The sequence below is a fragment of the Salmo salar genome, chromosome 02, assembly GCF_965601325.2.
Source record: "Salmo salar chromosome 02, fSalSal1, whole genome shotgun sequence".
NCBI classification, from domain to species: Eukaryota; Metazoa; Chordata; class Actinopteri; order Salmoniformes; family Salmonidae; genus Salmo; species Salmo salar.
The window spans coordinates 41,089,332-41,161,420 of record NC_138292.1 but is presented as its reverse complement, the minus strand read 5'-3'; the positions used below and the strand labels follow the sequence as shown (position 1 = coordinate 41,161,420).

The following is a 72,089-nucleotide window of genomic DNA, read 5'->3' as shown; positions in this document are numbered from 1 at the left end:
AAATGAAATACAGACATATCTCATTTAAATAAGTATTCACACCCCTGAGTCAATACATGTTAGAATCACCTTTGGCCGTGAGTACGGCAGTGAGTCTTTCTGGGCACGTCTCTAAGAGCTTTCCACACCTGGAATGTGCAACATTTGCCCATTATTCTTTTCAAAAATCTTCAAGCTCTGTCAAATTGGTTGTTGATTATTGCCAGACAATAATCTTCCCTCAGGAACATTCAATGTCATCTTGGTAAGCAACTCCAGTGTATATTTGGTGTTGTGTTTAGGTTATTGTACTGCTGAAAGCTGAATTCATCTCCCAGTGTCTGGTGGAAAGCAGACTGAACCAGGTTTTCCTCTATGATTTTGCCTGTGCTTAGCTCTATTGCTTTTCTTTATATCCTAAAAAACTCCCTAGCCCTTGTCAATGACAAACATACCCATAACATGATGTAGCCACCACCATGATTGAAAATATGAAGAGTGGTACTCAGTGATGTGTTACATTTTCCCTAAACATAACACTTTGTATTCATGACATGAAGTTAATTTCTTTGCTACATTTTTGGCAATTCCACTTTAGTGTCTTATTGCAAACAGAATGCATGTTTCAAAATATTTTTTGTTCTGGACATGCTTCCTTCTTTTCACTATGCCATTTAGGTTAGTATTGTGGAGTAAATACACTGTTGTTGATCTATCCTCAATTTTCTCCTATCACTGCCATTAATCTGTAACTGTTTTAAAGCCACTATTGGCCACACGGTGAAATCCCTGAGTGGTTCCCTTCCTCTCTGGCAACTGAGTTAGGAAGGACACCTGTATCTTTGTAGTGACTGGGTGTATTGATACACCATCCAAAGTGTAATTAATAACTTCACCATGTTCAAAGGGATATTCAATGTCTGCTTTTATCTTTTTTACCCATTTACCAATAGGTGCCCTTCTTTGCGAGACATTGAAGATCATCCCTGGTCTTTGTGGTTGGATCTGTTTTTGAAATTCACTGCTCGACTGAGGGACCTCGACTGTGGAGTACAGTGATGAGGTAGTCATAAAACATTTTTAAACACTGTTATTGCACACAGAGTGAGTCCATGCAACTTATTATGTGACTTGTTAAGCACATTTTTACTCCTGAATGTATTTAGGCTTGCCATAACAAAGGGATTTAATACTTATTGACTCGAGACATTTCAGCTTTTCATTTTGAATTAATTTGTAAGCATGTATAAAAACATAACTGCACTTTGACGTTATGGGGTATTGGTGTGTGTGTGTGGTAGGCCAGTGACACAAAATCTCAATTTAAGCCTTTTTCAATTCAGGCTGTAACACAACAAAATATGGAAAAAGTCAAGGGGTGTGAAGACTTGTCACAGACCAATTAAACACCCTCCCCAAAATTGTTTCAGATTGATAATGCTTCATGTTCAAAGTCTCGCTGGCCTTAATTTGATGGCCTTAATTTTTTTGAGGAAACTCAATACTGGAGAGATCAAAGACATTATGGGTAAACTGGGGTTTATGTTTGCAAAGTTATGTTTGTATGTGGCTAAAAATGCTAATACACAAGAAAATAAGGGTTCCTCAAGAGTTCTTTGGAAAGGGTGATGTTTCAATGTGGAACCATAATGACACAAAGAACCCTTTGAGTCATTCACTTTTTGAGTTCACAAAAGGGTTCTTTGCTCTTTTGGTGATAATTGAAATGTAGGGGAGGTGGCTCATTTGAATATTTGGGGGCATGGTTGGCTCATAGGTCTTTTTGTGCAATCGTGAGTGAGAGTGTCATTCCAGTTTATCAAATGTGTTGTGTTATGCAATTAAAGTTATATATGACTATGGCCAAACAGTGATGGTGTCTTGTAAAAGACTTGCGTATGAACGTTTGACTAAATCAGTCAGTGCTTCTCAATTCTTTCGTCAGGGACTCCCAGCTGTTCAGAGGTAGTTCACTTGACTCAACTTGTCAATTAACACAATATTAACACACCTATGGAATTTTAACAATATTATATGGCTGACCAGAACAAGAAACCCTGTACCGTTATTCAACATTATCTACAAATAACCTTTCAGATTGAAAAAGGTTCCTTATAGAACCATTCTCCATAAAGGTTCTATTAAGAACCATACAAAAGGGGTTATAACCTTAGCGGAACCATTTTTTCGTGCTATATAGAACCTTAGGAAAGGGGTCTTTATAGCACCATACAGGTTCCATTCAGAACCATATGAGCATGGTTCTTTATTGAACCTTCAAAAAAGGGTTCTATATAGCACCAAAAAGGGTTCCGCTATGGTTACAAGCCAAAGAACCCCTATCTGGTACTAATTAGACACATTTGTTTTTATTGTGTAGAGCATTTACTTGGAAAATCATGCATACATAGCTTAGTCCCAGATCTGTTTGTGCGGTGTTGTCAACTCGCGTGACAATCACCATAGACGTTGCCAAGACAGTATAAACAGCTCTGAGACCAGTCTATTGCATACTTAGATGTCTGCATAATGTATGAAATGCAGTGGGATGGGACGGTAACAAAACAACACGTGTGAACAGTTACTCAAACCGTATTCAAACGTTCTGATGCCATTATCTAAAAGCTCCTATACTTGGTCTGTGAGTAATTTAAACACGTTGATTATGGAATCTGAGTATTTGTATTTGTTCCGCCTTCTTGTCATATGTTAAACATTTGCATTCTTCAAGGATGATTTTACTTAATTATTTACTTTACGTTGTGCTTTTTCCTTCAATTCTATAGTTCCATATGCTTTCAGATCATGTGAGGTTTACTGGACCTTTTTGCAGTGACTCACTCCCATAAACATACAGTGGATGATTAGTATGATAGTATCAAGGTGAATAGATGCCTCTATCTGGGGGTTTGGCTGTCTGGACCCAAGGCTGCATCCATCCATCCCTGCCTCTGGAAAAACAAGGCCTAGTCTTCCCCACAGAGAGAACTCATTATCTGTCTGTCTGTCTGTCTGTCTGTCTGTCTGTCTGTCTGTCTGTCTGTCTGTCTGTCTGTCTGTCTGTCTGTCTGTCTGTCTGTCTGTCTGTCTGTCTGTCTGTCTGTCTGTCTGTCTGTCTGTCTGTCTGTCTGTCTGTCTGTCTGTCTGTCTGTCTGTCTGTCTGTCTGTCTGTCTGTCTGTCTGTCTGTCTGTCTGTCTGTCTGTCTGTCTGTCTGTCTGTCTGTCTGTCTGTCTGTCTGTCTGTCTGTCTGTCTGTCTGTCTGTCTGTCTGTCTGTCTGTCTGTCTGTCTGTCTGTCTGTCTGTCTGTCTGTCTGTCTGTCTGTCTGTCTGTCTGTCTGTCTGTCTGTCTGTCTGTCTGTCTGTCTGTCTGTCTGTCTGTCTGTCTGTCTGTCTGTCTGTCTGTCTGTCTGTCTGTCTGTCTGTCTGTCTGTCTGTCTGTCTGTCTGTCTGTCTGTCTGTCTGTCTGTCTGTCTGTCAATATGACCATGTTGTTTAGAGGACAATGCTACCACTCGGATTGTAGCCATTTACTGACACAACAAAGTGCCTCTGTCTGGAGGTTTGGCTGTCTGGACCCAAGGCTGCATCCATCCATCCCTGCCTCTGGGAAAATAATGCCAAAGAGAGAACTCATTATGGGACAGTACGGAAGCTTCCCACACCACAGCCGAGGATCTGCAAGGAAGCCCAACTCCTTGACCTCAGACGGGAGCGAATGGAGAAGTTGGGAGCGATCAACATCAGGCATCAGGCACCCTATTCACCCTGTCAGTTTGGGGCTAGGGAAGCTTGTGTTTTTCTCCATACAATTATACATTGACTTACTGTAGCTCCAGTTTAATGTTTCTGGTAGCACTATTTTAATGTTGCTGGTAGCTCTATTTAAATGTATCTGGTAGCTCCAATTTAATTTCTTTGGTGCTGCATGTAGAGGACTGCATGTAGAGGTTACATTTTTTATTTATTTCACCTTTATTTAACCAGGTAGGCAAGTTGAGAACATGTTCTCATTTACAATTGCGACCTGGCCAAGATAAAGCAAAGCAGTTCAACACATACAACAACACAGAGTTACACATGGAGTAAAACAAACATACAGTCAATAATACAGTAGAAAAATAAGTCTATATACAATGTGAGCAAATGAGGTGAGATAAGGGAGGTAAAGGCAAAAAAAGGCCATGGTGGCAAAGTAAATACAATATACCAAGTAAAACACTGGAATGGTAGATTTGGTAGATTTGCAGTGGAAGAAAGTGCAAGTAGAAATATAAATAATGGCGTGCAAAGGAGCAAAATAAATAAATACAGTAGGGGAAGAGGTAGTTGTTTGGGCTAAATTTTAGATGGGCTATGTACAGGTGCAGTAATCTGTGAGCTGCTCTGACAGCTGGCGCTTAAAGCTAGTGAGGGAGATAAGTGTTTCCAGTTTCAGAGATTTTTGTAGTTTGTTCCAGTCATTGGCTTTGGGGGTGACCAGAGAGATATACCTGCTGGAGCGCGTGCTACAGGTGGGTGCTGCTATGGTGACCAGCGAGCTGAGATAAGGGGGGACTTTACCTAGCAGGGTCTTGTAGATGACCTGGAGCCAGTGGGTTTGGCGACGGGTATGAAGCGAGGGCCAGCCAACGAGAGCGTACAGGTCGCAGTGGTGGGTAGTAAATGGGGCTTTGGTGACAAAACGGATGGCACTGTGATAGACTGCATCCAATTTATTGAGTAGGGTATTGGAGGCTATTTTGTAAATGACATCGCCGAAGTTGAGGATCGGTAGGATGGTCAGTTTTACAAGGGTATGTTTGGCAGCATGAGTGAAGGATGCTTTGTTGCGAAATAGGAAGCCAATTCTAGATTTAACTTTGGATTATGAACCATGGAACTCCTATATTAGTACAGGTACCACCATGTTACAAAGCAGATTGTTAAGGATGTTGCTCCCTTTGCCGCTCCATCCATATATCAATGCTGGTACAGTACACAGACATGTTTGGTGTAGTTACGGACTCTACACTGTGCAACTAAGCCTATCTCTTGTTCCAGTGTACAGAAGCTTTGACTTGTCCTCATATTGCTGAGGTAACAATTATGATTTCATAAACGGTACAAAGTCTGGCAGTACATAGACATGTTTGGTGTAGTTACTGACTCACTATAAAACTTGTCCTCATATCTTCGGTAACAACCACAATTTCTTTGGAAACAAACATGCTGTTACTGGTCAGTGGTCGGTGGTCGGTGAGGCATGGATATACAGTTACTGGGAAGAAAGACCTATCGTCTGACACGTTGGGGTCGAGTCACGTCTGCTAAAGACACCCAGGCTAACCCAAAGCCTTGAGACAGGCCAGGGGAGAGCCTCTTTGGAATGATAAGTAAACCCTCGGAATGCGTTCCCTGTTTTTACACCCGTGACCGTCCCACTCCCATACAGAGCACGTCTGGTGCCACGTTTCACTGAGGCAACACTCCTAAGTTAGCATGATCCTAGATCGGCTTGTGCTGCCTTGCCAACTTCTATGGTCACTGGCATGACATTGACCATAGGAGTGGGCAAGACAGCACAAACAGATCTAGGATCAGGCTCCTCAAAGGTAATCTTTTTATGCTGTTTTGACTTTTTTTTCATCTAAACTCTGGTGACAACACAACTACTGTGTCTCCCAGTCTCATTTTGTCTCCCAGTAAGCATACAGTACAATTAAGTCACCATTGTGTAGAGGGCGACAACCATATAATCTTGCCTTTCCGCCAGATTGTACTAGCCAATTTCTAAATCGTTTGTTATTGTCTGACATTCACTCATTGAGGACAACACCAGTTCCTTTGTTTTGCACAGATCGTTGGTTTGTCACTGTCACTCAACCTTGCATTTAATGTTTTTTTGTTGCCGACCTTTCAACCTTGCATTCGTGATGTAGTACAGTAGTAATGTTGTTCTAACACAGATTCTTAAATCATGCCCCCGCCCCACCTTAACCCAAATATCCATTTCTCTCTCCTCTCTCTCTCAATTCAATTTAAGGGCTTTATTGGCATGGGAAATATATGTTAACATTGCCAAAGCAAGTGAAATAGATAATAAACAAAAGTTAAATAAACAATAAAAATGAACAGTAAACATTACACTCACAAAAGTTCAAAAAGAATAAAGACATTACAAATGTCATAATATGTGCAAATAATTCAAGTACAAAAGGGAAAATAAATAAACATAAATATGGGTTGCCTTTTCTTGTGGCAACAGTTCACAAATCTTGCTGCTGTGATGGCACACTGTGGTATTTCACCCAATAGATATGGGAGTTTACCAAAATTGGGTTTGTTTTCAAATTCTTTGTGTATTTGTGTAACCTGAGGAAAATATGTGTCTCTAATATGGTCATACATTTGGCAGGAGGTTAGGAAGTGCAGTTTCCACCTAATTTTGTGGGCAGTGTGCACATAGCCTGTCTTCTCTTGAGAGCCAGGTCTGCCTACGGTGGCCTTTCTCAATAGCAACTTTATGCTCACTGAGTCTGTACATTGTCAAAGCTTTCCTTAAGTTTGTGTCACTCACAGTGGTCAGGTATTCTGCCACTGTGTACTCTCTGTTTAGGGCCGAATAGCATTCTAGTTTGATCAGTTTTTTTGTTAATTCTTTCCAATGTGTCAAGTAATTATCTTTTTGTTTTCTCATGATTTGGTTGGGTCTAATTGTGTTGCTGTCCTGGGGCTCTGTGGGGTCTGTTTGTGTTTGAACAGAGTCCCAGTACCAGCTTGCTTAGGGGACTCTTCGCTAGGTTCATCTCTCTGTAGGTGATGGCTTTGTTATGGAAGGTTTGGGAATTGCTTCCTTTTAGGTGGTTTTAGAATTTAATGGCTCTTTTCTGGACTTTGATAATTAGCGAATATCGGCCTAATTCTGCTCTGCAAGCATTATTTGGTGTTTTATATTGTACACAGAGGATATTTTTGCAGAATTCTGCATGCAGAGTCTCAATTTGGTGTTGGTCCCATTTTGTGAATTATTGGTTGGTGAATCATAAAGGGCAATGGGTTCTATAACTGATTCAAGTATATTTAGCCAGATCATAATTGGTATGTCGAATGTTATGTTCCTTTTGATGGCCTAGAAGGCCCTTCTTGTCTTGTCTCTCAGCTCGTTCACAGCTTTGTGGAAGTTACCTGTGGCGCTGATGTTTAGGCCGAGGTATGTCTAGTTTTGTGTGTGCTCTAGGGCAACGGTGTCTAGATGGAATTTGTATTTGTGGTCCTGGCAACTGGACCTTATTTGGAGATTTACTGTCAGAGCCTAGGTCTGACAGAATCTGTGCAGAAGATCTACAGTTGAAGTTTACATACACTTAGCAAAATACATTTAAACTCAGTTTTCACAATTCCTGACATTTTAATCCGAGTAATAATTCCCTGTCTTAGGTCAGTTAGGATCACCACTTTATTTTAAGAATGTGAAATGTCCGAATAATAGTAGAGAGAATTATTTATTTCAGCTTTTATTTCTTTCATCACATTCCCAGTGGGTCAGAAGTTTACATACACTCAATTAGTATTTGGTAGCATTGCCTTTAAATTTTTTAACTTGGGTCAAATGTTTCGGGTAGCCATCCACAAGCTTCCCACAATAAGATGGGTGAATTTTAGCCCATTCCTCCTGACAGAGCTGGTGTAACTGAATCAGGTTTGTAGGCCTTTTTGCTCGCACACGCTTTTTCAGTTCCGCCCACAAATTTTCTATAGGATTGAGGTCAGGGCTTTGTGATGGCCACTCCAATACCTTGACTTTGTTATCCTTAAGCCATTTTGCCACAACTTGGAAGTGTGCTTGGGGTCATTGTCCATTTGGAAGACCCATTTGCAACCAAGCTTTAACTTTCTGACTGATGTCTTGAGATGTTGCTTCAATATATCCACATAATTTTCCAGCCTCATGATGCCATCTATTTTGTGAAGTGCACCAGTCCCTCCTGCAGCAAAGCATCCCTACAACATGATGCTGCCACCCCTATGCTTCACGGTTGGGATGGTGTTCTTCGGCTTGTAAGCCTCCCCCTTTTTCATCCAAACATAATGATGGTCATTATAGCCAAACAGTTCTATTTTTGTTTCTTCAGACCAGAGGACATTTCTCCAAAAAGTACGATCTTTGTCCCCATGTGCAGTTGCAAACCGTAGTCTGGCTTTTTTTATGGAGGTTTTGGAGCAGCGGCTTCATCCTTGCTGAGCCGCCTTTCAGGTTATGTTGATATAGGACTCTTTTTACTGTGGATATAGATACTTTTGTACCCGTTTCCTCCAACATATTCAAGGTCCTTTGCTGTTGTTCTGGGATTGATTTGCACTTTTCGCACCAAAGTACGTTCATCTCTAGGAGACAGAACGCGTCTCCTTCCTAAGCGGTATGACGGCTGTGTGGTCCCATGGTGTTTATACTTGTGTACTATTGTTTGTACAGATGAACGTGCTACCTTCACGCATTTGGAAATTGCTCCCAAGGATGAACCAGACTTGTGGAGGTCAACAATTTTTTTTCTGAGGTCTTGGCTGATTTCTTTTGATTTTCCCATGATGTCAAGCAAAGAGGCAGTGAGTTTGAAGGTAGGCCTTGAAATACATCCACAGGTACACCTCCAATTGACTCAAATAATGTCAATTAGCCTATCAGAAGCTTCTAAAGCCATGACATAATTCTCTGGAATTTTCCAAGCTGTTTAAAGACACGTCAACTTAGTGTATATAAACTTCTGACCCACTGGAATTGTGATACAGTGAATTCTAAGTGAAATAATCTGTCTGTAAAAAATTGTTGGAAAAATTACTTGTGTCATGCACAACGTAGATGTCCTAATCGACTTTCCAAAACTATAGTTTGTTAACAAGAAATGTGTGGAGTTGTTGAAAAATGAGTTTTAATGACTCCAACCTAAGTATATGTAAACTTCCAACTTCAACTGTAGGTGCTGCTGTAGGCCCTCCTTGGTTGGGGACTGAAACACCAGATCATCAGCAAACAGTAGACATTTGACTTCAGACTGTAGTAGGATGAGGCTGGGTGCTGCAAACTGTTCCAGTGACCTTGCCAATTTGTTGATATATATGTTGAAGAGGGTGGGGCTCATGCTGCATCCTTGTCTCACCCCACAGCCCTGTGGAAAGAAATGTTTTTTTGCCTATTTTAACCACACACTCGTTTGTCTACATGGATTTTATAATGTTGTATGTTTTTCCCGCAACACCACTTTCCATCAATTTGTATAGCAGACCCTCATGCCAAATTGAGTCAAAAGCTTTTTTGAAATCAACAAAGAATGAGAAGACTTTGCCTTTGTTTTGGTTTGTTTGTCAAGTTAGGGTGTGCAAGGTGAATACGTGGTCTGTCTTACAGTAATTTGGTAAAAAGGCAATTTGACATTTGCTCAGTACATTGTTTTCACTGAACAAATGTATGAGTCTGCTGTTCATGATAATGCAGAGGATTTACCCAAGGTTGCTGTTGACGCATATCCCACGGTAGTTATTGGTTTCAAATTTGTTTCCACTTTTGTGGATTGGGGTGATCAGTCCTTGGTTCCAAATATTGGGGAAGATGCCAGAGCCAAGGATGATGTTAGAGTTTAAGTATAGCCAATTGGAATTTGTGGTCTGTATATTTTATAATTTCATTGAGGATACAGTACCATCAACACCACATGCCTTTTTGTGTTGGATGATTTGTATTTTGTTCTGTAGTTCATTCAATGTAACTTGAGAATCCAGTGGGTTCTGGATGTCTTTAATAGTTGATTCTAAGATTTGTATTTGATCATGTATATGTTTTTGCTGCTTGTTCTTTGTTATAGGGGCAAAAAGATTGGAGAAGTGGTTTACCCATACATCTCCGTTTTGGATAGGTAACTCTTCATGTTGTTTGTTTAGTGTTTTCCAATTTTCCCAAAAGTGGTTACAGTCTATAGGGTTCTTCAATTACATTGAGATGATTTCTGATGTGCTGTTCCTTCCTTCTCTCATGTTCAACTGGGGGTTGATGGTACTCCGCATGACCCATCATTTCAGATAGAATCAAAAATGATCACTAACAAACCCTGATTTATCATTTGTTTTGGAAGAGATAGTAAGAAGACAGCTTTGAGGTATCTTCAAGTCATCTTTTTGCGAACCAACAAAGTTTCTCTCATGTGTGCTCAGCTTTTCTCTTTAATATTCCTCATCTCAGTTGAACCAATACAGGTTATAATGCTATTATCGCAAAGTTATTATTGCATTGGTATTAACACGGCAGGTAGCCTAGTGGTTAGAGCATTGGGCCAGTAACCGAAAGGTTGCTGGATCAAATCCCTGAGCTGACAAGGTAAAAAGATCTTGTTCTGCCCCTGAACAAGGCAGTTAACCCACTGTCCCCTGATAGGCTGTCATTGTAAATAAGAATTTGTTCTTAACTGGCTTGCCTAGTTAATTTAAAACAATAAAAAGTTGATAACACTGATGTTATCTTGTTTACTGGTATCTAAACAAGTAGTTGATGACATCATGGCATTGCAATGTCTATAGACATTTACTACAAACTTGTGTGAGCATTTGCTGACCCAAATGCTTGGGTGAAATGGCCCATCCCATTTGTTCTCATAGCGCTGTCTGTTTCTGGGTCAGGCATGGCAGGTGGCCTCAGTGCTGCCAGGGGACACAAGTGTGTCAGATCAGATGGTGATGGTGTCATCTCGTCACATTCCATGGCCGTTCCCCTAGGCCCAGCATCAGGAGCAGCCATGGCATAATTTATGGCCTCTATTTTTATGGTTTGTTTCAGGGCACATTACAGACACATTTAGTAACACCATCTCAGTTACTAATATTTAGGTGTGCTTGTCTAGACATTGCACAGACTTCACACAGGGCAAAGCGAGGAGTTACTACTGAGAAAAAGGCAGCTGTTTGAGTGGCTGGACAGATTGAGGTTTTCAGATTACATCATCGTCAGTCATCGAGTATCACAGGAGAAATTGACACTGGTATGGTGTCCATATTAGGACAGCCATATGGATACTGTAGGCATCACCAGACTAAACTATTGACCAACTGGTCCATGAGCAATGAGAAGACAGTAGTTTATGATTGTCCTCTATTTGGGATTTTAGCAACTTGTTCAATGAACTTAGTAGGCTGTATTTTTTTAATGGTCATGATCCCATACTTTCCCCAACATGGCGTCTTGTTCATAGTGTGAATGTGTAGGCCTTAGAGGTTAATTTGTTGTCACAGCTAATAATACAGTGGCAGCACAAGCCAAACACTTAACCACTGTCCTTTGATCATTAGTACTGCCTCAAACAGCCAATGACCTCACAGTCTTCTGTCTGTTAAATAGAACAATGTTTTTGGCTTAGAAGTTTGGTAGCTAACAAGACTAATGGCTACAGGCTAATGGCATTACAGCAATCAGGCTACTGTCTGCTTGGGGAAAGAACTTCCACCAATAGTTATCTTTAAGAGCTAAAAAAGAAATGACTGTCTGTATGTGTGAATTCTCGGAACAGACAAAATGTCTCGACAAGACTGGTTTATCCGTCCTTGATCATGTCTGACTTGCGACTGTCTACCAGTGGACTAATTCTACAATTCCAGTGTTATGTGTGAATGGTGTAATTTTCATCTCTGAAAATGTCTCCCTTCAAATGAGCCAAAATCATATGCAAAGAACAGCTGCTGTGTAGATGGTGATCTGTGTGTAATGTAATTCCTGTGTGACGTTAATTATGTCCCCTCCCCTCCTCTTGAGTATAACACGCTTTGGTTCCTACTTTCTACTTTATCAGTCTTCCATGAAACCACCTGCTTCAACAATGCAGCAGTTTTAAAAGAAAAAGCTGTTTCATTCAATTTGCTGTTGGAAAACTGCTTTCACAATCTCAAAAGTCAGAACTATTATTCTTCGACAGGTTTCTTAGTAGGGTAATGTTTTCGGCTTATCAAATCAACCTAACTGAATAACGACAATTGTGTTACCCAAGTGTTACACTTACAACAAATCCAAATTGAGGGATTTGGATTTCAAATACTCATTCAATTTCAGTGGTTGAAACACTACAAGTATAGTATGAAGTTTCACTATGTATTTGTATATTTATAAACTATTAATAAAAAATTATTATTACACTATTACACTATGTTGACTGGTCTAGTAACCGGCAGTCTTGATCCTGTAGGTCTAAGATAATGAGAATGGGAACAACATGGAGCCTGTTATCACCCTATACAGCTGGCTTTATGGACCCGACTTCCTGTAAGGCCTGAAGATCACTGGAACTAGTGTAAAATCAGGCCTCCCTCCTACTTTTATGGACTTTATAATAACCCGTTATGCCCTTTATTGTCGGGGAAAGGATTTTGTGCCACGTGCTGGAAGTGCGATGAGTAGAATTATTAGTGGGATGAAACTCACATGTGCACCAGAGGTGCCTTAGCTGGAGGTGTAGAGCAATAGACTGCCTTTGTGTAAACCCCCTGAAGTCGATTGACACATCGGTGCATTGTATGTTTTTGCATTGTATGCGTCTCTATCCACCGCATCCACCTGTGTCGCACTTCCGCATCTGCGGTGAAAGGTGACAGAGCTAGAGCGGTGTTTGTCAGACCAGGAGACATTCTGGCATTCTGGACATTCAGACAAACGTCTGTAGCGTCCGAACAGTTTGACCTATAAACAAATGTGGAAAGGGGAGATTCTCACAAACACAATGGTGTTCTCCGTTCTGCTCTATGACCCCCACAAGTGTCACAGGACTCATCTGAAGGTAACCGGTACTGGTAAAAAGAAATGGAGTATGAAGGTATTTTGTGCCTACCCAAAAAAGGGCTTAATGTGTAAAAACTGAATAAATAAACATTTCCTGAGCTTTACTATATCTTCTAGATATACAGTAGGACAAGCACTTCAAAACCTTGTTTCTTAAGATTTATTTTTTGCCATTTATGAATATGTTATTCAATAAATTTCTCTGGGCTATATTAGTAAAGGCCTAATTCAATATTTATCAAATACATTTAAAAAAATTGACACCTAAAGGGGCCCTAAAATAAAAACTCATTATCACATCTGCTTCTGCCACACCCTCTAGTGCTCATCTGGTGTCTCCTTAACCTGCCGCCACTCCCCCAGTGCTCTCTCCCTCTCTGTGCGTGTGATTGTGTGGGCGGAGACAGAGCGGATCCCCACCAGCTGCAACCTGTTCCATAATCAAGACCTCTACAAATACTCAGTCCTGCCACTTCATAACATCTGTCCAGTCAGTACATGTTTCTAGCCGTTTGTTCCCGTTTTCCTCTCCGCTACAGTTCTGCCCGCTCTGACTCTGGTCCCTGTCTCCAGTCCGACTTCTCGACAGTCCTCCTACTCTGTCCTGGATTCCCCACTCTACGTTCCCTTAGATTCCCCTCTGGACCTGCTTACCCTGTCCCAACACCTCTTGCTCCAGCCTCAGCACCTGGTTTCCGGCAACCCGCCTGAGCTTCCCCTGGCCTGCACTCAATCCCCCACCCCCGTGTTTCCATAAATACCTCGGTTACCTCATCCCAGTCTCCCCATCTGAGTCCGCTCTTGGGTTCACCTGTTCCGCTCCGCGTGACACTCATAGCTAAATGATTAATGGTATGACCATATTAAATACATTCCATATGTTAGCTTAGTACCCCCACCCCCCACCAAAGCTTAGAGTTTTAAGAAGGAAAAAAAAAAATCTAGTTTGTTAAAATGAAATATTCTGGACATTGAGTCAGAGGCATCATATTATTTCCTTAACTGTCATTCCTTTCCCCACATCAGTGGAAATCAAACCGTGTATGTTAAATCAGAAACTAAGGACTTCTGAGTAGCGTGGATGCGTGTGAGAACTGACTTGTGAAGCCATTTTCTAATGGACATTACTAAGAAACCAAGTGAAAGCCCATACTGTAGTTTATCATGCCTATGCAACATGAACTCATCAACACACTGCATTATTAGATGTTTGTCCAGCTTTCTGGCCTGAGTTGTTTCCCAGGCATTTTAGATGGGCAAGGATGATTCGGCTTGGAACTGAGAAAGGGATAGCAAACAAATTCAATGGAAGGGAGAGACAAAGGAGAGAGAGAGAAGAGATGATGCATTTTTGTGCTCTTCCCAATTCCTGTTTGTGGTAGAAACCTTGAGAGAGTCTGTTCTCTCATTTGCCAGTTGTGGCTAGATACCAGACATTCATTGTGATTCAATTCCACAATTCTATTTCCAAGAAAACCTTCCTAATTGAACATAATCTAATGTTGGTAATAGGTGCGGTAAAGAAAGATGGCGATTGTTTGCCAGAGGATTGCATTTTCAAGTCGCAGGTGGGAAGCTTAGCCTTTACAGTATACAGATGCCAAACCTGAATTGTTTCATTGTGTCCTACTGTGAACCATCTAAAAACATCTGTAGACAATATTAGGAAGGCCAAGGTTGTTTGTAAACATCTGGGTGGTTGCTAAATGGCAATAGTCTATTTTACTGTCTGTTTTGGATTTATTTTGATTTTATTTGCCCAGAAATTTAAATTGTCCACAACTATCTCAAGTTAGGATCTGGACACTGACCTAAATTCAGCCCTACTTCAACTTGAGGCCCAGCGTGGGATACGTTTGATGGTTTCTCTTATAGCACTTGTGACATGGAATTGGGAGATTGTATATTTTAGCTTGAGAGACACGGCACGAGACTCAGACACTGTGTAGTCTTGCATTACAGATATCGCGATAGAAATGTGAAGGTCATTTCCAAATGAGCCGACATATCAAATCAAAGTGTATTGGTCACAAGCACATATTTAGCTGACGTTATTCTAGCTCCAACAGTGCAGTAGTATCTAACAATTCACAACAATACACACAAATCTAAAGTAAAAGAATGGAATTAAGAAATATATAAATATTAGGACGAGCAATATCGGAGTGTCATTGACTAAAATACAGTAGAATACAGTATATACATATGAAATTAATAAAACAGTATGTAAACATTATTAGTGTTAAACTAGTGTTCCATTATTAAAGTGACCAGTGATTCCATGTCTATGTACATAGGGCAGCAGCCTCTATGTTGCAGGGTTGAGTAACCGGGTGGTAGCCAACTAGTGATGACTATTTAACAGTCTTATGGCCTTAAGATAGAAGCTGTTTTTCTGTCTCTCGGTCCCAGCTTTGATGCACCTGTACTGACCTTGCCTTCTGGATGATAGCGGGGTGAACAGGCAGTGGCTCGGGTGGTTGCTGTCCTTGATGACAGGATGCTCTCAATTGTGCATCTGTAAAAGTCTGTGAGGGTCTTAGGGGACAAGCTGAATTTCTTCAGCCTCCTGAGGTTGAAGAGGCGCTGTTGCGCTTTTTTCACAACACTGTCTGTGTGGGTGGACCATTTCAGATTGTCAGTGATGTGTACGCCGAAGAACTTGTCCACTGCGGTCCCGTCGATGTGGATAAGGTCGTCACTATAGAACAAGGTATACAATATACTAATACCACACTACTCTGAATCTTTTTTTATTCCCTGCTAGATTGTGTATTTATTACATTCCATCCCTACCACTTTCAGTCAATACAAATAGTCTAACTTCTTAGAGCCCCAGAGTCTTGTGTAGCCTATACCATGTTTAAGGTCAGCTTCTATATAAACAACTCAGTCATATGGGCTTGCTCTGACCCCTCCGATCAGCCCTCACCTCGCTACCCAAAGTCATCTTCCCATAAATCTGAGGGGCCATGTGTGTGCAACTGGCCCTGAGTGAAAGTTACCATGGAGCAGCTCCAGATGTGCTCATCCTCCCTCTTTCACTCACTCCCTCCAGTCCTCCTCTCCTCCCATGAGCGAAGTTTTCCATTTCCTTTTTTGGTGAAAAAATCTGAAAGGCGGGAGGAGGGAGAAAGACATTGAACCAATGCCCACAGGAGAGAGTATCTGGCGGTCTGTTTGTTATTGGCCCGTGTGCTTTATCAAGGCGATGAAATGGCCTACTCAGCATAAACACACATACATGCATACATACACACACAGTCATAGCAAAGATGTGTAGTTCCTACACCCTTGTGTTATACACGGAATCAGGCTTAGAGGTTTCCAGTGGTTGGGTTACACTGAACCTCGGCCAACAAAGAAGTAGGAATCTGCACATAATACTATACTGCCAGCAAAATATAATTTAAATTACATACATTAACTGTCTAAAGCTAGTTGCACAAACAAGTGCCGAACTGGATGACTTACTGTATACAGTATAAGATCACTAGCACAACATCAACTCACACATTAGGGTAACTCTCAATCCCAATTTCAGCCTTTGCCCAACCCCTTCATTAAATACAAAAAATGCATTCAGGTGAGAAGTTGTGGGTGGCGGGATTTACTCAAATATTCATTTTTGGGGGTGGGTAAATTTAGTTGTACCTAATTCCAACACTTTTTCACTAAAGCATACTTACCAGAAGTCCACTGGCACATTCTGATAATAAAATAATGTGCATCGGAAGTAGATATGGCTTTGGACAGTTAGCTTACATGGTAAGGTGCCAAGTTCCTGACATCTATTGCCACTTGCAGAGTTAATTCAAATCCCTCATTGGGCACACAAATATTTGAAATGTGGACTCACACGTATGGTGTTGGGAAGAAAAGTGCAATCGTCACCTTGAAGATGGGCTCAATTCAATCCAACCTGCATTGCAATATTTACACAATCCCTCTTTTTCTAATGGTCAAATGAACTCACAGATTGGTCTTGGGTACTATAAAAACCTACAACTACTATCCATCTCACAGGTATGTTCACTTTTGAGAATTAGAATTGCGTTGGCATGGGATGAATATTGTAAATACAGGCCTGCGCCACCAATCAGTCAGCGGTTTTGGAAAAAATATAACTAGTTGACATGACCACCATTGTCATCTATTTCTTATGATGAATGTAGCTACAAATAAACAATCCTTTTAGCCTACATGTTTATTTATTTGTAAAAGCACATGTGTATGAAACGGTAAGCAAAAACGTTCAATTTGGTCATATGCGGAAATGTGCCTTACTTCCTTTTGAACTTTGTAACGTCAGTAGTCTAGTCAAGGAAGCATCATGCAATATGTAAATTGGCACACTCCACTTACCAAGACCATTTAAATTAAGCCTTGTGGTGGTACCACCAGCTCATATAGAAGCGAGTGTATTTCATACTAAATACCTGTCTTGAGATGACTTAGAGGCACCTTGTAGGTGGTTTCAATGGTAGAGTTGAACCAAAGAGCAAAATTTACTACTAAAAGACCAAAATATGACTTTTGCAACGAACTGTCAAAATTAAGACCAGAATTGAGGTGTTTCACAATAACTAAGTCTTAACCATTAGGTTTGATTAAACATTTTAAAAAAACAATTTTTTAAATGAAAGTTACTCTAAGATTTCTTTAATAACATTTTATAAACAGGTCATACAAATTAACAATTTAACATTATATATTTTCAACTGATTTGAATCAACTCGTCCATCACACAGATGGTGTTTCTCCATCTTTTTTAGAATCATAAAAAGCACATTTGCCAACTCTGACTTGCCAGCATCAAAGCTCAAAATAATGAAATATAGATATTGTTTAGATTTTTTCTATAAGTGACAAACAATCAACAGCAACAATCAATATACATTTTTAGGCAAACAAGTAATGACCAGATTTGGGTTCAAATACGATTTGAAATCTTCCAAATACTTTTAGCATTTGCCTTAGACTGCCTGAAGTGCAAATGGGTGGGGTTTGTAGTTTTGCCACTATTCTATTGGTTCCATTGGGCCAGACAAGCTCAATCAAGCCCAGCTAAAGTATTTGAAATGATTTCAAATAGTATTTGAACCCATGTCTGGTAAAGACATGCATACCACTTAGTTGATGAAATGCAGCTCAGCTTCTTTGGGACTAGCCCATTCATTATCAAACGACAGCGATAGTAACAGAAAGATTAAATACAAAAGGCGAAAAAAGGAAATATGCTTGATGAAAAATATCATAGAGAAGTGTCAACATGGAAAAAAAGTAAACAATAGTTGTTAAAAAAGGCAGAGTGGTTTAGGTGTTGCTCCATATATAAATGCTTGAGTTGCATTCGTATGTTCAGATTATGGGAGCGAGGGGAATATTTTAGCCATAGTGCAAATACATAACAGCGTTTCGCTTATGCCTTAACTGACTTCATTGGTTTTCTCCAGCACCACCAAGCCATCTTTCTTTTCACGTTCTCTCAACATCTCCCCCCCCCCCCCCCATCTCTTGGACCTATTCTTTAGTATACTATAAAGACATGAACTTTCTGGAGCAGTGTTTGACAACTGCATAAACAAACTACTGCAACATATTATTCTCTTCAAATAATCATGATACGGCTAAGTAAAGTAAAGTAAGTAACAACTAAAGCATGACAGCAAATACTGCTTGAAACCTAATTGACATAGGAGAACAGTCATATGCACAAAACTGCAATTATCAGCATTGAATCACTCAAACATACTTTACTTGCATAACATATTTACAACGTAGTAAATGGTGTTCTGTAGCTGCTTTACAAAGTGTGGCTTTCATAGATTAGCGGTGATGCGTTCATACAAAAATTCGAGCAAGTTTGCATAGCTGGAAGCATTTTTCTTTTCTTTGGTTTGATAATACATACTATATAAAGTATGGCATTTTTAAAAAGGCACATAACCCTTTTTTTCCACCCACATAGTCACGTCTTACTGTGGAGAAGGAAAGCCTTGGAGTGGATCTCCCCGCTCCAGTCTAGATAGCAACGACATCAAAAATTGTATGATTTTGAAAAATGTTCGATGGACTATTTGCATGTTGGTCAATGTTATCCTCACATATTAAAATGCTACAGCCTCTAATACAGAACATTGGAGTAGCGATAGTGGAATTCAATTCTTCAGTGAATTCGGATCCATGGTCCCCCCCAATACCAGTTAATTCTTTGATGGTAGAAGTTACATTTCTTTGGTACATCATTCTTTTGGTTGGTAGATCATTGGCAATCCATCAAATGACACCATTAATAATTTTAAAATTGTCCAGCTGATGTTCAGAACGGTTCAGTTCTGTCCAAAGACAATACCTTTTCCTCTGTTAAACCAAACATAATCTGACCTAAAAGTCACCCCATACATACAGGTGAAGGAAATGTAGATCTATTTGGTCATGAAAACGTGCCTCTGCCAAGTTAGATCAACTTTAGGCTGGCTGATTTCTGTCTGTGCTTCAGTAGCCTGATGCTTAGCTCTGGTATTTGACAGCATGCAGCAGAAAGCACTGAGGGAGGATGAGGGATTGAGCTGTGGTCTAGTGAGCAAGGTGTGTGTGTGTGGGCATGACCTGAGAGGCAGTCTGTGGGTCTGTGTTAACAACCTTGGCAGTGATGGGGTTGACCTAGGCGGGCGTGTGTGACGAGAGGGGCGATACGGTGTGTGTGTGTGTAGTCTATAGATTGCTGTTGGTGTTGCAGTCACGACACAGGATCTGGTCTCCATTGGGGAAGAAGCCTGCCCCCACCAGAGAGACGGAGCACTCTGTGCAGGTGAAGCAGGGCTGGTGCCACTGGCGCTCCTCAAACGAGATGTACTTCCCTCCGCCAAAACCTTGACAAGACAGGAAGGTGTTATTTTAGACATTTAAATAGTTATTTAACAAACAGCAAGTAGCCACTGAGGTCTCCTCCCATACATAAACATGTGTAATCAATGGCCGCGTTCCAGATTATCTGCAATGCAGTAGCCACGAGTAAAAATAACCAATGATTGAATGCCATGTTATCCATCCTTTTTGCGATTTGGTGCGTGACTGCTATGTAGGCAGCCTGGAACATGGCCAACAGTTACCCAGTAAATCTGCATCCTCAGAACAAAATACATGTCTATAGCCGAATTTCTCAACTGTCCCCTGCTCCTGGGTCATAATAGCTGTCTATGACCTTTGACCCTACCTGTGATAGGCTTGCTGCAGGCCTCACACTTCTTGGAGTATAGGCTGCCGAAGCACTTGAGGCAGTAGGGGTTGTCTTCGCGCGAGGTGAAGTGCTGCCCTGCCAGCTGCACCTTGCAGCCAGTACACACAAAGCACTCCTTGTGCCATGGCTCATCCCGATATGTCACGCCCCCTTTAGCCAGGGCCTGGAGGGAAGAGAGGGTCAAAGGTCATCATAGTTAGTCAAAGACCACAAGTCAAAGTTATAGAATGGAATGCACTCAAAATATGTGATTAAAAAAATAAATAATACAGAATGGAAACTCTCTTAAGGCTTTTGCCACACAACTCCTTAACCACTTTGGTTCCCAGAATCAGGAAATAAGGAATAAGCAGGGATATAATTCTGTCGAATAAAAAGAGGGAATTTGGGGAAAATTTCCACACTGACCTTTTTGCAGCGGGTGCAGCGCGGGGCGAACTTATCCTCATAGCAGGACACGCAGTAGTGTTCATCCTTGTCTGGGATGAAGGACTTGGAGCCGATGGGCTGCTCACAGCTGTGGCAGATGAAACAGCCCTCGTGCCATGTGGAGCCACCATACTCCAACTTCCTCGTGCCTGGGAGTGTAGAGATAGAGCGATAGGAGAGACAAATGAAGTGAGAAAGAAGGAGATATTTATCAATAGGACAATATTGAAGTAGAAAGCATAAAAAACTAAAGAGAAGGTCCAAGTCAGAAGATGCATGGCAGTTGACAGCAATAATAGCAACAGAATGTCCCACTGTTGAAGAAATATTTTGTTGAAGGGAAAATTGAGTGAGAACAAAAAGAAAAAGCCCTGTCAAGAGTGCACAACACATCCCCGCCCGGCTGAATATCCCTGGCAACCGACATTATTGTAGCTCAATCCAGACCTGGGTTCAAATACTTTTTGAAACAATGTCAAATACTTAAAGCTGTGCTTGATTGAACTTGCCTGTTGCAATGGAACCAATAGAAAAGTCAGACATTTGCAAACCCTGCCCACCTGGTACTCCAGGCAGGCTAAAGCAAATGCTTAAAGTATTTGAAAGATTTCAAATAGTATTTGAACCCAGGTCTTGTTCTATCAGATCCATCTAAGTGACCGAGTGCTTCTGAGGATTCAGGATTCCATTCAAATGGCTTAGGGGGTATTCTTGAGGCGATTTAAGTTTGGTTTGGAGTTCTAAGGAAAATGACACCTGAGCTTTACCAAGTGAAGCTTGACAGCTCAAAACTCCACCCTAGACAAGCAGCCACTAGTGACCGCACAATATCAGAATAATATGTAACACTTTATTTGGATATTCCCAACTCCCAAGTACAGTATATGGTTTGTAGATGTTCAGTAGATGTTCAATAACTGTCAACAACATTTCAACGAACTATCCACTAACACTAACCTTTAGCCTAACCATTATTCTAAATCTAACCCTAGATGCTAAAGATAGTATGACCATCAACAAAGTATCTGTAGATCTACAGTACCAGTTACAAGTTTGGACACACCTGCTCATTCAAGGGTTATTTATATTGTAGAATAATAGTAAAGACATCAAAACTATGAAATAACATATGGAATCATGTAGTAACCCCCCCCAAAAAAAAAAAATATATATATATATATATGGAATGCTTTTCCAACAGTCTTGAAGGAGTTCCCACATATACTGAGCACTTGTTGGCTGCTTTTCCTTCACTTTGCGGTCCAACTCATCCCAAACCATCTCAATTGGGTTGAGGTCAGGTAATTGTGGAGGCCAGGTCATCTGATGCATCACTCCATCACTCTCCTCCTTTGTCAAATAGCCCTTACACAGCCTGGAGGAATGTTAGGTCATTGTCCTGTGGAAAAACAAATGATAGTCCCACTAAGCCCAAACCAGATGGGATGGTGTATCACTGCAGAATGCTGTGGTAGCCATGCCTTGAATTCTAATTAAATCACTGACAGTGTCACCATCGAAGCACCCCAACACCTCCTCCCCCATGCGTCATGGTGGGAACCACACAACCAGAGATCATCCGTACATCTACTCTGCGTCACAAAGACACGGCGGTTGGAACAAAAACTCTCAAATTTGGATTTATGAGACCAAAGGACAGATTTACACCAGTCTAATGTCCATTTCTCAAGCACGTCCTAATGTCCATTTCTCAAGCACGTCTCTTCTTCTTATTGGTGTCCTTTAGTAGTGTAGTGGCTTCTTTGCAGAAATTTGACCATGAAGGCCTGATTCACACAGTCTCCTCTGAACAGCTGATGTTGAGTTGTGTCTGTTACTTGAACTCTGTGAAGCATTTATTTGGGCTGCAATTTCTAAGGCTGGAAACTCTAATGAACCTTTCCTCTGCAGGAGAGGTAACTCTGGGTCTTCCCTTCCTGTGGCGGTCCTCATGAGAGCCAGGCATCATAGCGCATGATGGTTTTTATGACAGCATTTTAAGAAAGTTCTTAACATTTTACAGATTGACTGACCATGTCTTAACGTAATGATGGACTGTCATTTCTCTTTGCTTATTTGAGCTGTTCATGCAATAATATGGGCTTGGTCTTTTTCCAAATAGGGCTATCTTCTGTATACCAACCCTACCTTGTCACAACACAACTGGTTGGCTCAAATGCATTAAAGAAGGAAAGACATTCCACAAATTATCTTTTAACAAGGCACACCTGTTAATTTAAATGCATTCCAGGTGACTACCTCATGAAGCCAGTTGAGAGAATACCAAGAGTGTGCAAAGCTGTCATCAAGGCAAAGGGTGGCTACTTTGAAGTATCTCAAATATAAAATAGATTTAGATTTGTTTAACACTTTTTTGGTTACTACATGATTCCATGCGTTATTTCATAGTTTTGATGTCTTCACTATTATTCTACAATGTAGAAAATAGTACAAATAAAGAAAAACCCTGGAATGAGTAGGTGTGTCCAACTTTTGACTGGTACTGTATATTGGACTATCCAAATCAAATTGTATTTGTCACATGCGCCGAATACAACAGGTGTTAAGTTAAGTATAATTATGCAAAGTATCTCAATCACACATAGCAATTCTGACGGTTTAAAAATAACAGTATCATCAAACACGGCAATATGGAAATGCTCTATTCTAGACCTTACAGTGAAATGCTTACTTACAAGACCTTAACCAACAATGCAGATAAGAAAAATATATAAGAAATAAAAGTAACAAATAATTAAAGAGCAGCAGTAAAATAACAATAGCGAGGCTATATACAGGGGGTACCCTGTACAGAGTCAATGTGCGAGGGCACCGGTTAATCAAGGTAATACAGTTGAAGTCGGAAGTTTACATACACCTTAGCCAAATACATTTAAACTCAGTTTTTGACAATTTCTGAAATGTGTGAAAAAATTTTGGTAGCATTGCCTTTAAATTGGTTAACTTGGGTCAAACGTTTTAGATAGCCTTCCACAAGCTTCCCACAATAATATGGGTGAATTTTGGCCCATTCCTCCTGACAAAGTTGGTGTAAGTGAACCAGGTTTGTAGGCCTCCTTGCTCGCACACACCTTTTCAGTTCTGCACAAACATTTTCTATGGGATTGATGTCAGGGCTTTGTGATGGCCACTCCAATACCTTGACTTTGATGTCCTTAAGCCATTTTGCCACAACTTTAGTAGTATGCTTGGGGTCATTGTCCATTTGGAAGACCCGGTTTTGGAGCAGTGGCTTCTTCCTTGCTGAGCGGCCTTTCAGATAATGTCGATATAGGACTCGTTTTACTGTGGATAGAGATACTTTTGTACCCGTTTCCTCCAGCATCTTCACAAGGTCCTTTGCTGTTGTTCTAGGATGGATTTGCACTTTTTGCACCAAAGTACGTTCATCTCTAGGAGACAGAATGAGTCTCCTTCCTGAGCGGTATGACGGCTGCGTGGTCCCATGGCGTTTATACTTGCGTACTATTGTTTGTACAGATGAACGCGGTACCTTCAGGTGTTTGGAAATTCCTCCCAAGGATGAACCAGACTTGTGGAGGTCTACAATCTTTTTTTCCTGAAGTCTTGGCTGATTTCTTTTGATTATCCCATGATGTCAAGCAAAGAGGCACTGAGTTTGAAGGTAGGCCTTGAAATACATCCACAGGTACACCTCCAATTGACTGAAATTTTCCAAGCTGTTTAAAGGCACAGTCAACTTAGTGTATATAAACTTCTGACCCACTAGAATTGTGACACAGTGCATTATAAGTGAAATAATGTCTGTAAACAATTGTTGGAAAAATACCTTGTGTCATGCACAAAGTAGATGACCTAACAGACTTGCCATAGTTTGTTAACAAGAAATGTGTGGAGTAGTTGATATGAGTTTTAATAACTTCAACCTAAGTGTATGTAAACTTCCGACTTCAACTGCATGTAGGTAGAGTTATAGTGACTATGCATAAATAACAGAGTAGCAGCAGTGTAAAGGGGGGGGGGGGGGGGGGGGGGGCAATGCAAATAGTCTGGGTAGTCATTTGATTAGCTGTTCAGGAGTCTTATGGCTTGGGAGTAGAATCTGTTTAGAAGCCTTTTGGACCTAGACTCTGCGCTCCGGTACCGCTTGCCGTGCGGTAGCAGAGAGAACAGTCTGACTAGGGTGGCTAGAGTCTGACAATTTTTACAAATATACATAGACCGTCACCCCTTGTCTTACCAGAGGCTGCTGTTCTATCCTGCCGATACAGCGTATAACCCATCAGATGTATGTTATTCATGTTGCCATTCAGCCATGACTCGGTGAAACATTAGATATTACAGTTTTTAATGTCCCGTTGGTAGGATATACGTGCTTTTAGTTCAGCCACTTTATTATCCAGCGATTGTACGTTGGCCAATAGTATCGATGGCAAAGGCAGATTAGCCACTCGTCGCCCGGATCCTCACAAGGCACCCCGATCTCCTTCTGCGAAACCTCCGTCTCTTTCTCCTGGGGATGAGGGCCTGTTCGGGTGTCTGGAGTAAATCCCTCTCGTTCGATTCATTAAAGAAAAATTCTTCATCCAAATAAAGTTTGACCAAATAATATTACCGTAATTTCCAGACTATTAAGCGCACCTGAATATAAGCCGCACCCACTGAATTTAAAAAAAAGTATTATTTTGAACATAAATAAGGCGCACATGTCTATAAGCCGCAGGTGCCTACCGGTACATTGAAACAAATGAACTTCACACAGGCTTTAACGAAACACGGCTTGTAACAAAAAATAAATTATCAGTAAGCTTTAGTTGTCTTTTTGCAGAGTCAATTCCTCACGCTGCCGTTTCCAAAGTCTTATCATCGACTCATTAAGACCAAGCTCCCGTGCAGCAGCTCTATTTCCTTTTCCAACAGCCAGATCAATCGCCTTCAATTTGAAAGCTGCATCATATGCATTTCTCTGTGTCTTTGCCATGATGAGGGTGACAAAATGACTACCGTAATCAGAATGATGGGAAGTTTGAGAGCCCTCGATTTAATCTAAACAGTAAACAAAAGTTGTTTGACCTTAACCTGTTCGGCAATTTCATTGGTCTAATGAAAGCTTCATGCCGCCAAAAAACTGAGCACGTCACAGAATGTGTTTATTTGGAGAAAAAATAATTGAAAGCGGGAAAAATCCATATATTAGCCGCGTCATTGTTTATAAGCCGCGAGGCTCAAAGCGTGGGAAAAAAGTTGCGGCTTATAGTCCGGAATTTACGGTACCCAATCTGGTTGGCACTAAAACATGTAATTATTTTCCAGGCTCTGGAAACATGACATATTTATCTTTGCCATCATTACTGAACGAGGGTTCTCAGATATCCAACACCATCAATGCATACTGAATACAGTAATGGGAATTTTTGTCTAAACTAAAAGAGAAATAACCACAACAACAAAAAAGACCACCTCCACCACACTCTTCCTGGAATCATTTGCTGTTTTATGACTTTTCGTTTTTGGCTGATAGATAGTGGTGCTGAAATAGTTTACTGGCTTATCTCGTTATCGTCAGACACTTGGCCGCTCTCCAAGGCACGGGGATTTGGCTCAGAGACAGCAAGTAAGGAAAACTGGCAATTACTCTGTCACATTCTGCCCCGGCCGCGCTGGCTCGCTAACTATTTCTTCTCGCTCGCTCTTCTTTGTCTCTCTGACATTCGCTCTCTCTTTCTCTGGCTAGGTGCAAATGTTTTGTTGTCAAAGATTTTTCTCTAGATCTCAAGCTTCATACGACAAAGCCTCTGTGCTTTTCATGGTCAGTAGCCTATATCTTCAGACCATCTTAAACACTCAGTTGCAGAAATTATGAACAGTGCTAGGGTGACGCAAGGACAACATTTCCAAGGACATGGGGGAGATCATGATTAGTCTTGTGTCGCGTAGTGTAGCTTATGTTAAATATATATGCTAGGAGTGATTGTGTTCATGTCAGTGGAGGCTGGTGTCACTTTAAAAATCAGAGGACGGGCTCGTTGTAACGGCTGGAAAGGAATGAATGGAAAACACCCACAATGAGCAATTTCTCCCTCCACCAGCCTCCAGTGTTACATGCATAGTGTTTCCATGCCTCCCTCCAGTACCTGGCATGACAGTCTTGTCACAGGCCACACACTTGGATGAGAACTCGTTGCAGTAGCAGTCGTTGCACAGCAGCGCCTCGTCCTGGCTGGTGAAGGGCTCGTCCGCCAGCGAGCGGTCACAGCGGAAACAACGGAAACAGTGCTCATGGTAGTGCCTGTCCTCGTAGAACAGCTCCTGGAGACACAACAAGGGCAACAGTCGAGATCATAATCAAAGCTACTGTCCACTACCGTTGTGCCATTGAGCAAGCCACTTAACTCCTAAACTGCTCCAGGGGCACTGCACTGGTTACCTTCGCAAGACTGACAATAAAGTACTATTCTATTCTTTCATCCAAGACAATTTATTGACACAAATTCCTAGGACTTCCTGGAAAGGAGTGTAATGTAGGCCACACAATGTAATGGATGTTATGTAGAAGTTATTGGCTACACATTTACATAGGATACAATTGCATTGGTGACCCTGTTGGTGACCTGTTTCAAATGACCAGTGAACTACTGTGACCACCATGGTCAAGTATTGTAAATGATCTGAAAAGAGTGCATTATACATCTAATTTAAAGTGTTTCCGGATCTGTAATGAAAACAAACTCTGGGTGACTCCCAAGTCATCCTGACACTGAAAGTACCTGGAGAACTCAAGCTAACACTGAGGTTTCTGGTTATGAACAGAGGGAATAGGGGAGAGGTGATAGGTAAGAGAGGAGATGGGAAAGAGGAGAGAGGGATAGAGAATGTGTGAGTGTATGCGCGTGAGTTCCAGACAGGGAACAGCAACAGTTTGTGTGGTCGAAGACAAACACAGGCTTTACTGTCTGTTTGCTGCTTTTGAGGGTGTCGATGATAACTCATTGGCCTCCTGTGTGTGCGCTAGCCAAGAACACACCCTCATCGCTTATCCCACCGCATCCACTCCCTCTTCTTATTGTAGCAAATGATCAACTTCACGTGTTTGTGTTTTCCATTAAGGAAATATTAAAACTGCATTCATTGTGGGGAACAAGGAGACATTTCCTCACACAACATTTCATGGTCTGACACGGCAAGGCTGGCTAGTTGAGCTTGGTTGGAAAACATCTGTAATGGCATGTTAAATTTGCCTAAACCTTGCCCTGCCACATTCAGACCATGAAAGACAACTGCCTCATTTACCATACAGAATGCATAATTATCGAGATACGACCCCTAACTACCACTCATTACCACGTAACAACAGTTTGCAGTGTTGAAATGACTCAACTAGAATTGCATGCACTAATGAACATGACCCACGAGTGGAGCCAAAATGAAAGTCCTACCCTGGCGTCATGGCCGATTAGCTCCTTGCACTCGTCGCAGGTGTTGGCGAACAGGCTGTCGTAACAGGGGATGCAGTAGGGGTTGTCCCCATGTCCCCCGTCTGCCTGGATGTACTTGCGTCCATACAGGGACTCCTTGCAGTTGTCGCAGTCGAACCGGTCGCTCATTGTGACTTGTTCCATCCCTGCAATAGAAAAGCAGTGTCGGAATGAACATGAGCCTTTAAATGAACCCTTAGTGCAAGGGAAGGCGAGCGGCAAGGAGGCAGGGAGACATGCAGGGTGGCGAGAGGGAGTTGGAGAAAGGAGAGACCGTACCCATCAGTGAACTTAATGTTAACACCTGTAGTGTTTTTGTTTGTTAAATGTGTCATTTGCAAGCATTTTTCTGGCTGTTGGTCATTCATTTCACTTTCTACTGTTCACCTTTAACTGAACTGAAGTTGAACTAAACCTTAACACTCAACGGAGCGAGAGAGACATGGAGAGAAAGAGGACAGAGAGAGAACAGGAGATGGAGAGACATGGAGAGAAAGAGGACAGAGAGAGAACAGGAGATGGAGAGACAGGGAGAGAAAGAGGACAGAGAGAGAACAGGAGATGGAGGGACATGGAGAGAAAGAGGACAGAGAGAGAACAGGAGATGGAGAGACATGGAGAGAAAGAGGACAGAGAGAGAACAGGAGATGGAGAGACAGGGAGAGAAAGAGGACAGAGAGAGAACAGGAGATGGAGAGACAGGGAGAGAAAGAGGACACAGAGAGAACAGGAGATGGAGCGAGAGACATGGAGAGAAAGAGGACACAGAGAACAGGAGATGGAGCGAGAGAGACATGGTGAGAAAGAGGACACAGAGAGAACAGGAGATGGAGAGACAGGGAGAGAAAGAGGACACAGAACAGGAGATGGAGCGAGAGAGACATGGTGAGAAAGAGGACAGAGGGAACAGGAGATGGAGAGAGACATTCATGAGAGGTAGTTCAAAACGGCTATTCACTTTTGTTTGCTGTGTGATGAAAGCGAGATGCACTCACACAGAGACGGACAACGGCGTTGCACAGAGCTATCACTCTGGGCTTTGCTTGCACTCCTCCGTAACACTATCAACCCCTCTGAATCTACGGTCTGTGAGATTAAAAGGAATGAAACGGTAAATGCATATATTTATGTTGGGAAGAGATGGAAATCTGTGTGGACCACCAACCGATACAGCGGTGAAGACCTACTACCCTCATGTCAAACTCATCACAGTCGACTGGTGAAAACACAAATCCAGGATAGGCCGGTCGGCCTGCCCGCCCACCTACCTACCCACCCATCCACAAAATGTGGACACCCTTTCAAATGAGTGGATACAGCCATTTCAGCCACACCCGTTGCTGACAGGTGTATACAATCGAGCATACAGACATGCAATCTCCATAGAGGCACTCCATCAAAGGCACTACAGACCCGGGTTTGATCCCAGGCTGTGTCACAACCATCCGTGACCGGGAGTCCCATAGGGCGGCGCACAATTGGTCCAGTGTCGTCCGGGTTAGGGGAGGGTTTGGCCGGGGGGGGACTTTACTTGGCTCATCGCGCCCTAGCGACTCCTTGTGGCGGGCCAGGCTGACTTCGGTCGTCAGTTGAACAGTGTTTCCTCCGACACATTGGTGTGGCTGGCTTCCGGGTTAAGCGGGCGCGTGTTAAGAAGTGCGGTTTGATGAGTCATGTTTTGGATGACGCAGGACTCTACCTTCGCCTCTCCCGAGACCGTTGGGGGGTTTGTAGCGATGATACAAGACCGTAATTGGATATCACGAAATTGTGGAGAAAAAGTGTAAAAGAAAAAATTAATGAATGGCCTTACTGAAGAGCTCAGTGACTTTCAACATGGCACCAACATAGGATGCCCCCTTTCCAACAAAGTCAGTTTGTCAAATTTCAGCCCTGCTAAAGCTGCCCCGGTCAACTGTAAGTGATGTTATTGTGAAATGGAAATGTCTAGGAGCAACAACGGCTCAACCACAAGGTGGTAGGCCACACAAGCTCAGAGAACGGGACTGCTGAAGCGCGTAACTTCACTCAGTTGTAACACTCACTCCCGACTTAAAAAACTATCTCTGGAAGCAACGTCAGTACAATAACTGTTCGTCAGGAGCTTGAAATGGGTTTCCATGGCCGAGCAGCCGCACACAAGCCCAAAATCACCATGCGCAATGCCAAGCGTCGGCTGGAGTGGTGTAAAGCTCGCCGGCAATGGGCTCTTCTGGAGCAGTGGAAACGCGTTCTCTGGAGTGATGAATCATGATTCACCATCTGTCAGTCCGACGAACGAATCTGGTTTGGCGGATGCCAGGAGAACGCTACAGACCCCATGCATAGTGCCAACTGTAAAAGGTTGGTGACGGAGGAATAATGGTCTGGGGCTATTTTTCATGGTTCGGGCTAGGCCCCTTAGTTCCAGTGAAGGGACATCTTAATGCTACAGCTTACAATGACATTCTAGACGATTCTGTGCTTGCAACAACTCCATAATTATGCACATGATTTTGGAATTAGATGTTCGACGAGCAGGTATCCACATACTATTGGTCATGTAGTGTATATTCCCTAACATATACTGTAATGTTATATTTATACTTTCAGTTTTTACAGGAACAGCAGTTTGATGGCATACTAGATCTTAGCTGAAGTACACACTAAAGTGCACAATAATAGTGTTTGCGCATTATGGCAAATGGTATCTGGTTGCCAAAACACTACAGCATTGCTGAAGGAAAGCCCTGTGGTAAGTGATACAGCACTCTGGCAGAGCAAGCAGCCGGGTATCCATTTACAACCGCCCAGAAATAATAATAATGTCTGATAAGATAATGAATCAAGACTTTAGAGGTCTAGTGCTGCCTGTGTCCACACACACACACACACACACACACTGCAATCACCATTAACACACAATACTGGATCAAAGACAATATCAGACCTAAACTGTTTCAGCTCTCGGTGAGGGGCAATTCCACTGTTCAAGTAAATGTGTTTGTGGAAATTGTTAAAAGTAGTCCTTGTGCATAGAGTTCTAGGATTTGTTGATCTTTGCAATCATTGGTTTTTGTTTGACATATTTTTTTGAATGTATCAACATTCTGTTGATGTGGAATTGCCCTGAGACAAAGGCTTTAAATGAGTCGCGTGATGGAGTCGAGATAAAAATGTATTCACCTGCTCCTAATGTTCATAAATAACCCACTGATGTGTTCTCTCTGAAATGACACCCCTTTACCCATTTTGGAGAGGCACTTTCAACCCCCTCTCCTCCCCCTTCAATAAACAGAACCATAAATTAGGGAGCGTTACTGTTGGGGAGTCCTGCTGCCTCTGTTTCACATCACAAGGCTACCACATCTCTACAACTAATGAGGCAACTGATACCTATCCCCCCGAGGACCTGAGAGACTCAACCATTATTCACTTCATAGTCATTAAACTTGGGGCTCGCATCACTGACAACCACCTTGGAGAAACCGAACACGGTTGATTGGATGGAATTTGATCTTGCAACCTCACGGTTCAATACTTTCTTCAGCGTGCCAAAGTAAAATGTTAGCTAGCTTCATGCCAATGACTTGTCTATACATATGACACGAGGCTAAGACGTAGGCTGCGCCATCAAACCAAAACATATCTGCCGCACCAGGTATGCGCTAGCCTTGCTTTCCAAACAGGCGAACGAGACCAGGCATGTGCATACTCATACAGTACTTAAAGTATAGGTTAGCCTGTGTTCTGACATCATCCTTCATCTAAAATAAATGGAGGATCTGTTAATTGCCCTGTTCATTTGTATCAGTAGCTTGCAAACAAGTCGTTCAAAGTACGGCCAGAAAGCACTTAAGTTTGATGTAAGCACTAGTTCTGTGAAGGCTGGACCAATATTGCATCGGAGATGTCTAAACAGCCAAGGATACAAGCTTTCGGTACCTGGAATGGATCATCCAGGGCATTCTGGTGCCCACTTTTCCCCCCTTGCATGGCCCATCCAGGCTGCTTTGTCCCAACATCCAAACTACAAGTCTATTTATGGCCCCTGGGGAGACGAGGGCTTGAGCTACAATAACCCGCCTGCCAGCAATCAGTTAAGATTAGGTAGCAGCCCGTGGCTCCAAAGGGCTCTAAACTACGGATGGGAACTTTACACTTGTCGATATTCCACAGCCCAATACATAAATACATATTATGGTAGGACAGAACGGGTTGTTTTGACTAAGTCTTGTAGTATTGAAATGCAAGAGTAACAATCCGTGAGGGGCGAGCGGACAGCCCTGACGGGTAAATGAACTCCGGATGCCACAGGACCCGGCTCTCACAGCGAGAGAGCATGACGTCAGTGTATGACCCTGGGGCTCCACAAGTGATTGAATCCAGAAACCAAAGCAAGACAACCTCCCTTTCAATCACCACCACCCCCTAAAAAGATGAGGGGGCTGCTGTTTGCGCAGACGAGGGGGGGGGGGGGGGGGGGAGAGGATGGAAGGTTGTAGGGGGTGGAAGTGGTACTCAGTGAACTACGATCTAGACTATTTCTCACAGTGTATCCCGGATTCCCGGAAGGAGGAGTCCATATTCTCTGTGCTTGGGGCGCAGTGACTAAGAAAAACCACTTTCTGCTCATAACATTCCCAAACACTAGAGTAGTGAATAACAGAGTCCCCTAACAGAGACTTCTAGGAAAACACTACCTCCCCCACCAAGGACGACCAACGACAATTATGTTTATGCCATCATATCTTACAGTAAGGTCACTTATACTCCACTAGTAATACATTCTGGTATATTACATACATTCCCTTTAGCAACTGCCTGAAAGACATTTAGCTCGATGGAAACGCATCCAGATGCAGCAAATGCTATATACACTGTAGGTAAAATGGAGTGGCTTCTCACAACTGCCTTTTCCTCTGTCTTTCTTAACTCTTTCAAGGCGGTTGTTTGGAGTTGAAGTTTCTCATTCTCAGCCAGAACATCCGGTGAGATAGCTAGAGAACATCAAGGTCGGTCTAGTCTAGTCATCACAACCCCCCCCCCCCGATAGACGAGTTGGCGGGCTGATTGGAGACCCAACAGAGAGAGGTTTATGTGTAGAGAGAACCCTAGCAATCTGCCTCTATTGTTTTATCTCTATGGGTATATGCAAGTGGTTTACTCATTGCTGCCACCTCAGTCAGCACTATATGCCGTTTGATCAGGCTCTGACTCAGGATGGGGTATGGGGGATATCATAAGGGATATCATAAGGTGAATCCACCAATTTGTAAGTCGCTCTGGATAAGAGCGTCTGCTAAATGACTTAAATGTAAATGTGCGCCAGAGATGGGTTAGTTAGGGCTCCCTCACACCAACCCCAGTCCTCGGTCCGGTTTCACTGACAGCCCGCTAATCCCCTGCCCAAACTTTGCTCACGCTTCGGTTCACTCCAAAACGAGCCGGCCGTTGCACTCCGTGCTGGGAACAGTCCCTAGCACTCTTCCCCTGTCCCAACGCCCAATGAGAGTATTCGCTTGTAAAAACGTCTGTTTGGCTACGGTCAGAGTTGCCAGACAAAGCAGTAGACAGTGTGCTACATCAACAGATGAGAGAGAGAGACGGTCCCCGGCTGTCGAGGAGACTGTAGCGAGTTCCACGAAGTATGCTACACAAGCAAATGATGACATAACCGTCTAATGTTTCACAATTATAAAAACACCGGCATACCATTGATGAGACAAGTTGTTGTGAAGGAAAATGTTATGAGGAGCATGAGCAGAGAAAGTTATTCTAAAAGGATTTCAAAGTGTGGATATAAGGGGGATATTTACGAGACAACCAAATAAACCAAGTGCATTACAGGCCTATCTATAGCCGGAGTGCACACTACTAACGTGTGTGAATCTTATGGGAAACACATGCATGTCTTAGGGGCTGAAAAATGTGACTCTATAGCTATTCTACTTGTGTCATTTCTCGACATTTCATCTATAATCATGTGTTGAGGATTAGTCTGTTGGAGTGGATCAGAGTGTTGGTGAGTAAGCGTTAGGCTGCTGGAGCTGAGCCGGTGTAAACATGGCAAGGAGAGCCCTTGACGTACTAGACGGCGACATCGCCCTGTGTACTTTGCCCAACAGGTGTTCTGTGTAGACTTCAAGCTCTTGCTTGCCTGTGTGTACTCTAACATATACACACACATACAAACAAGCACAGGCACACACCCACGAGACAGTCCGCACACACATACACGGACGTTAACCACAATCAATGCTGCTGTATCTTTGAGTCTCCTTTCCAAAGTGTGGAAAGGAGACTCAAACAAGGTCAACAAAACCTTGCTATTATTACCGACTACAACTGTTTTAACTTCGACAAGAATGTGCGCTCCTGGTTTCAAAATGCCTCTTCTATTTTACTGACTGGGAATGAGACCAGTTGTTGTTCTTTTTCAAGGACATATACGAAGGACATGAATGGCCTTAAATGGACATCTTAAAGTGTGAGAAAATAAAAAAAGGATAGACTACCAGAATATTGGGAGTGGTTGTGTGTTAGACATGAGCTAACCAATGGTCTCCTTAGGGATATTACCACTCAGCGCTCTGCAGTAGGTCAGGCAAGTCTGATAGGTCAGGCAAGTCTGATGTGCACGGAGTACTTCCGTACAGTCTATGACCACTCCTCAGTTCGTCTGAGTCTATCCAATAGTTATCCTACATCACAAAGACATGGAGTAGAGGGGAAACAAAGATGGCTTCCTATTGCAGCCCAAAGGAATATAGTTTACACACATTGAACTAACCATTGGTGTATATAAAAACATCAATGCATATACACTACATTAGCAAAAGTATGTGGACACCTGCTCGTCAAACATCTCATTCTAAAATCAGGAGCATTAATATGGAGTTGGTTCCCCCTTTGCTGCTATAACAGCCTCCACTCTTTTGGGAAGGCTTTACACTAGATATTAAAACATTGCTGTGGGGACTTGCTTCAATTCAGCCAGAAGAGCATTAGTGAGGTCGGGCAATAAGGCCTGGTTCGCAGTCGGCCTACCAGTCCATCCCAAAGGTGTTCGATGGGGTTGAGGTCAGGGCTCTGTGCAGGCCAGTCAAGTTCTTCCACACCAATGTCGACAAACCATTTCTGTATGGACCTCATTTTTTTTACACAGGGTCATGCTGAAACAGGACTGTTCCCCAAACTGTTGCCACAAAGTTGGAAGCACAGAATCGTGTTAGGAATAAATGGACTTCGCACAGTTCGCAACGAGCCAGGCGGCCCAAACTGCTGCATATAACCTGACTGCTTGCACAGAACGCAAGAGAAGTGACAATTTCCCTAGTTAGAAGAAATTCATGTTAGCAGGCAATATTAACTAAATATGCAGGTTTAAAAATATATACTTGTATAGATTTTAAAGAAAGGCATTGATGTTTATGGTTAGGTACACATTGGTGCAACGACAGTGCTTTTTTTCGCGAATGTGCTTGTTAAATCATCACCCGTTTGGCAAAGTAGGCTGTGATTCGATGAGAAATGAACAGGCACCACATCGATTATATGCAACGCAGGACATGCTAGTTAAACTAGTAATATCATCAACCATGTGTAGTTAACTAATGAATATGTTAAGATTGATTGTTTTTTATAAAATATAAGTTTAATGCTAGCTAGCAACTTACCTTGGCTTCTTGCTGCCCTCGCGTAACAGGTAGTCAGCCTGCCACACAGGCTCCTCGTGGAGTGCAATGTAAGGCAGGTGGTTAGAGCATTGGACTAGTAACCGGAAGGTTGCAAAAACAAATCCCCGAGCTGACAAGGTAAAAATCTGTCATTCTGCCCCTGAACAAGGCAGTTAACCCACCGTTCCTAGGCCGTCATTGAAAATAAGAATGTGTTCTTAACTGACTTGCCTAGTTAAATAAAGGTGTCCAAAAATACTGATTACCAATAGTTATGAAAACTTGAAATCGGCCCTAATTAAAATCAGCCATTCCGATTAATCGGTCGACCTCTAGTTAATATTAACCTGCTTAGTATTTGTCAAATTAAACATGACAATTGTTGCAGTCACTAAACTGGCTAGAATGGGGAATATGAGAGGGACAGAGACAAAAGGCAAAGACAGAGTGAGGAGAAATTAAGAAGAAACCAAATGGAATAGATAGAAAAAGAAAAGAAGAGGGTGACATTTAGAGGGAAATCCAATCTTGGCGTGGGATCTGAAACCTATGACACGTCATAAATCAGAGCAGAGGAAAAGTGAAACGATGGGTTTGGATAAACACATCCCACCAGATTGTGTTCCTCAGTTCTACCGTCTGGATGTCTTCCAGACAGAGTAAAGCTCCTTGGCTGGCTTTGAGATGGGTAGAAAATACAGCACTGGACACTTCACTATATCATTTAAGGCCCAGTTGAGCATATCGAGAAAAGTTAATTTGTGTTACAGCCCAATGGCAATATGGCCATTTCAGAACTTCGCCAAATGGGGAACTTCTCCCGGTCTTATTTACTCAATGCATCATGCCGTGTCAGCTAGATAAGACTTTCCATTTGGTGACGAATGATAAATGTCAATGGCGTGAATTACACAATATTTTAATGGTCTGTTTGTGCTAGACTGTCATTAGGATTACAATCCCTTTACTCATAAACTGGAATGCAAGGCAAGGTCAGTGTCCTTTGGGATTTAAACACTTGATAATTCTCAAGGACTACCCTCTCCATAGAGAAAACTATGAGGCCAAGATGACTGGACATTTGCCTAGCCACTTCGGTTAACATCAGGACATCAACGGGCTGTCAGGTTCAACTGCCTTTTTAGGCTTTTGGGTACAGAATGATCTAGCTACTGTAAGTCGTGCTAGATAAGTAGTGCCTTTAAAAAGTATTCACATCCCATTACTTTTTCCACATTTTGTTGTGTTAGTCTGATTTTAAAATTCATAAAACTGAAATGTCTTGAGTCAATATGTATTCAACCTCCGTTATGGCAAGGCTAAATAAGTTCAGGAGTAAAAATGTGCTTAATAAGTCACATAATAAGATGCACGGACTCACTCTGTGTCCAATAACAGTGTTTAACAAGATTTTTGAATGGCTACCTCATCTCTGTATCCCACACATACAGATAATTGTAAGGTCCCTCGGTCGAGCAGTGAATTTCAAAACACACATTCAACCACAAAGACCAGGGAGGTTTTCCAATGCCTCACAAAGAAAGCCACCTATTGGTAGATGGTTAAAATTAAAAAAACTAACATTGAATATCCCTTTGAGCATGGTAAAGTTATTACACTTTGGATGGTGTATCAATATGCCCAATCACAACAAATATAAAGGTGTCCTTCCTAACTCAGTTGCCGGAGAGGAAGCAAACAGCTCAGGGATTTCACCATGAGGCCAATGGTGACTTTAAAACTGTTACAGATTAATGGCTGTGATAGGAAAAAACCACAGGTGGATCAACAACATTTTAGTTACTCTACAATACTAACCTAATTGACAGTGAAAAGAAGAAAGCCTGTACATTAAAAAATATTCCAAAACACGCATCCTGTTTGCAACAAGGCACTAAGGTAATATTGCAAAACAATTGGCAAAGCAATTAACATTTTGTATTCAGGACAAAAAGTCATTGGATTTGCCCCAAACATACAACACAGAGAGTACCACACTCCATATTTTTTCCTATACTGGTGGCTGCATCATGTCATGGGTATGTTTGTATCCGTTAAGGAGTATTTCAGAATAAAACGGAATGGAGCTAAGCACAGGCAAAATCCTTGAGGAAAACCTGGTTCCGTCTGCTTCCACCAGACACTGGGATATGAATTCCCCTTGGAGATGAATTCACAATAAACTTAAACACAAGGCCAAATCTGCACTGGAGTTGCTTACCAAGACAGTAAATGTTCTTGAGTGGCCAAGTTACAGTTTTGACTTAAATCTACTTGAAAATATAATGGCAAGACCTGAAAATGGTTATCTAGCCATGATCAACAACCAATTTGACAGAGCTTGAAGAATTTAGAAAATAATAGGGAAATGTTGCACAATCCAGGTGTGGAAAGCTTTCAGAGACTTACCCAAAGGTGCATCTACAAAAGTATTGATTCAGCGGTGTGAATATTTATGCATTTCCTTTTCCAAAAATGTGAAGAAAAAAAATCTAAAAACAGGTTTTCACTGTCATTATGGCGCATTGTGTGTAAATGGGTGAGAAAAAAATAAATATATTTAATACATGTTGAATTTAGGCTGTAACAAAATGCAGAATAAGTCTAGGGGTATGAATACTTCCTGAAGCCGCTGTAACTCAGCCTATGCAAGTCGGTTGACAAGAGAGACTAGAGGCACAATGAGGCAACAAAGTCAAACTAGGGGATACGTTTCATGTGCAACATCTGTTTGTACTTTCTAGTTGTGAGCTGATCTCGCTGGCATTCGCTGTATCAGATAAAGACACTACAGTAACTATGAGGAAGGGGTGAGCCAATGAAGTCCGAGGAAGCAGAGGAAATTGCTCATGAAAACGAGATAACACCATGCTTACAAAACAGTCACGCCAATGTGCAGACACAGACCACAAAGACGCTTTCCGCTTCTAACTGATGAATGACGATGCACATGGGGATGACGCAGAACCTAGCTAGCTGCTTTCCAATAGTACCCAACATTAAAAAAAACAAGGAGGACAAAGGCACTCACTCTTCATGATTAAAATGCCTTTATTGAGGTGGCAAGTTCAATGGAACACCATCTTAAACTGATGCGTTTCGGTAGGTCAAACCAACATTTCCTTAAGTGTGGTTGGAACAGGCCAACTCCACCCCAGCACTCCATAGCTTCCACGGGTCGGGATGCTTACATAGCCATTGCGCAATCTGTGGCCGCTGGTGTTTACGCTTCCAGCCTCGGCGTGGAGCCACAGATCGGACGCCGTCGGTAAACAAACGGAGGCTCCAGCCGAAGAGTTGCCACTTCTACATCTTTTCTCCCCCACTTTCAGACGAGAACAACCTGGCCCACCCAACAACATCCTTATTCCTCAAACATTTCATGAGGCTACAATCAGTAGGCCCCATTAAAACACTACTGCTGTGGCCATCGCTATTCTCTGTGATCCCTAAAATAACACCAACGAGATGCTTTGTCTCTACTGACCATTTTTCATACTATCAAGCTGACTCAAGCCATACTGTGCTGGCTCAGATATTTTCATTCTTCTCATATCGTCCGTTCCACATGGTTTCATCAACTACGCTGGAAGCGTACACAGGCAGACCCAGTACAGCTCAGCTTAGTTTAGCTCAGTAGCGAGAAAGGGGTACACTGTTCCTATGTGGAGGGTTTGACTTCACCAAAAGAGGGCTGGGCAGAGGACCAGACACAGGAGGCCTAACTGGTCATTGTCCCTGAGCATTTAAACACAGCCTGGTGTGGTGGTGGGAGGACACCGAGGGCTCCAATGAGGGAGAGTGTCGTAAACATAAAGGAGGCCAAATGAGTACCTGTGGCAGGGCCTTTGTAATTTGTCTCTTCTCTTAGCTTTTAATGAGCGAGCAGGTGTTGAGGAGAGATGTGATTTAGAGATTTGAAGAGAGGCAGAGGAAACCCAGGAAAAGACAGGCCTATGTGGGACACAAACCTCCGCTAGAAGGTTAGCAGGGTTTACTTTGCGCAGTGAGTAGACGGATATATGCTTACTGGCCCTGAAGGGAAAAATGGGGATTAACATTGAACAGGAGTTTCATGGTGATTTAAAGCATCTTATGGAGAATGTCAGTAAACCACAGGAAAGGAGGTAACGCAGCTCTCATCAGTAATTGCTGTAGGCCTATTACTGACTTCTGTAAATGCCAAAGAGTACATTGTGATAAAGCCACATTCTTACTTGCCAAGAGAGGACATGCTCATTGTGAGGAAAGAATGAATAGCTACTCTCAGAAGTAAAGCAGTCCGAAATGCAACTTTCATATATCCCCCCTCTGCGAACTGTCTATCCAAGCTTACCATAACGCTCCCCCAACACCAAACAATAACAGAAAAATGATCCTAAATCCTACGGTGCTTTTTCACCCAACCATGAAGGACAGCTTTAGATTCTGGAAAATGTATCTGGATGTATTTTTATATCACTGTGTGGATGGTCAAAAGACTACGTTTTTGGACCACATTTGTCTTCCTTTGAAGAGAAAGAAGAAAAGAAAAAAAACGCTGCCATACATTACAATTTCACATCTGGTTTGGATTCGGGGAAGTATGCAGTCAACTCCAGCATGCCAAAGGAGGTTTTGGACAGTCACTGCCTGGAGAATGCAGGAAGGTCTGTCTTTACTTTCTCTGCAGCACTGGTATTTGCCGGTAAATGTTAAGAGGGCAGAGGCAAAAACGGAGAGAGCGAGAAAGAGAAAGCGGGATGTACAGTAAGTGACAAAGACAGGTAGCAGGCGAGAAAATATAAATCGGCCTAGATCTGAGTGGGAAACACTAGTTGATGGGAAGATAATGACAAGACTGTCAGCATTGCAAGGGGAATATAGGAAGTGAAAGAATGCAGAGACTAAAGAGCTGAGAGAAAAGACTATATAGAGAATTTTTCAACAAAAGGATACAAATCTAGTCATGGTAATAAAAGAAAGCTTATGACGTTATAAACAAGAGAATAGACTTAAATGCTAATGCGAGAGAGAGCAATGTCTGAAAAAAGGAGGAAGCATGTAGCAAGTTGACAGTCATTACAGCAAATCTTCTCAGTTAGGGCCCTAGTGGACATTGGTAGGGAGTGTGTTATATGGAGTGGGGTGAGTACTATTCAGAAGCCACTGTATGAGAAGGTGGAGTATATTATTCCTCCTTGAACAAACAAACAAAAATGGCCCTGATTCCCAGGAGTGTCCTTGCTCCCCCGTTTCCGGCTGACCAGCGGCACCGTGCAGATTTATTACCAAACATGGCCATCCCATCAATGTCCTGTCCTCCCCCTGGCTGGGCTGCCTGTCATCATCTGCACTCCAATCCAGGGGATAGGCCAGGACATCTCTTTCATCTCTTTGAAAGCAGAACCCTACAGACACTGGCAGAGTGAGGGGAGGGTTTGGCTCAGTATCATCCTCTGAGGCTTCATTGGAGCAAGGTGCAAATGCAGACGTGAAGATACCATGGGAAGTCGATTGTTTCAATATCTGTCGAAGGCTGTAGTTATTTTTTTGTGCGCCAAATTTCAATAATGCTTGCAACAGAACAAAAACACGCCGCACTAGCTTGATCCTTGAAAAAGTATTGCATTTCTCCCACCTAAAGGAGAATTGCGCTACTAGAGCATTAGGACCAGAATATTTAGTTACAGTAGGTCAGTACACTCTGGCTCCCTTATAGAGTGATTCAGCAGCAGGTCAGCCTAGGTGGTCTCTGGAGAGGATGGTGTTTGCACCAATCTTCAGAAGGGGAAACGGAGGGAGTCCTCCTATGCAATATCTTCACTGGCGTTTCATCTCTGCCGGTGTTTTACATCTCGACCTCCCTCCCCGCTCCCCTCGTTTGTACCTACAGCCAGACACAACAGCTTCCCCAGTCACCAGACACAACAACCTCCCCAGTCACCAGACAAGGCTGTTATGTCTGGAGCCAGAAACAAAACACAAAATCTGTCATATTTTTGAACTGTGGCGCCTTATTGACACTTGGATATTGGTACGGAAATTGTGATTTTCTCATTTGGAGGTGAGTGATCCAGTCATAGAAATGGATTCAGTCACACATGTTATGCTGTAGTACAGGCGTCTCCAACAGGTCGAACGCCGGTAGCTCGCAGCCCACCTATCAATTCTGAAAGTGCATGGGTTCCAGCGCAAACTGTCCTAAACAAATCTCAAGTATCAGACACCTCAAGCACTAACCAATCAAATTGACATTGACATTATCCCACTCCTAGTTAGCCAGAATTGGCTTAAAAGCCAAACGTAACACAACATCTGCAAATTAAGTTCCATCAATATTGCCCCTGTATGTCTGTGTGCGGCACACGTTTGTCTTTTTAAAAACTCTGTCATGATATATGCAGTGGTGTAAAGTACTTAAGTAAAAATACACTAATACTTAACTTGTTTTTTGGGGTAACTGTACTATACCATTTACATTTGACTACTTTTACTTCACTACATTCCTAAAGAAAATGTACTTTTTACTCCATACATTTTCCTTGACACCCAAAAGTACTTGTTACATTTTGAATGCTTAACAGGACAGGAAACTGGTCCAATTCACACAATCATCAAGAGAACATCCCTGGTCATCTCAACTGCCTTTGATTTGGCGGATTCACTAAACCCAAATGACCCTGGCTATCCGTAAAAAAATGTTGTTTTTTTAAATTCACCCTGACAATTGACGTCTGGTTTGCTTAAAATTACGTATTTGAAATTATTTCTACTTTTGATACTAAAGTATATTGAAAACCAAATACTTTTAGACTTCTACTCAAGTGGTATTTTACTGGGTGACTTTTGCTTTTACTTGAGTCATTTAAGGCATCTTAACTTTTTTAAAGTACGACAATTGGGTACTTTTCCCACCACTGGATATATGCAGCAGTAAAAACATCCCTAGACCAGCACATTCCTCTTTCACTAAATGCACAATTAAAGGGGTATTACACAAAAAAGAATCTAAATGCGTTTTCCCCATTTTTTTCAGCCCTCAAAAAAAATTGCTGATGCAATTTAAGCATTGACATGGACTTAGAACATCCAATGTCATTGTTTTCTTTATGAATATTTGTAATTTTGAGTGAATAACTGATTTTTTTCCCCCAAAACAGGAAAAATAAAATGGAGAAAAACAGAATGTGAAATGACAAAATAGTGCCTATTTGAAAGCTAGTAAATAATTAATGAGCTGCTTGTGACATGTTTCATCATTTAAAAGTAGCTAGAACATGTTGGAGACCCCTGCTGTAGTAGGACTGGTCTCAAGGCTGAGATAGGACACCGGGAACTTGATATACAGAACAAAGGCATTTCTCAGAGCCCGGTCCATCATGCAGAGACAGTGGTGAAAGATCCATGCTGCCTCTTATCCTTCCTTTCCAGAGCAGTGGATTTCCTTTCGTCTGTAACGGACAATGCAAATTCCATCCTTCCTGGTTTCTAGGGATCTGACCTGAATGACACTTCACATTCTGTATTTGCTTACCAAAATGGTCATCTGTGTAGTTCCCTTAACCTTTGACACAAAAGTTGGCTAGTCAAATGCTACACAGACCATTTAGCATGACAGAGTAAGCACATTGTATTCATGAATACATCAGCAAGTTGATTTGACATCATCCCCTCATGCCCTACCGCCTTTTATAGGTCCATGGCTATTTCCAACCCACAGGGACCAAAAACCAAGGCTAGACCATGCGGCACAGAGCCAAAATGGCTCCTGTAAACTGGCCATTCCCAGGTGGTCGCCTGATTCTGCCGACTCAGCACAGTTAGCGAGGGCATCAAGGAGCTGGTGTAGAGTTTCAGAGCCCGCACAGTCAGCAATTTGAGCACCCTTTGATGGCAACGCGCAATTGCTGCTCGCCACAACTGCAAGCAATTATTCCTCTCACACACATGGCCACTCATGATTTCTATGGTGGCACCTGATCGTTGGGTTAAGATGCCAGATTTTTGGTCAATGTGGCAAGGGTCTCTTTCCCTATTGCTCGCTCTCTCTATTTCAAACCTACATAGGGACTATCTGGAGGCTTTGTGGCTTGCAGGTATAGGCATCGGAGACATGTCCTATTAGAAGTGTTCCATATCGGTCCTAGTAAGTACACTTGTAATGAGTACCAAAGTTGACCTCATCTACCCTAGCTGTGTTCTCTGCAACTCACAAGAGTAAATTGCTGTCACCAAAAACCCTCCCTTTCTCTCTCTCGCTCCACAACCTTGAAAAGATGGGTTTATTTGTGGGGAAAAAACATCACGTATGTCCAGAAAATGCTGAGGGAACCTGCCAAATGGGAAACGACTGGGATGAATCACCGTTAAAAGTAATTTCCAGTAATATCCAGAGGTCCTTTTTTTCTTCACAGAGTAAGGTCTCCTTGGAGACGTGCAAACAGTGCCCTCATTCCCTGGCACCATAAAACATTTGGCAGTGAAGTGTTCCCTTGCTTCTTGTCCTCCCGGAGTTCTGAGGGCAGCAACCAGCGTTCTGGAGGTGATGCTGTGGCAATGCGAAATATGTTGACCATCTCACTCAATGTACTGTATGATACATTTTTTCACTGAATGAGTAGGCACATGCTCGTAGATGAACTATTTCACTGTCAGGGGATACTGTACATGACTTGTGGGCGGACTTCATTCATTTTGCCCCGATAAAACCACATTATGTCTTTGGCGGAGGAGCTGGATCTAAGGTGCCCAAAATAAAATGAATATACAAAACTGATGCAACATTAGAAAAGTTGGCCAAAAGCCGCCAGAACATGAGGAACAGGTCAATCCATGTCAGTACAGTAAGGGACAGTGTAACAGAAGCATATTAAAAGCAGCGTACTAAAGAACTACTGAACAAAAACAGAACAGGCCTAATAACTGGGTGTGATAATGGTGGTGGAGCGACAGGCATTTCTATGTCGACAGTCCCATTCCCCCAGTTGGCCCGTCTGATACATCTCAAATTTTAATTTTCCACTCATAAAAACGTAATGACCCTTTCTTTCATTCTGGTGTTTGTAGGAGAGGCCATAAGTGGGTTCCTTTCCTGCTGGACGGCGACCCCTATGACTAGCATGGGGTCAACGACAATGCGGGGGCCAGTTGCTCCTTCCTGTCCCCCTAAACAGAGATCGCTCTGGGATATCTCACAGATCCCATCCCAGTACACACGAGTACTATATGTGCACACAAACACACCGACACAGGCATGCACACACGGTCACAAAGAAAAACAGACATGTACTGTATAAACACGCCTGACGCAGAGACAAGCAACTAGACAAAGAAACACACAGGCCACTGTCCACACAAACATATACAGCACATGCAAAAGTTCACACACACAATTTCTTTACACTGAAAGGCTAAAATGGGAAGATAGAGGGCTCAAAGACAAAAATACAAAATTGGGGTACAATGGGTGACTTGTGCAGGAAGACCAGACACGGCGAGCAGCTGCATACACACACCAGCAGTTTGTTTAAACTGAGTCCCAAATGGCAACCTATTCTCTATAGTGCACTATTTTTGACAAGGGCACATACAGCTCTGGTCAAACTATGGCCACTATATAGGGAACAGGGATGAAAACAAAGTCTCTTTTTTTGGGACTTCCCATTGAGTGTAATTACTGCTCATATTCACAATTCCAACTCTTCCACTCATGAATGAACCCGATAAGATCCAATAACTTGATATATTTAGGAAATGAGCACTAAAAACAAAGTGGGCAGATCCTGGTCATTGTCTTCAAAGCACACGGAGTGGATAATCAGTCCAGACAGAGAGTGGACCAGACTGGGATAAGAAGCACTAGGGTTTAATAGGCATAATCCTGCCAAATTACCCTCCTCACTGGTATAAGAGACCAATGAAAGCTGTGTTCATTCAAACAGTGATTTCATTGAAGCTGTCATAACAGGGAAAAGTGACAATTTTTATACACACCAGCCATGGAAAAAAAAAAATCTGCATTAGGCCACTAGGGAATAATGACAAAACTTACACAACCACACAGTTACGAAACATCCTTCCAGAGTTCAGCATGAGGGAAGAAAGAGGAAAGACTGCTGGCTTGTGCCGAAACACGCCTCTCCTGACCCAATTTTACGATCCCCATCAGACCCATCAAAAAGGACCACCTCCTTTCTCCTCCCACCCCCTTCTCTCATTTTCTTTGACCTTCACATAGGACCCGAGAGAAGAGAATGTCACGTGTCTGTTGGAGAAGACTGCATTGCTCATTTTAGCTTCGGAGGTCAAATGCATGCTGATGAATTGCCACAAAAATCAGGAAGTCCATATGTGAGTGGTGCAGCCAGTGGGGGTCAGCGACCCGCTGGTCATTTTTTCCCCCTCTCCGTACCGTGGGGAGAACGCCCCGGCTCTCACACACACACGGCTGGAATGAGCACACTTCAAAAAGTGTCCATAAATCAAGCTGCCATTCCAAGGACTCCACCCCGTTCCCCTCTGCTACCCTTCCCCTTACCTCTCCATCTCTCTGCCCTTCTCCAACATGAGAACCTGGACCATGTTCATAGTTGTGGATGAAAGATGGTAGCTCATGGGCCCAGAGATGAAACTCCTTATTCTATGTCTATAAGGTGCAATATCTGCTGGACTTTGCAATGCAGGCACATTCTCCATGCTCATTCACTCTGGTCCCGCCCTTCTTCTGTCTCCACTGCTGAGGAAAATGAGTCAGAACTTGTAGTAGCCAGGTCAAGGGCAGGTCATTGCTTCCTTGTCATTGAATATATTTGGGGAGGGGCAGGTTGTTATAAGTAGATTCTCAGTAGACACATTTGAATCATCATAATCATTATCAAAAATAGCAGATATACCTTGGTGCGAATGGACAGGGAGTTTCTTGGACTTGACTATTGTAGTGTTCAATAGCGCTTGAAGGAGAGCCCAATCTAAGAAATCCAGTTGACTTTACCAGAGGAGAGCCACAATCCGTCACACTCTTATCTCGCTGTGTCACATGGGATCTCTTTATCATGCAGCCATGCAAAACACTATTCGTCTTCTCCGCCTAATTCACTGCAAAGTCCACCCAGCGCTTTGGTTAAACAAAGAGACAACGTAAGCAAGCACAGGTGTTTCGGTAAACACAGATAGTAGAGTTGAATTACGTTGAGTCCCAATCAGACATGTCTTATCTCTCTCAATCTATCAACCACAATCTCCCCGCTCTTTCTCAACTCCCTCTTTTACTCTGGTCCTATACATGTCTCTTCTTTAGGAGACAGTAGGCTATAGGAAACAGTATAGGCGAAACCTCAAGACTAGGACTTAAGAACAGATTAACAGAGTAGGAAGTAGTGTTGACATGATACTAGAATTCTTTCTTTGATACCAATACCAGGTTGGCATCACGATACTCGATAATATTTGATACCAAAACGATACAACGGCAAAAAACAAGACGTATTACCTAAAGTCACAGAATTGCACTTGATCCAGACAGATCTTTTTAGTTCAATGTCATTACATTTGAAGAAAATGTTTGAATTTTGAATGTATGCATTTTAAATGAATCAATTATACAATCAATTTGATTTTCTTTTTACCAATACAACTACGGTATTGATTTATTCGTATGGTAAATCTACTGATAAACAGGGTAAATCAAGATGTAACCTAGGCCTATTCACAATACCGGTGAATGCATATTCAATAGAAGTGTGTGCATGCATTGTGTTATTGAGCATGTATTGACTGATTTCATGGGGCTACAGATGAAAAAACAGTTTCCTTTCCATTTGGGACTTAGTTTATTATACTGATCAACAACATTTGCATAGAAGAAGCAGTATCTTATTTTATAAAAGTGAGTGCTTATTCACATACACAGTCAGTTCAAGGATTGAGCAAAGATGATCTTGACTGGGAATGATCAGGGGAGATGAAGGACATGAATAAAGTTTTTGATGACTATGAGCTTTGGATTTCAACAGTATGTTTTTATTATTTAGTTATGTTTCGAAAGTTGTCCTACAAAGCTGGAAGCTACCGATATCTTTCATTGTAAAGTGTTCAAGCCTGTAATGAACATTGTTTTGCGAAGAGTAATTAACAGTTTCAACATGCCGTGTTGCATTATTCAAGTGTGTTAACTTCTGTGCAGCTTAAGTGTGGGGCTAACATGATGTAGCCAAGATTCCCAGTGAGTGCAGTGGCTCCTCAGGACAGGCTACAGTTAGCAATGAGTAAGTGAAGCAGGAACGGCGCGCTCAAGCTATAAGGGGACATCGGCTGCGCTATAGGACAGACTTGATCCTCTCCAAATCAGTAAACGACGTGAGATTTCACAGAAGTACCGAAAGTAACAAGTTCTAGTACGAAAAAGTACAGAAGTTTCGGTATACCGTGCAACACTAGTAGGAACAGGAAAATATCTTTAGCAGTGAGACGGGAACAGACAGAAACCTGGCAGACAGACAAGGTGTGTAGTCAAAGACGCCAGGTTTAGTCACTGCTCTGACTAAACCTGGCGTCTCCATCGATCAACTAAAAGTACATGTTTGTCACACAAGGTGTAAATTAACGAGATCTACTGCACAGCCCTGATTAGTGGGCTGCTAGCTTGCACAGCATCACAGTCAACCACAGATGGTGACATAAAAAGGGCACCCCACGGTAAACACCATTCAATCTGGCTACACTGTAAAGGTTAAAAAGCTGGCACCCACACACAAAAACACAAGAATGTGTAGGAGCACACATATACACCATACACAAATTATCTCTGCGTTCAACAGAGAAGTATGACGTGGTCTGACCTATGATCCATATCATCTTTATGCCGACTTAAGACCGAAAGCCATATTTAACATCATAGTGCCACTGGGCACAGACGTCAGTTCAACGTCGAGCTTTGATTTTACATTTGGTTGAGTTGTGAATTCAACAACAAAGTGTTACCATATCATTGATTTATATATATTTTTTTAAATGGGTGAAAAAAAGATTAAATGCCCTTATGTTGATGACTTTTTTCAAATCCAATCCAAATATTTTCGGGGTTTAGTCATGGTGTTGGTGTCATTGGCCCTATGCTGTACTGCTTTCCAAGCAGTCTGTTCTACTCATTGATTTAATTTCATTGCACTTGCATTGGATGTGGTTCTGTTTGATGCTGGATGCCTAGGTCTCCTGCTCCCCTTAAAGTGCAACAACTACTAACGTATGTCAAAAAGTAGAGAACAAACAACTAATAATGTTTGCCAGACTTTGCTCGAGAGGAATGGGCGAATGCGTTGAGAATGTACAGCTTTGACTTTGTCTCAGTGGAGAGTAGAGAGGTAATCTGGCAACCCCCATTAAGTCTGAATGGAGATGGCAACATGCATGGACCCCGGCTCTACACCTTTTGAGGATACCTGAACAGTGCAAAGCAGCGATTATATTCCAGCCCACACCAATGGAGCATTATAGCAACATTAGTATTTTTTACATCCTAAGCATTGTATTGAAACTGATTCAAGAATACTGCCTACGTAAGTGTAATAATCCTAAACAGGAATGCAGCTAGGAAACTATCGATTTCACTCTGACCAAAGGTCCTCTAAACCTTTCAGTTCAGGGTCACGGTCAAAGTCGGTGGTCATGTTTAGGGATAGGGTTCCATCTGCAGTAAGGGTCAGCTTGGTGTTTGATGGTCAAGGGCATGGGAGTGATGTCATCATGAACATAGAAACAGAATCTGTTGGAGTCTATGGATGTCACATTCCCCTTCAAATGAAGACATCGCCCCAAAGATACCCTCCAACGCTCTTCCCTCTCGAATGACGTCACAAAAATATGTCTTGATCGATGGGAGCAAGACACTTAGAAAAGTCCTGCTCAGAGAACCAGAAAGTCTGGACATTACTCTGCGTCTAACGGGCCTGGAAACCTCAAAGAAATGTGCACAACAGCAGACACAACAACATCAACAGAACCTCCATGGCTCCCAGGTCTGGGTCCCATCTGTGCTGCTAAACATGTTAGATGTTCTGGTCTCTGCTCTGGAATGAGTTAGAATTATTTTTTTTTGTTGTTTCAACTACACTGAACAAAAAGATAAAACGCAACATTTAAAAAAAAGTGTTGGTCCCATGTTTATGATTTCAAATATAATGTCACACACATTTTCCAGATGCACAAAAACATTATTTCTCTCAACTTTGGTGCACAAATTTGTTTACATCCCTGTTAGTGAGCATTTGATCCTTTTTCAAGATAATCCATCCACCTGACAGGTGTGGCATATCAAGAAGCTGATTAAACAGCATGATCATTACACAGGTGCACCTAGTGCTGGGGACAATAAAAGGCCCCTCTAAAATGTTTAGTTTTGTCACACAACATGCCACAGATGTCTCATGTTGAGGGAGCGTGCAATTGGCATGCTGACTGCAAGAATGTCATCCAGAGCTGTTGCCAGAGAATTGAATGTTCATTTCTCTAACCTAAGCCACCTCCAACGTTGTTTGAGAATTTGGCAGTCTGTCCAACCGGCTTCACAACCGCAGAACACGTGTAACTACGCCAGCCCAGGACCACCTGCGAGGGGGAAATATTTGTCTGTAGTAAAGCCCTAATTCTGATTGGCTGGGTCTTGGTCCCCAGTGGGTCGGCCTGGCTTCCATGGCTGCATCCCTGTCCAGTCATGTGAAATCCATCGATTAGGAGCTAATGAATTTATGTAAATTGATTGATTTCCTAATATGAGCTGAAACACAGGAAAATCTTTGAAATTGTTGCATGTTGCGTTGATATTTTTAGTTATGTATAGACTTTTTTTTTTTTTTTTATTAAGATGGCCAAATAATAGGTGAATGAACACAAGACAAGTTGAGCAAACACATTTTATGTTGACAGAAGTTTTGCCTGACTTCTCAAATTGGTGCCAAGTTTGGGCCAACTAAAAAGGTTAAGTTTAGCTAACACTAACAGAAAAGTTGAATAAAGTTAAAAAAAAGCTGTTACTTAATAATAATTAGTTGAAACTAGGTAACATTTTTCACAGTGTATATTCAACTATCCACAAACATCCTGGGCTTAATCCACCCTTTGGTTCTGCGAGCCCTATCAAACAAACAGATTACACTCTTTGGAGTACATTAGTCATATGATCTCATACAGCCGACTGTTTGACAAAAGACCTTAAAAGTAAAAAGTAAAGAGTTTAATCAAGTGTGTCTGATAAAATTACAACGTTCTCTTCCGCTCTTTGTTGAATTAAAAAAAGGTAGACGCCGCTAAATTACTTCGCCTTGTGCAGCACTGCAGATTGAGATGAGAGAGATGCGAGAGATGCAAGACTTGCGGAAATTTACCCACTACGCTGTTTATTTTCTGCATCTACGTCATATTACTGAGTCTAACATGCAGAAAAAAGGGAGTGGAATTTGTCCGGCCTAGTGCCTAACACAAACCCCTACAGGTGAGAGTCAATAGCATTAGTATGGACTGAACATCAACTAAACAGTAGGGACTTGCAGTAACCTCAGATTAAGCCATGCTGTGACAGGCCACTGACAGATGTGCCTTCGAGATTTAACGGTGTTCCTCTTGGGCCACTCCTCTCTCCATCTCCTTTCTGCAGCCCTTCATTCAAGATCCCTGGCAGTGGATCGCCATTGCTCGTCCTGTCGTAAATCACCTCCGTCTTCTTCTCCTCATCAACCAGGAGCTGGTGTTCTTTTATAGCCAAGCCAAGGACACTTTCTCCCATTTATGGTTCCTGCAAGTGCAAGGCATTGCGATGGCTCCCCCTCTACTCTGCCTGACTCTTGCACATTAGTACCAACATGTACCCATGCTGCTGCCAAGTAAACACTCCCCTATGTTTATGTTGGACTTGGGCAACTTATCATATACACTTCGATTTACGGTCCACGGAGTGACATACGCTCACACCTTTAGTGGAATGTGTGAATGTGGCAGGTCGGTCTGGCCTGTCTTAGCCTGCCTCCTCTGAGGAGAGAACTCGACTGTCTATTCAACTATGGAGATGGGAAGAGAAAAAGGAGCGCGAGAGAAAAGGAGAGGCGGCTACTGAAGATACCCGGATAAGGAGTCACATTCTTGATGGCCCACCAGTTCCATCATGCGGAGCAAGGATTTGCCTGTGTTTACTTAAAGAGGGGAACACGCTCACTCGCAGCTGTGCTCCAAATAAACAAGACAGCCATATGAATTTAACAGAGGAGAAAATGCATATCTAATCTGTACAAGTAACATTCATGCAAGACGGGTCAGTCCAGGGTCGGCTAGGGGGAGCCAATCCATAACTTGGGTTGAGGAATTTACGCACGTACACACTTCACACAGCCCCTTCAGAAAAGATGTGCTGAGTAACAACCTATGGTACAGGGTTCAGTATCTGCACAAAAGGGGTCCACATACATCCAAACACACAAATTCAAGGAAATGCACACACACACACACACACACACACACAGACACCTCCGATTACTCCACATCTGTGACGATGTCACAGTCATTTGGTTTCATTTCTTGCAGATGTGGTGGGAGGCTAGGCTCATTAAGTGTTGGGAAGCAATCAAGCCTAATAAACCAGCCTTGGCACTTAGCTCAGTGTGTGTGCGCGCGAGTGCTGGGGCAAGGTGGGTAGCCGAGCCATATAAAAGACAAAGTCTCTGCAGTGGTGTTGATGGCATGTTGGAACAAACAAGGATTGCAGGCAAATTGCTACGCCAGGACATCACTGTTATGAGAAAGCCTTGTGAACATGCTGTTGTGGAAAGACGTCAGGCCCTCTAATGCTCTCTGGTTGTATCGTTAGCATTAGCAACAGTGCTGGGCCTTGTTCAGGGCTGTTGAGAATCACTCTGTGGTGGGGATCATAGCAAGCCACAATGCCTCAAAGTGATGGCCAATTAGGCCATATGCTTGGTGAGTGAGAGCAACCCAAAAAAGGAGAAGACAAAATCCATGACACTCCAGATGAACAATGACTTCTGTCACATACATTATGGGAGGTGTAAATCTAGCCGAGAATAGGATTACTGAAAGATGACAAGAGATACAACATGCTTATCACGGGTGGGTGATCCTTCAGGACAGTCTGTCCCACAGATGTGTTTTTTTGGCAGCCACCTTTAAGTTCACAGAGCAGAAGCGTCTTGGTCTTGAAAGACGCTAGACATAACCCATGTATTATTACCATTAGAAGAAAGCAAACAGAAAAAGGTTTGGGCTGATGTGTTTGATTGATCAATGGATTTCTCGATAAAACTTCACCCATCTTCCTCATTGTTATTCCTTTCATTGTTATCAGACAGAAGGTTTCTGGTAGGTCACGGTCCTCGAAATAAATGCTTTGGGAGTTGCCAAAGTAACAAGGGACAGCTACGGAAGGGATGTTTAAGTTACTGTATGGCGAATATATCTGTAGAACATATACACTCCCACTTCAATGGAGGACATAGGGCTGCTGAGTGAACAGTAGCAAAGAGGCCTGAACACACTGTCTTTCTCAGGTTTGTTGCAAGATGAAATTACACTCCCTACCACGCTGTATAAATTATTATTTGACTACATTACACACACACACACACACCCCCCCCCCCCCCCCCCCCCCAAGTGCCTCTGCTAATCATACAGGCCTATCCTATGATTTAGTCATTAGCCACATCCCTATGTAACCATTACTGTATGTATGAAATTCATAATACACATCACATTACTCGTTATCTCAAAACCCGCTGCAATTTGTCCTCAAACTTGCAATGTGTGCCTTGTGCACTTTTACACGGCTTGATGTGACTTGCTTGTTGGTTTTGGAGGCATGTTTGCTGGAGAAAGAAAAAAATATATATATGGCCCCATTTATTCAAAGATTGATGTTTATAACTGACAAGGCACTGCGGTGTGGCTGCCAGTGTTCTAGGGCACATTCTCTAACAGTGTTGCAAGTTTAGGCGAGGGGGATAGTCATGCATGCCAAAAGATGAAATCAACCATCAGACTGCCTAAGCCTGACTGAACACGGTCCTCACTTTGTTTCACAACAGTTCAACTGAGAAGGCAGGTTGCCTCACTATAGACGTGCCACTAAAATGATGAACCTTTTCTAACAGGATAACATTAAATCACGAGGGAGGGTGTTGATACTAACTGGACAGTCCGTCTCACGTCATGACTAGGGCCATGTGTTTTGCGCAATCATGTGATATGCCTGGATTTGAATCTTTATTTTTTTTTTTTTATATCAAACGGTCCTCTTTATGTCAGATGGTCCAGAATCATCCTCAGCCAATTGCTTTCATTTGTCTAATTCTTATTTTTGGATCAGGCTTAAAATACAGGATAAAATCTTGCTATGTCACATGATTGTTTTGTGCAGGAGGGGACTAATTATGATTACATGCCTTTCAACATCTCAATAGCTATACTTCTCATTGTCTTGCAGTAGACAACATCCTCCTACTGTAGGCCTGGGCGCAGCCAGGGAACCAGTCATGGCTGACTCACAGAGCCGGATACATGACTGGGGGGGGGTGATGACTTGACAGGAATCGTTTACCTAAACATCTGCTTCGTCACAAGAACTATGGAGCTGTAGCTGACGTCATGCAGTTCCAACCGCAAATGTTTTTGGAATAGCCAAACTCTTGCACGACATGCATTGACAAGATCGGGTAGAGATGAAGGATTATTTGATGTCATAGTAGGGACAAAATAAACATTTATAATAGAAATAGGTGAACAACATTATATGGAAGAGAACGACATATGGCATAAATAACCTTTATACCAGAGAGGGAGAGGAGAGAGAGAGACAGAGGAGAAGAGACAGCGCAGCAGGGAACACCTACGCTGCCTCCCGCAGAGGGTCAAACTCTCAGGATCGTATTTCATTCATTTACCAACAAAGCAGCCGCTGGAGGAAGCCGTGCACCCTCACAATAACACTGCAGCACCTGGACACCCACCCCCACAGGAAACATGAGGTCACCCCCCCCCCCCCCCCTTCACAGACAGGCCAAACACACTCCAGCTGCCTGCCACGCACCCCCACACTCAATTGAAGGGTGCCTGGTTAGTGGCTAGTCTGGCTACCAGAGGAAGGCAGGAGGAAGAGGGAAATGGGGGTTGAGGGTATAGGATACAGAAAGAAAAGCCTGCTTTGGAAGTAATGCTTGACAGGTCCATTTCAGGACCACTTGTGTGCTCAATACCTTTATTATGTTATCTTTTTCTGTAAAACTAGTGTTCATATTGCCTGGGTAGCTTAACCAATATTTCACATACCGCAATAACGATTCCCCTTAGCGTTTGAGAGTCAGCAAATAGACAGCAAGCAGACCGCAAAAAGTAACAGCTACAGGAACCTTCCTCAGAGTTGGAGAAAGAGGGAATGAAAGGTGTGCAGCGTCAAACCTGTCACTACAATTCAACATTCCAGTCCTTAGCAACCTGCACTTGACTGTGAATTGTCCGTCATCATTGTACTATGGGTTAGAAACTGTCAGCCTCCAAACCCACCCACCAGTAATTCCCTACACCCACAATAACATCTGCAAAATATATGTGTGTATGTGACCAATACATTTGATTACAAGTCATTATGGTCCCACTGAAGTTTAAACATGGCACCACTCCAAAACAGAGCACTACTAACCTTCAGCAAAACACAGAGACCTACAAAGAAGGTGACCGGTCACTTAAACGCCATAGATAGTGCTCTGTTTTGGCAAAATACATGATATACTCCATAAGCTGGGTCAAGGCAGGAATGCCAGACACTACATAGCGCATGTTGGCTTTTTTGCCCTCTGTGAAAAAAAGTCACTGTAAAACCAACAGACTGGCCTTGTTGGCACAGCAGGACACTACAGATCACACAGCTCTTCATAGGAGGAAGTTGAGTTTATTTTTTATTCAACCTTTATTTAACTAGGCATGTCAGTCAAGAACAAATTCTTATTTACAATCACGGCCTACCGGGGAACAGTGGGTTAACTGCCTTGTTCAGGGGCAGAACGACAGATGTTTACCTTGTCAGCTCGGGGACTCGATCCAGCAACCTTTCGGTTACTGGCCCAACACTCTAACCACTAGGCTATCTGGCACCCCAGTTGTGGTGTACAAGTGAGAGGAAGAGCGGTTTTATTCAAAGTTGACGGCAGTACATGGCTTTGAGCTGAAATACCACTGTCCATATAGGGTCAGAAATGATTGACACCCTAGATAAAATAAATAATTCAAATAATGAGCGCTATTGTATGCCAATTTTTTTGATTTTACACTAATAAAATAGCTCAGAGAAAGAGATTTTGTTTAACAACTAATCCTTTCTTTAAATCAAAATGATTGACACTGACATTGATTAGTGATGTGCAGTTCGCAAACAATTCATTATTTTTGAACGACTTAATACGCACTCCTTCGGCTCAGTGGCTCAGGAGCCGTGCTCCGACCAACAGCTGTCTGTCATAGATGTGCGCAGGGAAAAGATCAAGCTGCAGGCAGCATAAAGAAGAAAATACATGGGCCTCCCGAGTGGCGCGGCAGACCCGGGTTCGATCCCAGGCTGTGTCACACCCGGCCGTGACCGGGAGTCCCATAGGGCGGTGCACAACTGTCCCAGCGTCGTCTGGGTTAGGGGAGGGTTTGGCCGGGGGGGGGGGGTGACTTTACTTGGCTCATCGTGCTCTAGCGACTCCTTGTGGCGGGCCGGGCGCCTGTAGGCTGACTTCGGTCGTCAGTTGAACGGTGTTTCCTCTAACACATTGGTGCAGCTGGCTTCCGGGTTAAGCGGGCGCATGTTAATTAAGAAGCGCGGTTTGGCAGGTCATGTTTCAGAGGACGCCTGACTCGACCTTTGCCTCTCCCAAGCCTGTTGGGGAGTGGCAGTGATGAGACAAGATCGTAATTGGATCGCAACTGGATATCACTAAATAGGGGAGAAAAGGGGGGTGAAATACACACAATTTTATTTTATACATTTATAGAACTGATAATTGATCGCATGGTGCAAAAATGTATTATTGAATGTTACGATGGACACAGATTTGTAGAACCAAAACATACACACAGCCTTTGCGCAACAAATTCGAACTCGAGAACGAATCGTTGGGGTGCTGCAGTTCGCGAACGATATGGTGCCAATCACCCTCACGGCAGTCAAGCAATGCATTCTGCCAAGAGTTGTTCAAATGCGTCAAGAAATTATCTTATTTGTATGCCTAGCAATCAATAAATGATAGTGCGCTTTAAACAATGTCACAAATGACAGCTCCAATAACGTGAACGTGAGGCTTGCAGAATCATGACTCTTTAGAGTTTTAAGTTCATCGTTCACAGGTAGGGGGTCCTGCATGCTCTGGGCATTACTGACTCAAAGTAACAAAATGAGTCAAAAGAAGATATGAGTCATTAAAAAGAGATGAACTTCCAATCACTACTAAAGATTAAATAAAGTAGTCAAAAGTTTTGTATTTGGTCCCATTTTCCTAGCACACAATGATTACATCAAGCTTGTGACTACAAACTTGTTGGATGCATTTGTATTGTTTTTTTTACAGTTTATTTTGTGCCCAAGAGAAATGATTGGTAAATCATGTATTGTGTTATTTTGGAGTTACAAAATCAGTCAAATCTTATGCCTGATTCCGTTAGTTTTCCACCACAAATTCTTAGTTTTTTCCCCCTCAGGTTTCGGTTTTTCCCTGCTTTTTCAGGTTTGGATGTTCTAAGTCCACAACCATGCTTAAATCACATCAGGTGACCAGTTTTGAGGCCTGTAAAAATCTAAGACACGTTCATCTTTGGGTGTAGTTGCCCTTTAATTTAACTGTGCACCATCCTGAGACCATTCGGTTAGCGATGTTACTGTAACGCTCATGACGCGATTGCAGATTTTGCAAATGGCCACCCGGATTGATACAAACAATCATATCATTCTGCCAGGTAGGCATAGGCTACTTTGTAGTTAACATTTAATTGAGAAGGTTTTTGGGAACCTTTCCATCTACCAGAAGAGGTTGTCTTACATTAGCATCATCGCTAATGGCTACACAAAGTGGTTGACAAATGCGCAAATTCAGACGGGGGGGATTCCTGTGCCGTTGCCGCTTCAGAAAGTTTATGGGAAAATATGAATCACTGATGCATTTTGTTCATGTCTTATGATAATCTTTGGCATCTTAATGCATTTTCTAATACACTTAGTTGATTTCCTATGTTCAATAAATGTTTTAATATTGTTGAATTGCGTTTTAATGTCTTGATTCTGTGATTCCGTCTGCATTTTTCGCAGCACTGAATTAATAAGGCCCTAGAGAGGGTCAAAGATCATTCACCGTTACCAATAACGGGGTGAGGTAAGCATGTCTTGGGGGTATGATCTTTGACCCTCTGACTTTCATAAGTGACAATGTGATGCTATGGAAAAATGAAGATCAATGTTAAAAGTAATCTAATTCCCATCAAATCTAATTTCATAAACCAAATGTAATTTAATATAGATCAACGAGTACTATTATTTCTATCCGTGTTTATGAAACAAGCTGTGTACTTGATCTATTAAATCTAAGGTTTTTGCATAAGATTTAGTGGTAAGACACTTATTTCCATCCTTGTTTATGAATCAATTGCTTATTTTCTTATTTAAAATAATTTATGAGATCTTTTAAGAAGACATACACTACAATACCAAAAGCTATGTGGACACATGCTCTTCAAACATCTCATTCCAAAATCATGGGCATTAATATGGTGCTGGCCCCCCTTTTGTTGCTCCACTCTTCTGGGAAGGCTTCCCACTAGATTTAGGAACATTGCTGGGGGGACTTCCATTCAACCTTAAGATCATTAGTGAGGCTGGGCATTGATGTTGGGCGATTAGGCCTGGCTTGCAGTCAGCATTCCAATTCATCCCAAAGGTGTCTGATGGGTTTAGGTCAGGGCTCTGTGCAGGCCAGTCAAGTTCTTCCACACCAATCTCGACTAACAATTTCTGTATGGACCTTGCTTTGTGAACGGCGGCATTGTCATGCTGAAACTGGAAAGGGCCTTCCCCAAACTGTTGCCACAAAAGTTGGAACCACAGAATCATCTAGAATGTTGTTGTATGCTGTAGCCTTAACATTTCCCTTCATTGGAACGAAGCGGCCAAGCCCGAACCATGAAAAACAGCCGCAGACCATTATTCCTCTTCCACTTAACTTTACAGTTGGCACTATGCATTGGGGCAGGTAGCGTTCTTCTGGCAGATGGTGAAGTGTGATTCATCACTACAGAGAACGCGTTTCCACAGCTCCTGAGACCACTGGCGGCGAGCTTCACACCACTCCAGCTGACGCTTGGCATTACGCATGGTGATCTTAGGCTAGTGTGCGGCTGCTCGACCATGGAAACCCATTTCATGAAACTCCCGATGAACAGTTATTGTGCTGACGTTGCTTCCAGAGGCAGTGTGGAACTCTGTAGTGAGTGTTACAACTGAGGACAGGCAATTTTTATGCATTAAGCGCTTGGTGGTCCCGTTCTGTGCGCTTGTATGGCCTACCACTTCACGGCTGAGCCGTTGTTGCTCCTAGACGTTTCCACTTCACAATAACAGCACTTACAGTTGACCGGGGCAGCTCTAGCAGGGCAGAAATTTGACGATCTGACTTGTTGGAAACGGGGCATCCTACGACAGCGCCACGTTGAAAGTCAATGAGCTCTACAGTAAGGCCATTCTACTGCCAATGTTTGTCTATGGAGGTTGCATGGCTGTGTGCTCGATTTTATACACCTGTCAGCAATGGGTGTGGCTCAAATAGCCAAATCCACTAATTTGAAGAGGTGTCCACATACAAAAGTATCTATAGTGTAATTGGAATGGTGCCGATTTATAAATTAGATTAGTACAGTATAACAGATGCTCAACACTGACACACCCAGAAGAGGAGCTCCTTTAAAGAACACTGTAGTTTGTCAGACCTCTGACACTTTAGTGAGAGAGGTTAAGGGTGCGTTCCTCAGCTAAGGTGAGGTGACGCCCCAACCAAATGGGGGAACTTTGATGGTTCACGCTCGGTTCATAGCCAAACTTTGGTTGGCCCCTAAGGCTATTGAGTCTGCCGATAAGAATGCGGTGATTGACAGAGTTGAAATCCTTGGCCAGGTTGATGAAGACGGCTGCACAGTACTGTCTTTTATCGATGGCGGTTATGATATCGTTTAGGACCTTGAGTGTGGCTGAGGTGCACCCATGACCAGTTCGGAAACCAGATTGCATAGTGGAGAAGGTACGGTGGGATTCTAAATGGTCGGTGATCTGTTTGTTAACTTGGCTTTCGAAGATTTTAGAAAGGCAGGGTAGGATGGATATAGGTCTATAACAGTTTGGGTCTAGAGTGTCTCCCCCTTCGAAGAGGGGGATGACCATGGCAGCTTTCCAATCTTTGGGGATCTCAGACGATACGAAAGAGAGGTTGAACAGGCTAGTAACAGGAGTTGCAACAATTTCGGCAGATCATTTTCGAAAGAGAGGGTCTAGATTGTCTAGCCTTGCTGATTTGTCGGGATACAGATTTTGCAGCTCTTTCAGAACATCAGCTGTCTGGATTTGGGTGAAGGAGAAGCGGGGGGGGGGGGGGGGGGGGGTGCTTAGGCAAGTTGCTGCAGGGGGTGCTGAGAGGTTGGCTGGGGTAGGGGTAGCCAGGTGGAAAGCATGGCGGGCCAGGGCTAGCAAATGGGCCTCCGGGGTACGTCGCAACGGAAGAGCCTGTTGAAACTCCTTCAGACGGTTACGTTGGCAGACCAGTCGTGATGGATTGGCGGGGCTCCGTGTCGGCAGTAAAAGGGTCCAGGCCAATTTGCAAAATAGGCATTGTATCCCAAGAATTGGCTGAAGGACCTCTTCGGCTAGCCCGGAGATGGGCCTAGCTCGAGGCTAGCTCCAGGCTAACTGGTGCTTGCTTCGGGACAGAGACGGTAGCCAGGAGTAGCCACACGGATAGCAGCTAGCTAGCTGCGATGATCCGGTGTAAAGGTTCAGAGCTTGCTGTAGGAATCCGGAGATGTGGCAGAGAAAAAGCAGTCCAATATGCTCTGGGTTAATATTGCGCTGTGCAGACTGGCAGGAATTGACCGGGCTGAGGCTGGCTGATGTCCGAGTTAATGGTGATGACTGCTAGCAGTGGCTAACTGACTCTTAGCTAGTAGCTGGCTAGCTTCTGATGGGGGTTCCGGTTCTAAAAAGTGTAAAAAATAAAAGATTGCAGAAGAGTATTTTCAATCCGTAGATGGACATTGAGAATAAAAATATATACGAAGAAAACTATATATACACGGGACAAGACAAAACAGATGTCCGACTGCTACGCCACCTTGGAACCTAGCCATTAGCCCAAACAAAGCACACCCTATTTTAAAGTGGATACATGCGCATCCAGGTATACTTATGTGGGTGAGTCAAATTATTTGAATGACATTATTTTATATGTTATTAACAAAGTGTGCTCCACTTGAAGTAGAAATTGAAAATAAAATTATTACTTGAAACAAACTACAGGAAATGGGTTAACTGCTAAACAACTGCAATAATGGTTGCTTTGGTTGTCAACAGCCTTGTGGCTATTGTAGTCTTTTGAGTGTAGAAAAACAGGGATCTCTAAAGTTGTCCCAGGTGGGGCAGGAGGCAGGAAGCATGCAAGGGAGAACCAACTGTGCAGGAGCCTTACCTAGTTGGTCTGGAACTCACAGTAAGCCTGGTAACACAGCTATTTTAAGGGTATGATGTATCTTCCAGTGACCACATGTTCCCTTTCTCGCCCGATGTAACGTGTGAAACGGCAACAGATGAGACAGCAACATGACTAGTGATGCAAAATTCCCAGGTTTTCCTGCTTATTCCATACCGATTCCAGAAGTTTTCTAACCAGGATTTTAGGAAAACTAGGGAATTTTGGGGAAGTTCAACCTTAAATATGACTAGCATTTACAGTACAATGCAATTATGAAAATTCACAACTCAAAACACAGCGACATAGACATCCCCATCCCAAACACATGGCCACAGAACTGCTCAGCCTTGGGGACTGACCACCGAGTCAATGAGGAGGGCTTCCCTGTGGCTCAGTTGGTAGAGCATGGTGTTTGCAATGCCAGCATGGTGTGTTCAACGCCAGGGTTGTGGGTTCGGGGAAAAAATACAAAAAATGCATTGTATGCTCTGGATAAGAGCGTCTGCTAAATGACTAAAAATGTAAAGAAAAATGTGAGGGAAATGCTCAGCTACCTACCTGCATCAGTGCTAGGATGCCCTAGACATGCCAGCCCTGATGACAGCCTTAAGGTTCAACATGTAGCACTAAAGCCAGGGAAAACAGAGGGAATAGTGGTGATAAGTATTCCATGGCTCCGTCTCAAATGGCACCCTATTCCCTACATCGTGCACTACATTTGACCATTTTTATAGGGAATCAGAGGATGTTGGTGGTACGTTAATTGGGGAGGACAGGCTCGTGGTAATGGCTGGAGCGGAATCAGTGGAATGGGATCAAACATGGTTTCCATGCGTTTGATGCCATTCCATTTGCGCCGTTCCGGCCATTACTATGAGTCGTCCTCCCCTCAGCAGCCTCCACTGTAGGAAATACGGTTCAATTTGGGATGCAACCCATCTGTGGGCACTGGACAGGCCAGCACTCCCTGTGACAAGAATAGTCCCCATTTCCCTGCAATCCTTCCCTCATGGCTCCCTCTGTCTTCAGTCCCAGTTATCACTGTGTGTAATTACTGAAGGTGCTAAGTGGCAAGAATTTTCATATTTCCTCAGTGCAACTGGAGCATGTTCAGGGACACTAAAGTCTAGAGAACCTCCAATTATCTCAGCACTTCTAGACCCTTGTATAGAAGACATTGTTATTATGTCTTACTCAGTATTTAACCATGTATAAGACATTAAATATCTCTCCAACCAACTGAAACTTGGAGAAATTCACAAATGAAGAGATATAGCCTATTACGTCACCTTTCCTAGTATACTTATAAAGGAGATACTTGGAGTCGTTTAGGTGGGAGCTATTGACCGTTTGTTGCTTTAGAAATGTGAAAAGTAGAAACTTCATATTGAAATTGACACATCATTAGTCAAAAGATCCCATTCTATGAGGCTCTTATGCTTGACATGTGAAAACAAAAGAGTACATGCTGTTATGGCATTACTTAATAACTCCCTTTGTTGCATTGCCCAGCAGAAAGCTAACGTTTATAAGTATAGTCTAGTCTCAATTTCCAGTTGTTCTCAGGTTACTTAATGTCATTAGTATAATATGGACAAACTGCTACATAGTTGGCTATTTCTAAATTGTCTGGTGATCCTTTCTTCCTGTCCTGACATGGATTATACGCATTGCTGTATCATTCATTCATTCATTCATTCATTCATTCAGAATCCCGGAGCACTGCTGAACTTAGTATTTACTTCAATAAAGCACATTAGGCCTACATTACTGACGTCAGGCTCAAATGCGCAATGAATGAGATTCATAATAGCACAAACGAATGATTACAAAGAAAGAATGTACATGGATTCATTGATGAAAACCAAAGAATAAGAAACGTGTGCGTAGGCCTACCCAAGGACAGTGGCGATACGATGGCGAAAAGTTTGCAATTCATTCTTGTAGGTAGAATGGGTGATTGCGCTTACCCGACGTTATATCCGCTGTTGAATGCACCTTTGCGACTTGACAATCGAAGCCCACCTCTCGCCCTGTGTCACCAGACATTCAACTGATGAGAATTGCAGCCGGTCTACCGGTCGCTACTCCAGTGGCAGATTATTATACTGTACAACTTTTCCCGTTCCTTTTTCACTGCAGTCTACTCGGACCTCTAACTGTACGATGCTGAAGAGTGACAGAGTTCACCGGCTCTACTGTCTATGAGGAAGTTAGTCACAAGACCCCGCCCCGATATTGGAGAAAAAATCTCCTCCTTCTAACTTCGAACCTTCGGAGTTAGGTGCAATTCCTAAATTTGGTTATGCCTCAGCAGTTTTTATATTGTTATGTCAGTCACTGACAGTCACTCAAGTCGCCCATGTCAGCTCACATTTTTTTATGATTTGGTAGTTAGTCTAGACAGCTATCCAAACTTGTATTAATAATGGTTGAATTACTGACCAGGACCCCCATTGATTTGCTTAGTCACTCTCACTCAGATATATTAAATGTGGGTACACAGAGCCACTGCAACCCCTCGTGATAAATGCAGATGTTTTGTGGCCCCCACCCGCATCAAGGTTGCCCATCCATTATGTAGGCCATATTATAGTAGCCCTTCCTCAGTGGGGCCTACTCCCCCAGCATAGGCCTAGTTTATATCAAATTTGAACTCCAGACTGTTTGCTCCAATGTCACCTGACACTACATGAATAGACATGTAGTGTTGATGGATTTGCCTATTTGTTGATTGACAGTGATAAAGTTGTTTTTGCTGAAAACAAAGTATATTCACACCTTACACAGATGCAAGTTCTCCCAAAAATAACTTAATGGAAATGGTGATTTGATTGAAATCTAGGCTACAGCTGACATCACTATTTTGCTACACACACATGACAGGTAGGTGGGGATAACAGACAACAGGTACTAGGTTACACGCAACACTTACATAGCAACTTGAACAACAATATGAACAGTAAGCCTACTACTGTATCGTTTTGTGTTATGGACTTGAATTGCCATAGCGTAGAGTTCATCCAATGTTGTCAACAAGTGCATAATAGACCCTGGGCGATTGGTATTGCTTTCATATCGTTGGTCATTCTTTCATTACGTTTTTTGCTGTTGTAAGTTTATTGATAGCTTTTACACGTGTTAAATTGAAACCTATATGTGTGGATGTATGTGTGTGACCAGTATCAGTACTTTCTCTTATTTTTCCAAATCTGCACAGCTGTTCTTTCTCTTAACTCAGGCATGATCTATCCGGCGCACTTTGCCCCAATATGGGTAATTATCTCACTTCTGTTCCCCTCTTTTTTTCATTTGTCTCATCTTGACTATATGAGTCAACAAGAGGGAGCGTTCTCGATATAAATGTCAACAGCTATATGTCCTTGGGGTAGAAATTAAATACTCACCTGAGATCTGGGCCGGTATGCAAAAACATGTCTCTGAGTAGAAGTGCTGATCTAGGATCAGTTTGGCCTTTTAGATAATAATGAATAAGATTATAAGGACATGAAGGTACCTGATCCTCGATCGGCACTTCTAGAAACTTTTAATACACTCCCTGGAATAGTGGAGAGGTTAATCCAAGTGTTTCATCAGCAAGCTGTGCTGAGCCTGTAGAACATGATGTTGACACATGCATCACCCTACACCATGGTATTGTTCTGGTCTGAACTGGTGTGCTTTGATCGTCACATTTTATTTAGACTACACGGAGACAAGTGCCTAGGCTAGCTCTAGCAGATCACCGTTTCATATGGTTCTGCACTCAGCCCAAACCACTTTTACATAACTAGGCATGAGTACCAACTGGGTGCCAACAGTACCAGTTCACTGAGGACTTGGTCAACAAAAAGATGGATGTGATAACATAAATCTATGTTTTCAAATAATAATAAAAAAAGGAATTAAGGAAACCATTTTGAGCACTGCTTTTATTATTCTTAAAAGCAACTTTTAAAAGAAAGGGTTTTGAGTGCTGCCTCGAAATCATCAATGTACATAAATGGAAAACAAGATAGTGTAGTTGGGAAAAGTAACTGGGTGGATATGGTCTTGACATTGAAGCAAGAGTGCATATGATTGTGGACTACAGGAAGAAAGAGGACCGAGCATGCCCCCATTCTCATCGACGGGGCTGCAGTGGAGCAGGTTGACAGCTTCAAGTTCCTTGGTGTCCACATCACCAACAAACTAACATGGTCCAAGCACACCATGACAGTTGTGAAGCGGGAACGACAAAACCTATTCCCCCTCAGGAGACTGAAAAGATTTGGCATGGGTCCTCAGATCCGCAAAGGTTCTACAGCTGCACCATCGAGAGCATCCTGACTGGTTGCATCACTGCCTGGTATGGCAACTGCTCGGCTACAGAGGGTAGTGTGAACGGCCCAGTACATCACTGGGGCCAAGCTTCCTGCCATCCAGGACCTCTATACCAGGTGGTGTCAGAGGAAGTTTCTGAAAATTGTCAAAGACTCCAGCCACCCTAGTCATAGACTGTTCTCTCTGCTACCACACGGCAAGCGGTACAGGAGCGCCAAGTATAGGTCCAAGAGGCTTCTAAACAGCTTCTACCCCCCAATACATAAGACTTCTGAACATCTAGTCAAATGTCTACCCAGACTATTCACATTGCCCCCCTTCCTCCCCTCCCCTCTCCACACCACTGCCACTCTCTGTTGTCATCTATGCATAGTCACTTTAATTAACTCTACCTACATGTACATACTACCTCAACTAACCAGTGCTCCCGCACATTGACTCTGTACCAGCACCCCCTGTATATATTGTTATTTTTTACTGCTCCTCTTTAATTACTTGTTACTTTTATCTCTTATTCTTATCCGTATTTTTTGGAACTGCGCTGTCGGTTAGGGGCTCGTAAGTAAGCATTTTACTGTAAAGTCTACACCTGTTGTATTCGGGTGCATGTGACTAATACAGTTTGATTTGATTTTGATTATGTTACTGTTAGATTCAGTGGAATGTATTTAATGTGGTAAAGAAGACACACGTGATGTAAGCCATAGAAATCCTATTCATATTTTGCAACCTGCATCATGGGTTGCAAAACCTTATGGAAAGAACTATTGTGTCTCAATTCTTAAAAGGATGAGGATTGATAAACAAGGATTCTTCACATGTTTCCTAAGACATGTGAGACTCCTCAGTCTTCACAGTTCAAAGGCAAGACAATTGGAAGAGTGTGGTCTCTGATACTGTCAGGACCTCTCAACACCTCAGTCCCCTAATTATAAATGCTTATTTTACACACCGAGGTGGATGCTTGTCAGTCCTGCACAACAAATTAGAGAATAGAAGCCGCTCTATTCACACAGGGAAAAAGTGATCTTCTTCCTAGAGATGTTGAGATCCATATTATACCCCAACACAGAACAACTCTCTGTCTCAATTTTGGAAAACAAGCACAGAGGTTAATTGAAGCCCTATGACTCTAGAGATATAAGTATGATACATTTCCTGATGGGGGGGGGGGGGGGGGGGGGGGTTACCAGTGCTGATGGGAAAATTATGGAGTAAGTTGGCAATCGGAGGCTGGCATTTATCTCTCAGGTACCACCAATTGTACAGCCATTGTGCCCTTGAGCAAGGTATTATCCACCAAACTGCTCCAGGGGTGTTGCTTTGCGGCTGACCCTGTTCTGCACCCAGCCTGTCGTGTTTGTGTGTGTGTGTGTGTGTGGTGTCGGGTTGGGAACCGTCACAGCAAAAATAACACGAGTGCCAATTTTCCACCAGAGTCCAGTACTGTCAGGACACATTTTGACCTTTGATGTAGATTTAGAGTTTTAGATTCAATTTAGAATCAGATTTGGATGTGAAATGCGACCTGGTATGACCTGTTATGAGTTCAGCCAGGTGACTGTCATGTGATGTGCTAAATAAAATGTTAATTTCTGAAGGGTGTTGTCGCATCTGCCAAGAGAGTTAGCCATAATGGGTCACCATAGGCTAGAGTAGCTATCTATACACCACGTCTAAGACCACATATATTTGACCACGTCTAAGAAGTGGTGGTTAGTTGTCCAAACGCAATATCCAATTGGTTGCTTGTCCAAAAATTAAATGTAGGGCTATGCATAAGTAGAAGACAATAAGGGAACCCCAGGCCTAGAGCTCACAGCAACTTGAGCTGAAGCCTGAGATGAACTGTCTTAACCTCAGGATTGCAGACATATTTTGGAGACTTACAACATCCACAACCCACTCTACCTCACTCCGAGGCTCCATAATAAAACAGGTAATCCACTAATATAGACCACAACCTCAAGCAGAGAAATTCAGTAGCAGATTTAACAGTTAATTGTAGACGATTTACGTTTTATAGGAATTTTGCGGTCGGAGAGTGAGGGTGGGAATCACGTCCAGGGGTGCACTCACTGTTGCTGGCTCTCGAGGAACAGAGGGGGAGACGGGGAGAAAAGACAAGAAGAATGCTACGTCTCACACTATATGTCTTAGAGGCTGGGTCTCCTCATAGAAATTTAATGTAATTGCACTGGGAAAATACTGTGGTCTTGGTTGGGGGACTAAAATGTTAAACTCCTAACCTGGTCCCAGATCGGTTTGGGTTGTTTGCCAAATTCTATGGCCATTGTCACGCCAATGACCATAGGAGCCCACAGGACAGCACAAACAGATCTGGAACCACACTAAGGAACTCCTTTCAAGGAATCTTTCTGATGGGGTCGGCCTGCTGTAAAAAAGGCCCTGCAATGGTCAGGGCCAGCGGAGACAGGACCAGAGTCCTGAACTCAGCCACTGTCCAGCATGCTTATGTCACTGCTGTTATTTTTACAGGGTCATATTAAAAAAAAAAAAGGACATAGTTCTGCCACCATAAGGGTATTCCGAAATCCCTGACCCCTGGCGAATGCTTTTGTCCTCCCACTCTAGGATCGACTTGTTATGACTCACAATCTTCATTCTACTATTTATCCCTTACAATAAGTGCTGATTAGTCAGAACCTGTAAATCCTGAAGTGCTGTCTGTGTATTGGTAATTAGATTCATGTTAGTGGGCTAGTATATCACAGTGGCCCCGAGGCGGACCCCTAGCAGTAGGGTCATTAGAGATGAAAATGAAAAACAAGTGGGTGACATAATGTGGAAACACTGAACCAACTCAGAGGTTTCTTCATCACCCGCAGAATATTCTGCTCGCTGGGCAAATCTTACACATATTAAACACATTCTTTGTGGTCATTGGGGACAGAGCACAGAGAGTGCGACCCAGAAAAAAAAAATGGTTTGTGGAATAGTGCAATATCCCTCTTCCTTCTTGAGCTTTTTCCACCGCATTCCCAAAGCGAGAGTTTACGTGAGATTAGGGATTAGGGATCTGGTGCCACTGTGGCTTTGCCTGGTCTCTCCTTGGATTATTGTATCAGGAAGTGGAGCGAGAGAGAGCGGTGTTCCCCAAGGAGGTGTTGTGGCCCCCTTATCCTCTCCATGGAATGCTGTGGCCATGAAACCACGTCACGGAGGAGAAGAGCATGCTTTCAATGCACGTGACAGTATATGGAATGTATGAAAAATAAATATTTTTGTGCGAGAGAGATGGGGAGTGTGTAATTTCCGACATGGTTCTGGTTCATGCACTGTGGCCCCACATGTTTTGACATAAAGTACCAGTCAAAAGTTTGGACAAACCTACTCATTCAAAGGTTTTTCTTTATTTGTACTATTTTCTACATTGAAGAATAATAGTGAAGACATCAAAACTATCAAATAACACATATGGAATCATGTAGTAACCAAAAAAGTGTTAAACAAATCAAAATATATTTTACATTTGAGATTCTTCAAAGTAGTCACCCTTTGCCTTGATGACAGCTTTGCACACTCTTGGCATTCTCTCAACCGGCTTCATGAGGTAGTCACCTGGAATGCATTTCAATTACCAGGTGTGCCTTGTTAAATGTTAATTTGTGGAATTTATTTTGAGCCAATCACTGGTGTTGTGACAAGGTAGGGGTAATATACAGAAGATAGCCCTATTTGGTAAAAGACCAAGTCCATATTACAGCAAGAACAGCTCAAATAAGCAAAGAAAAACGACAGTCCATCATTACTTTAAGACATGAAAGTCAGTCAATCCGGAAAAGGACCACCACAGGAAAGGAAGACCCAGAGTTACCGCTGCTGCAGAAGATAAATTCATTAGAGTTAACTGCACCTCAGATTGCAGCCCAAATAAATGCTTCACAGAGTTCAAGTCACAGGCACATCTAAAAATCAACTGTTCAGAGGAGACTGCGTAAATCAGGCCTTCATGGTTGAATTTCTGCAAAGAAACCATTACTAAAATACACCAATAATAAGAAGAGACTTGTTTGGGCCAAGAGACACAAGCAATGGACATTAGACCGGTGGAAATCTGTCCTTTGGTCTGATGAGTCCAAATTTGAGATTTTTGGTTCCAACCGCTGTGTCTTTGTGAGACTCAGAGTAGGTGAACAGATGATCTCTGCATGTGTGGTTCCCACCGTGATGCATGGAGGAGGAGGTGCGATGGTGTGGGGTTGCTTTGCTGGTGACACTGTCAGTGATTTATTTAGTATTCAAGGCACACTTAACCAGCATGGCTACTACAGCATTCTGTAGCGATATGACATCCCATCTGGTTTGAGCTTAGTGGGACTATCATTTGTTTTTCAACAGGACAATGACCCAACACACCTCCAGGATGTGTAAGGACTACTTGACCAAGAAGGAGAATGATGGTGCGGCATCAGATGACCTGGCCTCCACAATCACCTGACCTCAACACAATTGAGATGGTTTGGGATGAATTGGACCACAGAGTGAAGGAAAGGCAGCCAACAAGTGCTCAGCACATGTGGGAACTCCTTCAAGACTGTTGGAAAAGCATTCCTCATGAAGCTGGTTGAGAGAATGCCAAGAGTGTGCAAAGCTGTCAGTACTATTATTCCACAATGTAGGAAATAGTAAAAATAAAGAAAAACACTTGAATGAGTAGGTGTGGCCAAACTTTTGACTGGTACAGTATATTACCTATTTTTACATGTTTCCCACATCATAAACGGAAACATGGCCAGGGGAACGTGAGAGTAAAAATGAGAGGAGCGAGATCCACTCAGGTGTCCATCAACAAAGGCATTTGTCACTGATGTTTGTCACTGAGGTTATTTGAAACCATTGATTTGGATATGAATCATAATGGGGTCTGGACCCCAGCAGGAAACATAAAGAACTCATGTTGGAAAAACACAAACATATTATATGTTAGTGTTAAACAACTTCTTTGGCAAAGGCAGGCCTTCATTACAGTGACCAAAGTAATTTGGAGCATCAAAACTGCGGCCAAGACATATAAACTGACTAGTGAAGTGACCTGGGTTTGTTATGGAGCTCTTCCTTGTTCCAAGCCTGGCATTGTGCAGCATGAGACAGAACAGACCAGACAATCCCAGTGTTGGATGGTTAAACAGTCCATATAAAGCTAATGTGGTGATGTGTGCTTAGTGTCTCTAGCAGGATGTTGGCATCTGCCTTGGTCTGCTTGAAGAAAGATTGCCAAAGTTTATATTTTAAAGCCACAGTAAAACATTTTATGTAAAACTTTCAACGCAATAAAACTTTAAGGATTTACTGTGCTAAATGGCTTATTTGGTTGTCTTATCACAGATTTTTATTTGATTATCCTCACATTAACGGAAGTTAAAGCTACTTTTTAAATGCACCCTGAAAATTGACATTAATAACAATATACATGCATAATAATACATATTTTAAGCCCCTCAGTTTAGTGTGCCTGGGTAATTGTCAAAATGTGTGCAACATTGTCACCTGCTGTTTAATTGCGAATATTGCAACAACCACATCTGATAATGTCAACAAAAGTTTGATGTGTATTTTGTTGATGTGAATAATGACACTAACGGAAATTCTAAACATATATTAATATTTCGTCAGCACTAATTTCACCCACCATAACATCAAGAGAGCTCACCATGATATCATTGGTTTGATTTGTACTACATGTGGTAGCGGGCGGAGAGAAGAAATAGCGAATCTTCTTAAATGAAAAGTGAAGTAGCGCTTCCTGTATACCCACGTGTTTTACTAAGGAAGAATTTTGAGGCATTTGCATCTTAGCTTTGTCGTTAGCCAGACAGTTGATAGATTTTTTTACTTTGAAAATTGTCAATATGTCATCGTTTAGAAAGGCATTGAAGTCCCAACAAAAAAATCACAAAGAAAGATCCCAGGTAAGGATGAGATAGTTTAAAAAAAAATCATTTTTAAGGATGAGATAGTTGTTACTTTAGCTAGCTAACGTTAGCTTTCCAGGAAGCAATGTTGTTGTTGTTTGTTTAGCTACCAATGTGTAAAGTATTGATTGGTGGTTGTTGACATGTAGCATTATGTTGCTAGCGATAATGTGCATTTGGTTCCTGTTGCCTACTGTAATAACTAACTAATAATCTGTTTCATTTTGTGCCACAGCCTGGTTTTCGAAAACATCTGGGACATCTTGAAAAGAAGAAAGATTACAAACTTCGTGCAGAGTAAGTCAATCTAATTCATAGATATTCTATTAACACTTATTCACGGGTGGGTATAATTTGTGGAACGTTCCGACAGGAATCTGTTCCAAAAACTTCGTAAAGTACAAGGTTGCTAACAAACAACGCATACAGTAGCACGATCAATTCACCTAGCTAACTAGCTGCCGAACAGGCATCAACTCATCACGTAGCTTATTCTTAATGTTTGTCCATAGGCTACCAGAGTGAGGACAGACATTTTTCGGAATA

The 72,089-nt window shown here is 42.5% G+C and overlaps 2 protein-coding genes across 4 annotated transcripts in view; one reads left to right on the top strand and one right to left on the bottom strand.

Moving 5' to 3' along the window:
- Positions 1-17,413: 17,413 nt before the first annotated feature.
- fhl3a (four and a half LIM domains 3a) lies at positions 17,414-63,507 on the bottom strand. 2 transcript variants are annotated; one of them, XM_014166691.3, is made up of 6 exons: positions 63,255-63,507; positions 27,858-28,042; positions 26,556-26,730; positions 20,419-20,588; positions 19,987-20,173; positions 17,414-19,642 (listed from the first exon to the last, which is right to left on the bottom strand). In XM_014166691.3, exons 1-6 carry the CDS (start codon positions 63,331-63,333, stop codon positions 19,485-19,487), a joined length of 954 nt encoding a protein of 317 aa, XP_014022166.1. In that variant the 5' UTR covers positions 63,334-63,507; the 3' UTR covers positions 17,414-19,484. The 2 variants fall into 2 exon arrangements, with proteins under 2 accessions (XP_014022166.1, XP_014022178.1); XM_014166703.3 differs by lacking the exon at positions 63,255-63,507 and adding an exon at positions 37,964-38,198.
- A 7,863-nt stretch (positions 63,508-71,370) lies between these two features.
- Positions 71,371-72,089, top strand: part of utp11 (UTP11 small subunit processome component) — a 3,793-nt gene continuing 3,074 nt past the window's right edge. For both annotated transcript variants that reach the window (XM_014166677.3, XM_082962991.1), the window contains exons 1-2: positions 71,371-71,540; positions 71,779-71,840. In XM_014166677.3, the coding sequence (XP_014022152.2) occupies positions 71,481-71,540; positions 71,779-71,840 (122 nt within the window). In that variant the 5' untranslated portion in view covers positions 71,371-71,480. The remainder of the gene's footprint in view (positions 71,541-71,778; positions 71,841-72,089) is intronic.

What these genes read in the sequence shown, in the direction of transcription:
- fhl3a (XM_014166691.3), bottom strand. Translation starts at nt 63,333, where the DNA reads ATGTCTGGTGACACAGGGCGAGAGGTGGGCTTCGATTGTCAAGTCGCA. An exon ending in TAATCGGCCATGACGCCAGG is followed by an intron (nt 26,731 to 27,857) that starts GTAGGACTTTCA and finishes TTGTGTCTCCAG; the next exon opens with GAGCTGTTCTACGAGGACAG. An exon ending in TGACAAGACTGTCATGCCAG is followed by an intron (nt 20,589 to 26,555) that starts GTACTGGAGGGA and finishes CTACACTCCCAG; the next exon opens with GCACGAGGAAGTTGGAGTAT.